At 44.1% G+C, this 60,948-nt stretch overlaps 1 protein-coding gene and 1 pseudogene across 2 annotated transcripts; one reads left to right on the top strand and one right to left on the bottom strand.

Annotated features, from left to right (window-relative positions):
- Positions 1-2,316: 2,316 nt before the first annotated feature.
- Positions 2,317-5,434, bottom strand: LOC132567004 (GTP-binding protein 8-like; annotated as a pseudogene).
- TEDC1 (tubulin epsilon and delta complex 1) lies at positions 5,431-46,806 on the top strand. 2 transcript variants are annotated; one of them, XR_009555082.1, is made up of 9 exons: positions 5,431-5,616; positions 8,170-8,248; positions 9,858-10,060; positions 17,065-17,232; positions 18,316-18,414; positions 33,092-33,178; positions 38,446-38,649; positions 44,770-45,359; positions 45,592-46,806. XR_009555082.1 is itself a non-coding variant. In XM_060232576.1 (8 exons), the coding sequence occupies exons 1-8, from the start codon at positions 5,464-5,466 to the stop codon at positions 45,148-45,150; spliced, it is 1,374 nt and encodes a 457-aa protein (XP_060088559.1). In that variant the 5' UTR covers positions 5,431-5,463; the 3' UTR covers positions 45,151-46,806. The 2 variants fall into 2 exon arrangements, 1 of the variants encoding a protein (XP_060088559.1); XM_060232576.1 differs by having other exon boundaries at positions 44,770-46,806.
- The last annotated feature ends 14,142 nt before the right edge of the window (positions 46,807-60,948 follow it).

Genomic DNA, 60,948 nt, shown 5'->3' with positions numbered 1-60,948 from the left:
ACAGGGAAGCTACAGCTACTCCACCTTAATCAAAGTGAATGAAGCCACACAATCCTTTTGGGACATAGTGCTGTAGACTTTGTTCTAAGGCAGAGGTCGGATGACTTCCAAGCTAGCCAAGGCTATTTGTTCATTACCCTCATTCCGTACCAAAGTTCCCTTGCTAAGTGCTCAGGCTGAGTTTCCATAGTGTTGCAACACAGCCGTCTGCCTTAAAATAGCTGCCATTTCGCTTTTTCCCCCTCACCTGGCTCATAGCTGTGTGTGTTCGAGGGCAGTCCTTGGATGCTTGTTCGCACCACTGGAGACATGATTTGAAATATGCTTAGAAAAGTGTTTCTATGGGGAAAGGGCACAGAAGCAATCCGTGGGAGGTGTGCAATTGAGTATGAAGACTGTGGTTTGTGGTATAATCCTAAACACAGTTACGCCCATCTGAGTCCACAGAAGTCAGCGTGCTCAAAGGTGCTTTGGGTGGTATTGAGACATTTGCCCATTGACACCTACACAGAAACAATAGTTCACCATGTTGCAAAGCCTTAGATTTTTTTTTGTCAGTTTTAAAATCAGAGCTGGCTATGGTTTCCAACCTCCAGGTGATGCTGGGATATCTTGCTATTACAATTGATTTCCAGATAACAGAGGTCGGTTCCCCTGAGAAAGTGGCTGCACTGGAGGAAAGAACAGTTGGATTTACACCCCGCCCTTCACTCAGAGTCTCCGAGTAGCTTACAGTCACTTTCCCTTCCTCTCCCCACAGCAGATATCCTGTGAGGTAGGTGGGGCTGAGAGAACAGCTCTGAGAGAACTGTGACTGAGCCAAGGTCACCCAGCTGGCTGCATGTGGAGGAGTGGGGGAATCAAACTCGGTTCTCCAGATTAGTCTGGCACTCTTAACCACTACACCAAATTAGGGTGCAGACTATGGTATTGTACCTTGCTGAAGCCCCTCCCCAAACCCGACCTTCCTCAGGCTGCACCTTCCCCAAAAAATCTCCAGGTATTTCCCCAGCCAAATTTAGAAAATCTTCTCCTTTCACTTGAATGCTAAAGGGTTGTGTGTGGCAGAATGGGTATGTTTGAATGGAATACATAGAGGGCTGTTTCCTAAGAGACTTTCAGTAAAGAGCAGCTGGGAGGGGGCTTTTGGAAGGGATGATGTAGAACTATGGGGCATTTAACTTTTTACACAAATAGAAAGTACACACCCATTACTATTAGTCATGAGAGAGGGGGAAAATGCAGTTGATCCCCCCACCATGGGGGTTATCTAGTGGGGAAATGGTAGAGGGATGGGTTAATCATCTCCTAATCTAACCTTGCTAAAAATGAATTTAAAAATACATAAAAGCATAATCTGGTTTGATGCAATATCGTGCCTTCCTAGGAGAGTATTCATTTTCAAATGGATGTTTTAATAGCCATTGGAGAGGTGTGGCTATTAAATGGCAGGATAAAGGTGTGGTCACCATCGTGTTTAAACATGGGAGGTATTATGAATCAATTCTGCAAGACTTGGGCTTATTATTCAGAATCACCCCATTCATCAACAGGACTGATCTGCACGGATCGGTTCCTCTTAAGTCTGCCTCCAACATTAAAAAGTCAATACTGGGAAACCCATGGGAAAATGTTTCAACTGGTCAGGGGGTTCAAAAGTCACCATTTTTAAAGCAAGAGTTTCAAAGTAGCCTCCAGTGCGAAACTGCTACATGAGATTTATTGGGAAGTTGCTCCTGCCCACCACCAACAAGGTCACCAACTCTGCGTCTGGAAACATCTGGAGATTTGGGATTGGGTTGGGGGAGCAATCTCTGCCTGCTGGTCTAGTATCTACCCTCTCAAGCAGCCATTTTCTCCAAGGGAACAGATCTCTCTCACCTGGAGATCAATTCTGATACTGGTGGAATGTTCAGGTTCCACGTGGAGGTTGGCAACCCTAGACCATACTCCATTACTCCCATTTCAAACGCTGTCTTAGCAAACTACAGCCTTCCAAAAATCACAATTAAATTTAGGATGGGTTTTATTCTTTCTTTTCTTTTTTTTTTAAAGCATGGAACCTGACGTATTACACAGTCACAAAGATGCTCAACCACCATTGCTTTTAGGTATATATACAAATTCAGCCTATACTTTCATTCAAATTTATCTGCTTAAGATATAGCAACTGATTTGTTCTAGCCTAGCAAATGTATACACTGTAACATAATGCTGAAGATGGAGCTGCCTGAAGAACTTAAACTGCATCTATTTTGCAAAACTTTACAGTTTTTGAAACAAGGAATCCGGCAACTATTTTGTTTGTTTCAGAGATGGGTAGGAATGATGGTCATGAAGATAAGCAAAAGCTTCCAGCTAAGTGAGCTATAGAACATCTCAGCACATGCATTCCAGAATAGTACACAGATCTGATTGGAAAGACTTGAGGAAAGCACCGTTATGTATTCTTTATGAAATCTTACATTTGTGTCACATTTTTTGCCACCATGGATTGTGGTGCTCTGTCAATTTTTGTTAATACCAAAACATAAGGAATCTCGAATTCTTTCAACATTTCTTTAGCAATGTGGTCTTACTGGCTGAATTCCTAATGCACCATCCACTAATAAGAAAGTCTGTTTCAGATTCTGTTGCTGGGTTAAATAAGGCTGCACCATCTCTGCAAAATCTTCGGGTGCCCTGTAGCCATAACCCGGCATAGCCACCATTGTAAATATCTTCCCCACTTTGAAGAAGTTCAGTTTCTAAATACGACCTGGATGTTTTAAAATTCTAACCTCAACATCAGGAGCCAGTGCAAGCAAGGCTTTTACCATACCAAACCTTTAATGGCATAACTGTTGCAAATAAAAATAAACAGGATATAAAAATTTAAAACATTGGAGATAAAATCAAAATGAAACTGTGCTTACAGATGAATTCATACATGGTCAGATTTAAATTTAAGGATGTCAGTCAAAAATTTTGCCACAGCCTCGCTAACCTCCCCCTCAGTATCGTTCAGTAAATAATAACAGGGTGGCTGTCACCACTTCAATGAACCTTTGCTGACAGTGGCAGAATAGACAAATCTGGGGAGAAAGAAAGCATGCAAAATCTTCGCTTACGGAGATTATGATAAAAGGAACAATCAAGCAATATATGCTGAATTGAGTTGGGAATATTCGGTCCACAGGAACAGAGTCTGTTGCCTAAAGGGACTCGATGATATCTCCCTTGTAAAACTTTGGAGGGAAACGCATTTAGTCTAGCCAACATAAATGCCCTGCGATGACTTGGAATGGTTAAGTCTGATAGATAATGGGGCATTTTGCCACAGAAAGCATAAAGACCTAAGGAAGCTGGGGAGCAAATATAAGGGTCTGTTGGATGTAGTTTCGTTTCCTCCAACTCCAACAGTCTCAATTTAATACATCTGAAGATATATGACTCGTCAGAAGTAAAAAAGTCATCAACCTCTAACCCCAACTGGTTAAGTTTGGACATAAGAACTGCTGACCAGGATGAAATATATGGGTCTCTTTTCATACAATCAAGAAGGCTGTTAGGATCTGTTCTAAAGTGAATTTTGAGCCAGAATTTAAACACTGCAATCCAGGCTTTTGTCTCCACCAAAGACTGACCCACTTCAGAGCAGAGAGCAAAGTAGGACACACATTTTGGCATACCAAGAGTTTGTCTAAGGCTTTTATTAAGAAAGGTTTTTCAACATTGCTTCTTCCTAAAAACCAAACCGCAGGCTGTGACATTTGTGGGATATGATCCACCTGGACAGCAGAAATGAAATAAGTCAATGACATGTTGGTGTGATGGAACGAGAAATACCTCTGCTCTCTTGATGTCCTCCTGCTTAGGACTGAAAGCATGAAGCGTCCACCACACTATGGGCCATATATTTTGTCATTTCTTGGAGAGGTGAAGTGATTCCTGTGTACTGTTTCTCCTGTAACTGCAGAACCTCTGAAAATGAAGCATATTCGGCTGGGGTACTGCCTCCGGTTACAGCATTCCTCCGCAGTACTCAGTTAGTTACTTGAAGCTTCCTTGCCTTTGTTAACTGGACCATCTTCGCTCATAGATCTTCCAAAATGATGTGATTCATCAATCAGCCAACTTAGAATTTTTGTGTCTTAAAAAATGAAACTTTCACTCAGTGCTCTTCAGTTGAAAGCGGCTTTTCTCTGCCGGCAGACTCCAAGACTCGACCAATAGCAGCGCACACTCTCGGTACCTGTACACTCCTTCCTGGACAGGACAATTATTGGAAGGGAAATTTTTAAAAGTTTTTTTTTTAAAAAACCAACCTTGCTCTGTTTACAGCTTTTGCTCACGATTTGAATGAGCTTTGCCAATTCAGAAAAAGAGGGCAAAATACTTTCAGGTTTTCTTGATGAAGAAACCCACTGACATTTCAACTAGGGTTGCCAGCTTCAGGTTGGAAAGTGGACAGGGTTTTGAGGAACTTCAGTAGAGAATATCAAGCAGTCCACCTTCCATAGCAGCCAGTTTCTCCAGGTGAACTGACTCCTGTCGCCTGGAGATCAGCCATAAGCTCAGGAGAGCTCCAGCCACCACCTGGAGATTGGCAACCCCACATCTCGGCCAACACAGTTTTGCTCTGTTCTCATCCTATCGCAGGGGTGTCGAACTCATTTGTTATGAGGGCCGGATCTGACATGAGACCATGTTGGGCCAGGCCATGTGTGTACCTATTTAAGATTAGGTAGCTGAGATATAAACCTTATAAAGCACACAGACAAACACAATTAAATATATTTTTAAAAAACTTAAAACATTAGCACTCATCGGTCTTAAAGGTGCTTTCTTTGTATTTCTTCCATGGGATCCAGAGAACTGAGCAAAGGAAGCTCTGGCTCTTACCTTCCTTCCCCAGGGTAATGAGGGGAAGGGAGCCTCAGCCAATAGAAGGAAGAGAGGCTTGGCTCAGTAGCTCTGCTATGCGACTGAGAGAGCCTAGAAAAACAAGCTGTGCCACCACCACCCTTCCTCCCCAAGGAAGGAGCCTCAGCCAATGGAGAAGATAGAGGTTTTGCTCTGTAACTCCTGTGCAACTGAGCAAGCCTTGCAAAGCAAACTGTTTCACTAAAAGAACAAAGATATAGGGAGAATGAAGCAGATGACAGTCAGTTGCTCAGGGTCCTGATAGGAGCCCTCTGGGAGCCTCATTCGGCCCCCGAACTGCATGTTTGACACCCCTGGCTTAAAGTGATCGCTGAAGAGGACGACTCGCTTTCAGACAACACCGACCACCTACCGCACATGGATTTGTAAGATCACGGACTATTTAAATATTCTTTCTTGTTGTGATTGCATTTTGGCTACGGATCCCTCCGCTTCCCGCTCAGCCGAGCGAGCGGCCGGGAAAAAAGAGGCGGATCTCCGTTCCGCGCAGGCGCACTCCGGCTTCTGTGTCCGGCCATGCGCAATGGCTCAGTTTAAATGAGAGGCGCGACAGAGGAGATGAAGAAGCAGAAATCAGGCCGGGCGGCGGCGGGTCTTCCGGCGGCTATCGGGGCCCTCAGCCTGGCCTTACCTGGGGGGCGAATCTCTCCGGAGACCTTCCGCTTGGCCAAGTTCGACCGGCCGGAGGCGGTGGGTGCTGAGGAGAGAAGGGCACTCTGCGCACGCTCAGGGGCGCCCTCGTTCTCATTCTAGAGTCGGTGGCTTCTCGGGTTTCCGCCCCAGAAGTCTACGCCAGTATATAAATGAACGCCAAATTGGAGATCGCGGGATGGGCAAGCTCTCTTTCGGGGGCTTTTTGTCGGGTCTGATGATGGGAAAGGGCAAATGCTGACTTCAGTGAAGCTGTCGGTTCTTTGGCATTTTTCAGGAAGCAAGGAGTCGGTCCCCCCCCCCCCCCAACATCCCCGTGCATTTATTTAGATCAGGGATGGCCACACTGTGGCTCAGGAGCCACATGTGGCTCTTTCACACATATTGTGATGCTCTTGAATGCCCCACTCCACCCCATCAATTGGCTTGGAGAAGGCATTTGCCTCTTTAAATCACTTCTCCAAGCCAGCCAGTGGCTTGGAGAACACCGTTAAAGTTAAAATTGCTTTCTTTCCACCTCTCTCTCCCCAAAATCTATTATCTGTTTTCCTTCCTACATCGGATGTGCATGTTTTGCCACTCAAACATCTGACTTTATTCTATGTGGCTCTTGCATTAAGCAAGCTTGGCCACCCTTGATTTAGATATTCATACCCTGCTTTTCTCCCCCCGGGGGGGGGGGGGCGAAGGGCAAAAGTGCCTTACAACATCATTCTCTCATCCATTTTATCAACCCTGTGAGGTAGATCAGCCAAAGGAGAGAATTAGGCCAAGAACATCCAGGAAGACACCATGGTACAGGGATTCACATCTGAATCTCCGGATATTAGTCTGACCTCTACAAAATGATGGTTATTACTACAAATCTTACAAGCCAGCTGGAATTCAAGGTGCTTAGCGACACCTAAAATGATGATATAATGACAGACACTGCAGTACTCCCTCTAAGCTGTGGAGTCTTGTGAGCAAAAATTCTACTTCATGAGCTAATGGTGTTAAAGCTGTGAGCGAGCAGTTTTGCTGCTGCATAAATTAGTTTGCTCTGGGGCCATCCTTCCTGAACTAAGACAAAAATGTGTGAGCTGGAGGCTAAAAAACTGTGAGCTAGCTCACATTAACTCAATTTAGAAGGAACACTGCTACTGTGTAATAATTACAGATGTTCACATGCCATCTCAGGACAACTATTATGCCCTGTGTGCCAACTGCTCAGTCACCCGCCCCCCCCCCCCCCAAAAAAACCTCCTAAGTCATTGTCTTCCTTTCCAGAATATCAAGAAAATGGGAACTATCCTCACTTATTAGGGAAGGCTAAGACTCCATCTGGGGTAGCTGTTGATCACACTGAGACAGAGAGGCCGCCCTTTTATTTTCAGATCTTTGCCTCTTTCTGTCTCCAGCCTAGCAGAATGTATATTCTGCCCTGACAATGTACTAGGTATTATAATTTGACATCCAGGGAGAAGCCTTCCCAGCTATTTTGCTAAACGGGAGAGTTACTGATTTAATTACTTCTTTCATACCCCCATTTTTTTTCTTCAGTAGGAATCCTCAGAGGCTTACATATTTTAACCTCACCACATCCCTGTGAGATAGGTTAGGCTGAGTATGTGTGACTGCTCCAAGGTTACCTAGCAAGATTCCGTGGAAGAAGTAAATACAAAATCCACTTTTCAAAAGTATGCATAAGCATATTAAATATCCTTTAATAAACAGAGTACCTATATTATGCAGAAGATTCCTATTATAAATTACAAAAGACCAAGAGCGTTTATGATTTATTGTTTTTGTTAGTAGTGGGTTTACAAAAAAACTGTTCCACAATACATAGAATTAACATATTAGAAGTGCAGATACAATGTCACTGTATTATTATATCATGCCCAACCAGTCATTCTTTGCAGGCTAAATTCCAAGGTCTGAAAATATGCAAAATCTAATGGGGGGGGGGGGGGGGGTTCAAATGTATAAAATATATTCAGGCTGAAATGTTTACCAGCCATGACATTAAAGAAACCAGTGAATATCAGTGGGTAAAGAATATTGCTAAAATGCATTTTGCAGTTTCCTAGAGAATGTAACTAATAGTTAAGCCACATGAGGTTGGTAAAAGATTTTGTTTAGTTGAAAAACTTATTTTTTCACATATTCATTCACATACTTGAGATCTAAATCTTTCGTTCAGGTCACAATTCCTTTAGTGAAAGGGATTCAAAATACTTTCACTGATTTAGATACAAACATAGATTGTTTCACAGGCCCATACAGAAGGTCCCTCTAGTAGAACATTCCATTTTTAGCAGTCAGCCAGCCAAATGTTTTCTGAAAACTCACGAACATTGCGTCAGGGTTATTTTAATGTTGATATTTAATATTTGTTATTTGTTTTATGTTGTTTTACCTTATTGATTTTAATGTCAGTCACCTTTGGGTGAGTGGCAGCTAAAAATATAATAAGTAAATCTAATAAATACCCTGGGCTTCGTTGAGGCATGTTATTATGTGGGAATAGCTGGAACCAAATGAGTTTTGGTTAGCTCCAGCAGGGTTCTTCCTATGATCTCATGAGATTTGCTGTCTCTTCTTAAACAGAGTGTCATTTTCTGGAAGCTGTTGTACGATTTGCTGAAGCAGATCCAAGGTGAAGAATGGAAGGAGCCTGTTGATACAGGTAGCAAAATACGACATTAATTTATGTTGCTACTTTATGCAGAGTTAAGTGCGCCTAAGTCCTTTGGGTTGGATCTGATGACTCCTTTCTGCTACAAGTTCCTCTGGTAGATGTAGCAGAAGGGGATCATTGGATCTAACTGACTGATTTCAAAGGATCAGCTGTTGGTAGTATTGTTGTGTTGTTTCAAAGTTTAGGAGAAGAAAGCAGTAACACACAGGAAGTGAAAGATGAACCACAGTATCAGTGTCACAGTGTGTTGTGGACTGATGAAAGATAACTTCAGATTACTTAGAATAGATCCGTGATACTATCAATAAAAAGTGTACTGCTGGTAACTCCCTCCTGCTGGTGGAAAGTGCCATCAAGTTGCAGTTTATGGCAACCCCATGGGAATTTCAAGGCAAGAGACATTTAGAGGTGGTTTGCCATTGCCTGTTTCTGGTCTTCGTTTGTGGCCTCTCATCCAAATACTAACCAGAGCTGACCCTGCTTAGCTTCCAAGATCAGACAGATCAAGCCAGTTAATGAAATGTAAAATGTTGGGTATCCTCAATGGTATCATAAGTGTCAGGATGACGAACTTCTTGGCTGGTCTTCCTGGCTGTAGTGTTAGTTCCCAGGCTGCACCTGTTGCCCACTGAGCAGCTGGCTACAGAGATGATTGAACAAGCATCCAGGGAAATCCAAGTAGTCTTGCATTGGAAGTTTTAAGTCCTTCAGGTGGTTTAAGCATCCTGTGTTGTGGCTCATGCATTGACATCTGGCTTCCAATTGTGAACTCCAGGGATGAAAATCTTGGAAATACTGTAGCCAGCTTATGCTTTCTCAGGTTTGGAAACTTGGTCTTAAAATCAGTGCGGAGAACACTCACTTCATCCCAGCCTATGAAATACAGTGCACTGGAGGATTCCCTGGTATGATGGTGCCATGTGTCTTCCTGCCCTTAAACAGGACTTGGTGGTTGTGCTCCATAAGGGCAAAATCCAGTATCTCCTTAGCCTAATGACAATTGGTACTGGAATCAGGCTTCCAAGACTCAGCAGCCAATTTTATTTGCTGGCAGTGTTCAACCAACTTTGAAGATGGTTCGTTCACTTGACCTTACAACTCATGGAAATGTGTAGACTACAAACTTGGCTGGCCTTCTCAGTTGTTGCTTCATAGCATGTCCTTGATGCCTGGACCACAGCTGATGCAGCATTTGGGCAGGCCATCCTCCTCCCAGTGCAGCACCAGCAACTGCCTCCAGGCAGGTGAGCTTTCTAGTCACTTCTAGGTGGCATTTTCCAAGACTCCCAAATAAGAAAGCAGATCGCTTCCCCTACAGCTGATATTCTTTGGGTGATTTATCTGTGAAATCATATAATTTGCTTTTCTTCCCCTGTGCTCATGTTTTATTTCTGGGAGAGCTAGAGTTCTGTAGGAACTAAGCAAAAAGGCATATACTGAAAGTTACAGTTCTCTCTTTAAGGAGAAGATTTGAGCGCCAGTTCTTTGGCTAGCTACTGTTCCAGGCCTTTTTCTGCTTGCAATCCATGTGTGACTGTTTTTTGTCTGGTCAAGTTACAGACAAGCAACCTATTTTTCTGTCTTACCTCCTTCTTAGGCACCCAGATCCGTTTTGTTAAGAGTGCGGCCTTCAGCCATGGCTACAGAAGGCTGGAATTCTATGAACTCCCTTCTGATGGTTTGGTGGGGAGCAGAGAGCTGCTGTTGGTATTTTCTTGGTTCCTGTGGAGAATCAACCTGGTGGAACAGCTTTTGATGCTGAACAGAGTGAAGCTCTGGGATGAAGTAACAGTATGCACAGTGAGTCTTTTACCTGGTGTTTACACTACAAATCTTGACTTTTCTCATCACCAAAATGCTACACCATTCACTGAAGGTTACTACGATAGAGAGGCCTTTATCTAAATCCAGTCTTAGTGTGATGATTTCTTTAGGGGAAATATTCATCACCGCTGTCCATCATCAGTAAGGTCTGATATGAACTGGTGTCAAGCATGCAAATGGCAACCCAGAAATGTCAACAAAATATTCCATTTCTTCTCATATAGTGGCACATATCCCTGATAGTTGTGGATGTGACGACTGTTCCAATCTAAGGGATCGTTCTTCATCCTCAAACTGTCCCCTTGGAAAAATGCCCTGGATGGTAGCTGGAATTGTGATGCTTGGTCCCACAGGACTATGAGGAGTAGGTGGGACAGTTTGCCCTTTTATTTGGAAGCTGCACTGTTGGAAGTCTGTCCAGCACCAGCTTTGCAAGAGCAAAGACAGCAAAACGAAGTCTTCATGCAGTGCCTTCCCAAGAAGCTGCTTTCTTCGCTACACAGACCGGAATTGCTAGGTATCCTGAACCAGGCCATTAATGGGAAAATGGGAGAGAGCCGTCTTGATATAATTTCCATTTTACAATAAACAAGGCTACTGTTCCTCTGTTTTATTTTTGCAACATTTTGCAACAGGGAATGCTGAGAGAGAGACTGGCCCAAGGTAACTCTGTGAGCATTATGACTGCAGGAATTTGAATCTGGGTTGCCTTAGCGTGACTCTAGCTGCTATACTGTACTGTTGGAACACCAAAATCCAGAACTCAGTGTCAAACTTGACCTTCCGTGGGGGCGAGACAATTCCCGTTTTTTTGTCTCCATATGTTCTCATTACAAGGAAATGTCAGATCAGTTTCATTTCATTACACTTGAGTGAGCAAAAGACTTTTCTCATTTGAAATCAGGATGGGCTTCCTGTGTCTGTAACTCCCATCTTTCTGTGTCTCATTGATCTTCCACTGGGTCCCGCGGGGTCACAAAACTATGCTCTTCAAAGCCTGTGGAATTCACTTGATTGGGCTGAGAAACAGCTGCATTATATCCATGGTCTCCTTGCCATTGAAAGTGGAATTCTCTGTAATGTAAGATGAGATTATTCAGGACACTGTGGGGAAGGGATGGGGCGGGGAAGCAGAATTCCCTAGCCTGGGCCCCAGGTGTTATTTGCTACAGAGTATGATCACTGTCAGGAACAGCCAGATGGTTGCAATCCTCATGGTACATATAGAATATGGTTTCATTCCAAAAATGCCATTCATTTAATTCAGTCGTTTCTTCTCCATGAATTCATTTCTGGTAATTGAGCTTTTAAAAAAGTGCTGTTTAACTAGATATCCTTAAAGGTTTGTCCATAATAAATAAAAGTCTTGCCTTCGTGGTTTTTTCATACGAAGCCAACTATAGGTGCTCATTTATTTTTATTTTTTTTTCTCCCCTTATTTTTGGTTATTGGATCCTGTTGCTCTGTTGGGGAGGTGAGGAATACTGACACAAATGTAGCTGCATGCAAACAACAACTGCAATTCAGACATTGATGTTAGCATAGCATAGATGTTAAGCCATACGAGCAACTGTCTGGGGTAGTATATAATACCTTTTATTTATATCCCGCCCTCCCCGCCGAAGCAGGCTCAGGGCGGCTAACAACAAAGTTCAAATATACATAATACAAAACAACATTTTAAACCATAATTAATTAAAACTATTAAAATTCTAAAACAGTAAAATTGAATTGTGCTATTGTCTAGATGGCGACCTTAATTAGCAGTTGTAGTCTGCGAAGGCCATTCGAAACAAACTGGTCTTACAGGCCCTGCGGAATTTCTCAAGGTCCCGCAGGGCTCGTGTTTCTTCTGGAAGTTGGTTCCACAGCTGTGGGGCCATAACAGAAAAGGCCCGGTTACGGGTACTTTGAAGTTTTACTTCTTTTGGCCCGGGGATAGTCAGCAGGTTCTTCCCTGCTGACCTCAGTGCTCTCTGGGGTTCATGTGGGGAGAGACGGTCCCTAAGGTAGGCAGGTCCTCGGCCATATAGGGCTTTAAAGGTAATGACCAGCACTTTGTAACGAATCCGGTAAGTAACTGGCAGCCAGTGCAGTTCACGCAATCCTGGCCGTATGTGCTCCCAGGGTGTGCTGCTTGCAAACTGAGCTCAGAGCATCCTCTCAGAGATTTTTGTCCACTGTGGCTTTCAAACTGTGGTGGTTTTATTGGAGCAACCTCATGGTTGATTTTTGTCCACCACTGTGGCTTCCAAACTGTGGTTTTATTGGAGCAACCTCATGGCATCATTCTCTAATCGTCCACTTCTCAGGCTTTAATTGTCCATTGTTTGGACTTTCTCAAACTCAGTTTGGTCTGATCTTTTCTGGAAAGAATGGCATCTGTGCAAACTAGCAAGCTGTCTGGATGGGAAGATGCACAGTTTAGATGATCCCACCCACAACTGTACCATGTTCCTTGCCTCAGCATCCACAGCTGCTTCCCACCCCTAGCACTAGAGGGCTTTTTTGGAGGGGGGGCGGTTAAAAATAAGAAATTCCTGTTGTGCTGTAGTGCAACAACGTTGTAATGATCTGTTGTGACAACCTGCTTAGTTCTTCTGAATCTCTCTCTCTCCCTCCTCCCCCTTTTTATTGCAATAGTGTCGGTTTGTGGTCAGGAAGTTTGTTGGTTTTTTGGGTTCTCTTTTTTAAAATAAACTTTTAAAAACGATATACAACAACTGCAGTCAAGTATCCACAAAATACTTAACCCTTTAAATCCCTCCTCCTCCCCCCCCCAGACAAAAGCCTATAATAACACATCTATGCCGTTATCCTAGGATTTATTTATTTTATTTTATTGGTATTTATACCCCACCCTCCCCTCAGGGTGGATCAGATTCAGACAGGCAAAGTTCAAGAAGTAGATACAGCAAGACAATATGATCAAAATAAAAAGCTGCAAAATAAACTCCCTACACAGAGAATGTATACTGACAAGAGATCAAAAGAGCTCAGCTTATAGAATTCATGGAATGCACAGGGAGAACTAATTTCTCAGAAAAGGAAGGTGAAGGGGAAAGGGGGGGGGGAGAAAACAACAAAAACTATACACAATAAAGCCAAAATGCAATAGTAAAGGAGTGTCACTGTTTTTAGAAAAATATCAGATTATGATAAAATTTGATTTTTTTTGGCAAAATGTCAAGGTCAGAGAGGTAGCGATAGGAAACTATAGCCTCATGAAGGCTTCCTGGTATTTGGGCATGTGTGCTGGAGAACTGCAAGAGGATATTTTTCCAAGTATAAAATAGTCCCAGAGCAGGATTCTCCAGTCATTGACTGAAAGCATCATGCAGTTCTTCCAATGTTTTGCACGGGCCAGCCTTGCCACTGGTAATAATAGTGCAAATCTTTCCACTGAGATTTTATTTTGCGGCTTTTCTAGCCACCAACATTGAAGAATGGCCATGAAGATTGAAGGAAGAGCTCCTAACTTTCCTTGGCTGTCTCTTCTCTTACCATTTGGAGAAAGGCACATCCTTCTCTGCCACCCAGTAATCATCTAAATTCTTGTAAAGATCAAGAGAAGGGTATTTGTGCCACCTTTCCCCCAAATCCAGGACAGTGGCTGCAAAAATGCCTTCTCCATCTGGAATCACTGTATGCATTGAAGGCTTAGGCTATTGCATTCACATTCCACCCACCCTAAGAAGCTTCTGCGGCACTCCCAGCAGAGCAGTTAACCCACTAGAGAGGGTTCAAGTGCATTTCTTCTCACTGACAAAAGCCCACCCAGTGGCTTAACTGCTCTGCTGGGAGCTCAGTGGAATTGTCTTGGGATCAGTGCAGTGTCTCTCGTCAGGCGCATTTCTGTGACATTTCTGTGATGAAGGAGAAGCAACTCAGAATGGCAGAGATTTAGGGAAAAGCCAGAGCTCTTTCAGTGATTCCAGTAACTTCTAGAGATACAGCTTTTGCTCTTTTTCAGACATACAGACATTGTCAGGTTGATGAACATATGAAGCTGCCTTATACTGAATCAGACCCTTGGTCCATCAAAGTCAGTATTGTCTTCTCAGACTGGCAGCGGCTCTCCAGGGTCTCAAGCTGGAGTTTTTCACGCCTACTTGCCTGGACCCTTTTTGGAGATGCCAGGGATTGAACCTGGGACCTTCTGCTTCCCAAGCAGATGCTCTACCACTGAGCCACCATCCCTCCCCATGATGAAAAGGAAGAGGCTAGTTTGTTTCCCAAGCCAGTCTGTAATCCTCCTGGGCCATCACAGTCTGCTTGCCTGGGGCATAGCTACAATGATAAAATTGCCTCCAGTTTTTAGCAAAAATACCGTTTGCAGATGATTCAAACAACGCATACATCTCTGGTTCCCAACAGTCAATGGCACATGATAAGGAGAAAATTGTCCTCACAGAATTAAGAGGAGTCCTCCAAGAATTAGGAGCGGAAGGCCAAATTCTGATTTTGTAGTAATTGCTAGTTGTTGTTTTTTTAAAGTAGCCTTTGAAAGGAGTAACGTAATATATCTCTGGGTTATGTCTAAGAACAGATCTAATGTTTGTCGGTTCTTCTGCTGTTGTGCTAGCTTAACCTGCCAGCAGGTGGCAGCTGAGCAGCGAGGCAGCCTTTCCTGATCAGAGAGCTTGTTCTGTGGAGCTTTCCTGGTGCAGAGGAACCTTGCAGCTCCCTCCTCGTGTCAAGGACCAAGCTGCAGAACAAAAAAAAAACCTGGCTCCTGAGCTTGTGCTGCTCGTTCCAGAGGCTCGTGCAAGCGCTCAAAGCCAGTGCAGGGTAGAGGTTGGAGCAGAGGTGTTGAACTCATTTGTCACAAAGGCCAGATCTGACATAAATGTCGCTTCGTTGGGCTGGGCCACGTGTGCCATAAAATGTAATGCCAGGTACCGGATATATCTTGTCACTGCCCATGACCTATACCCTTCATCAGCAGAACTTGGGGCCAAACCAACCCTCTTTATCTCTTGTGGTTGCCAACTCTGGGTTGGGCAAACCCTGGGGAGGGCTTGCATTTGGGAAAGGGAGGGACCTCAGCAGCGGGTATTACCTTAATATAGGCTCATCCGGTCCACATTTGGACTGGTCTCCCCCACCCAGTTGATTGCAAATAAGAGCCCTGGACTAGTCCGTTCTGTCCCCCAGGCCATATGTTTGACACATCTGGGTTAGAGTGTCAGGTTTGGATCTGGGGAGACTCTTCAGTTCATATCCTTCCTCTGCCATGAATCTTGCAAGGTGACCTTGGGCCAGTCACTCGCAGCCTAACGTCCCTCTCTATTGCAAGGGTATGGCGCACAGTGGTAAGCTGCAGTACTGTAGTCCAAGCTCTGCCCACGACCTGAGTTCGATCCCGGCAGAAGCTGGGTTCAGGTAGCCGGCTCGAGGTTGACTCAGCCTTCCATCCTTCCGAGGTCGGTGAAATGAGTACCCAGCTTGCTGGGGGGAAAGTGTCGATGACCGGGGAAGGCAATGGCAAACCACCCCGTAAAAAGCCTGCCAAGAAAACGTCGCAATGTGATGTCACCCCATGGATCAGTAACGACTCAGTGCTTGCACAGGGGACTACCTTTACCTTTAATAATGGAGACTCACACTTCCTTGGGTTCTTTGGAGGGAGAGATAAAAATGTACTATATGAATAAAACAAATATGCCACTGTTTGATGCCCTGCCTCCCCCGGCATACTTGCATGAGGATGACATTTTCATTCCCCATTTTTAAAAAAATATATATTATTGTGTATCCTGGCCAAAATGGCTGCCACCCATATCACTTTGGTCTGCTGCAGCCCTCTTCACCCACCCTCCTCGTGCTTGGGAAGTCTGGGGACCCTGTTGTGCATTACTTTGGCAAGTCACTTGATGGAAAGACAAGTGTGATGGATTGCTGCAGACACAGGGGACTGGCGGAAGCAAGTGGCTGGCCGCTTCTCTTTGTCAGTGAGCATCCAGCTCTTCAGATCAAAAACCCCATATTCGTACCAGAGCAGACATCCGTCACAAACCTCTCAGAGGGTATGGCAGCTGAGCTGTAGTACTTACAGAAAGTGTCTCTCTGGTGCTCTCGAGTCCGCCTGCCTGGCCAACTAGCTACGGAGATTGCGGATCACCGCAAACCCCAGCCTAAATGTCAATTGATTTTTCTCAATTGCAGAAGTCCTGCATAATGGCTCTTTAAATAATGTGATCTTTCGAAATGAAAGCTTAGAAGAAAAATCTGGACGGTGGAGGGCCCAGAGAGAAACAAACTGGCATGAGTGGGGAAAGCGAGAAAAAAGTAACAAGAAGGGAAGCTTTTTGGAACAGTTTCAGAGGGTAGCTGTTCTGGTCTAGAACAAGTAGATTTGAGTTCAGGAGTAGCTGAGACCCATAAGATTGGGGGGTGGGTATAAACTTTGAAGAGTCAAACGACTCTTGATTCTCGAAAGCTCATACTCTGGAAAATTGTGTTGGTCTCTACCAATGTTCCCTCTAAGCTGCAGAATCTTGTGAGCTACAGGTATTAAAGTTGTGAACTACTGCATAAATTATTGTGTTCTGGGGCTGATCGAAGGCAAAAATGTGTGAGCTGGAGGCTAAAAATCTGTGAGCTAGCTCACACTAACTCAGCTTAGAGGGAACACTGATCTCTACTACTGGACTTGTACCTAGCTATTTGTACAAGTGGAGGGAGATGAATTGGAGGTGGAAGGGGGCATTCAGGAATGTGTGTAGCATAGTGGCTGAGAGAAGGAGCTGTGGTTATTCTTGGTTATTTCCAACTTGCCTCTGCCACGAGATGGCCTAAGGTAATCCACTCTTGATCCTCCGCCGAATGGGCCCCATTTGCTTTCATAGGGCTTACTCTGCAAGGCGTTCACATAGAGGTACAGCCTCGCAGCACAGTGAAATGAGACATAGGTGATCGATTGCTTGTCATCCTGTGTTGTCAAAAAGCAGCTGCTGCTTCTTGTTTCTCAATCTTAGTGTGACACCACCCGGAGAAGCTGGAGGGAAGGGAAAGACCTGGCTCCAGAAACCCACTGGGAAGGCCAAAGAGATGCCCGATACTTGCAGTGGATAAATGGCCGCCTGCAGTTTCGATGGCGGAGTTGGCACGCCGAACGGCAGGAACTGTGCAAGCTCTGGCACAAGGTACCGGTTTTGAGGGATCTAAATGGCACATATCGTCGTTCCGAAGGGATCTTTTTCTAGTCCTTCATTGGCTTTTTCTAAGAGGACAGCTAAAGTGGGTTTAGCCTGTACTGTATGTTTAAAGCACAAAGTTAAATTTAAGAGCTACGAATCTGATTTAAAAGGCCTTCCCAAATAGCCCTCAGTTGGTGTCAAGGGGCCTGTAATGAGAGCTTCAGACACTGTTTCTAAGGGAGGAAGTTCTACAATCTAAAAATGGCCATCGAGAAGTCCCCGCCTAGTACGTTTCTGCTGTTGTGGGTTCTCACTGCAGTGCCTGCTTGGACCATCTTGGGAGGCCAGGCAAGTACGTGTGGGTGGAGGCTGTCTTTCAGGTACTTTGGATTCAAAGCCATGTAGAGCTTTGAAGGCCAAAACCAGTACTTGGTACTATGCCAGGAATCAAAATGCAGTTTGTTACATGCCTTTCTAATGCATTATACCCAGTACTGTTCCTGCAGTCTCCCTGAACCCTGGCATATGAGTGCGATGCAGCAAGGGGGACAGGGGAGGTCTCCCATTTGCCTTCCTGCCAAGGCTCCCTCTAAGCTGTGGAGTCTTGTGAGCAAAAAATTCTACTTCATGAGCTACTCGCATTAAAGTTGTGAGCGAGCAGTTTGGCTGCTGTATAAATTAGCTTGGAGGGAACACTGCTTCCTGGGACAGAGATTCACCCACTCCCAGCCCCAAGTTCCCATCCCCAATTAATGGGAGCAGGGGGGAAATGGCCTCCATGTAGTGACATTGCATGTCTCTATGCAAAGATCATAAAGAACAGAGGAAGCAGCCTAGAATATCATCTCAAAGTGACATCACATTCTTACCAAACTCTGCCCCCTCTAGGCACTGCCTCCAAAATCTCCAGATGTTTGCTAGGGCAGTCTTGGGAACCCAGTAGGGCAGGGGTGTGTGTCTTTGCATGGTGCTTCACTTTGTTGAATAAGGCTCACTAACTCCACATATGTGCTTGTGGTATAAAAGCATTGAGAGTGTGAGAGGTTGATGCACGTGCATTGCAGTTTCTAATCCATGCCTTCGTCGCAGGTACATTCATACACAGTTGGTTCTCATGCTAACTCCACAATTGGCCATTTCTCCGTCATCGAAGCAGATGCTGTGAGACAACCAGATTCTTGCACACAGGTAATTCTCTTTCTGTGGCATAATGATGTACTGGAAACCCAGTGAAGGGGTTCCACCCGTAGCACCCTATGCATTTGAACTTCAGTACTGTTTTCAGCCTTTGTGCCATACTCTGCCTGTAAAGTGGGAATTGGCTGGTTTTATAGCAGTTAGCCATAAGGGACTTTCCACATTCAGAGACAGTAAACCTCTGAAACCCAGTGCTACAGGGGTAGCGTCAGGGGAGGCCTTGGCCTCAATGCCCTGTTGGTTGACCCTCAAGGGCAAGTGGTTGGCCGCTCAGAAACAACATCCTATACAAAGATGGACCACTGATCTGATCCAGCAGGGCACTTCTTATGTTTTTACGTTTGTAGTTCCAACAGCATGGTGGTTAGTTTCCTGATGCACTGAACCTTGAAGAGACCTTTCGATACTAAGACCCTGAACCTTTTGCAAGTGCTGCAGCCTACACAGTGAAAAGTGAGCCCTCTATTATATCTTCAAAGCATCATCTAGCGTAAAGGGCCCAGTTTGTTACGACTGGCCTCCAAGGGCACCGTTCACACACGAGTCCATTGGGCATAATATGTTAAAGGCAATAGGTAAAGCTAGCCAACCACCTTGGAGGATGGCGGACGAGCAACAAGTAGTATCGTGGGGAAGGTGAAGAGGAAGATAGCAGTTCCAGCATATTTCTCCCTGGCGGAAGCTATGCTTCTGGTCCTGGTGGCAATTGTGATGGAGGAGTTTTATGACGCTTCCTCATATGAGGGGTATTCATGGCAAAGTGCCCCACAGTGAACATATATACCCTCACACTGTCACTCTCCAGTCTTAAGAAATTCACCCTCTCCAGGCTCTGGAAACTGCTTTTCAGGCTTCTCCCCTTGGTGCTAATGTAATTCTGGGCATCTCTCTCTCTCTCTCTCTCTCTCTCTCTGTAGCGTCCTGCCAGGCTGCCTGCCTTTAACTAGCAAGGAGTTACTGCTGTTTTTGCTTCTAATTGTTGGTCTGTTTATCTGCATTAAAATATTCAATTCAAATATTTTTATCTCTCTCTCTTACACACAAATGCCAGAGGCAGCTTGTGAGAAGATCGTTAAAACAGATTAGTCATTTGCTAATTGTCTTCCCTTTATCTCTGTTCCCTTTCCTCCCGCTGCAGATTTCATTGTTTACCTTCTTTGTTTATTACATCAAGCTTGGCATGGAGGCTTTGCTTTACTAGTCAATACTGTTTGACTGAACTCAAATAATATATTTTTTTAAATCAATGGCTGCTATCTCCTGCATGGGGACAGCCCTACGCTGAGTGCTGGTTTGCCATAGTGGCTGGAGCATCAAAACTAAGATCTGGGGGCCCCAGTTTCGAATCCTCACTCTGCCATGGCAGCTTGCTGGGCGGCTTTGGACTAGTCTCAAGCTCTCAGCCTAACCTACCTCACAGGGTGGTGTTGAGGATAAAATGAAGGAGAGGAGAACAATGTGGGCTGTTTGGGTCTCCGCTGGGGAGAAAGGTAGGGGTATAAAAGAAGTCAGTAATTGAAAATTGTCTTGCCATTAAGGAAGCAGTCAAGTAGTTTTTTTTCACAATGGGAAAAAATATTTTAAAAATTATGCACAGACTTTAGTTTAGCCAGTTTCGTGTAGTAGTTCAGCACATGGATTGTTATCTGGGAGAACTGGGTTTGATTCCCTGCTCCTCCACATGCACCTGCTGATGTGACCTTGGGTCAGCCACAAGTTCTCTCAAGCCTGTTCTGCTCAAGAGCGGTTCTGGAAGAGCTCTGTCAGCCCCACCGACCTCACAAGGTGTCTGTTGTGGGGAGGAGAAGGGAAGGGAAAGGAGACTGTAAGTCACTCTGAGACTCCTTTGGGTAGTGAAGGGCAGGGTATAAATCCAATCTATTCTCTTCTTCTTAGTTTAGAACAGGGGTTCCCAATACGGTGCCCGTGGGTGCTGTGGTGCTGGCCGACTCTTTATCTGTCCCCTGCTGAGTGTTTTTAGGAAGTGGGTGGGGCCAGGTAGGCTTCTGATTGATTATTGGAGATTTGATTGGCTGTGCAGCTTTTTAAAACTTTGCTTTGGCATCAGCTGCCACCACAGCACAAGGATCTGCACTGGACTACTGAAGTTAACCTGTGGCACTAATTTTGTGGCTGGCTGTGCCGCCGGTGGCAGCCATTTTGTTGCTTTGTCCACCATGCTGTGTCAGAATTCCAAATGTGCATGCGTGCTTAAAGTCTTGGACACCCCTGGTTTAAGAACTGGCCATTTGGAATACAGAGCTGGCCATTTGGAATGCAGAACACCTGTGCTTCACCCTGGTTACCTGTTTGTTTCTGGGCCCAATTTAAGGTGCTGGCTTTTAACTTTAACCATGTTGTGTAACCCAAGACCTCAGCTACAGTGAAGCTAATTGCCTGTGTGTGTCTCACCAAGGACGCATGTAGGATCAGACCACAACGTAATGGCCTGAACAATCTGCCTTCTAACCCTTCCGTCTTAAGAAATCTTGTCAACATCTAGCTTGATGAAAGGTTCTGGTGAGCTTGAAAGCTCGCACAACATGTTGTGTCCATTCAGTTGCTCCTAATAGGAGGTATCAGTAGATTTTGTTCTTGTTTTTGGATTTTTACCTTTAAAGCCTTTTACATCCTGGGACCCTGAGAGACTGTTGCCAGTTGCGTTCCTCAGATAATGGCCTCTTTGCAGTCTCATCTCTCAAGTCTGCCTCCTTTCAGCTCTCAAGTCTATTCCCCTTCAGCTCTGGCAGTGGCATTTCCAGTGACGTGGCTGTTCCCTTTGGAATGCCCTGCCTAAAAAGGTGCAGAAGAGGGCAGTTTTGCCTCCCGCTTTTTTATTTTTTATTATTATTTTATTACCTCAAATTTCTATCCTGCCCTCTCCTCAAGTTGACTCAGGGCGGCTAACGGTCGGTTCAGACACTTATATTTGCAATTTAAAACCAATAAAATACAGTTAAAAATTAAAATTAAAAACATTCTATGGTTCTATGGTATTTTGTCAGGCGTGTTAGGGTGCCTTGTTCTGGAGAACATTCCGCCATGGCTAAAAGGCAGCAGAGTCTTCAGCAGACGTCATAGAAGTTGGTGTTGTAGGCTGCCTGTTACACACAGTTGGATTCCCTCCCCCTCCTGTTTTGCAACCCAGCATTGTCTTTGGAAGCAGCATTGAGTCCTCAGAGGAAGGCCAGGTGCACGTGTTTTAATGAAAGGCTTTTAATGGCATTTTTGTAACTTCAGACTGTGGGCTTTAGCTCCAGTTAATATGAACGGGGGGGTGGAGGGGTGGGCTCCCTCTGGGTGTCCTGCCCCCCCTGGGAAAGTGCACGCGCAATACATCGCCTCTCCTTTCCCGGTGTAGTGAACGCTGAGTGGTCACTGTCTGGCTATGCCTGGCAGATGGTCACTGCAATGGCCTCTCCTACATTACTGTATCCGTGGCAACACCTTCTCGCTGGTCCCCCCCCTTTTTCACAGAGTTTGCCGCGTCATGGTGCGACCGAATGTCCGGCGGTATAACCAACCTCGCCAGCCAAGAGAAGGAAAACTCTAACATCAAGCCTGGGCAGACAGAGCTCGTTAATGTAACGTCTACCACCTGGAGGACTCGCTGCCGGCGTCCAGGCTTACTGGGCCATGGCAGATGACCCCATGGTGAAAGGGTGGAGCCTGTACTGCGCACACTGCGCTTCACCTAAAAATTCCTCTGCGCAGGCCTGAAGGGTATCCACATCCACAACCCACAATACCAAGTCCTGCAGCGATGGGCAAGGGGCGAAACGGCAGGTGGAAGATGCCACTGGAAGCCGCAGTCCCGATCCTGCATGTAGGCGGTTCAGGGTATTGGTCGCCTGATGCTGACCCGGAGACGAAAGCATTTTTCGGCAGCATCCTGAACGACCAAGCAGCCTTATTTAGGCACAGCACTGCTTGCTCCGTATGGAGAGGGGCCTAGAAAAGGTGGCCTCCCTGCAGCCACTGTGGCCGGTCCTGCCTGTCCCGCATTGGTCTTGTCAGCCACCAGCGAGCTTGCAGCAGACGTGGACTACTGCACTTTTCTTAAATCTTCGTTCGCGAAGTCAAGCCGAGAGAGAGAGAGAATATGAACAGTTTTGGATTTCTGGAGAAAGAATCGTGTCAGGTTCTGACTCCTTGTCGGAGGTTACCTTGAATGATACCCAGCACTGTGGAGGAGGAAGAAAAGCTAGCTCATTTTACTGTAACTGTGCCTGTTGTTGGAGGATGTTACAAATTGCCTTGTCTCCTTGCTATCCTTCAAAAGAGAGATGTATTGAGCATACGGAAGGCTCTGAAATTAACATTGGTTTGCCTTTAATGAGTCCAAGAACAAATTTTCACGGAAGTGTTCCCGCGAGGTGACTTGCTCTGATTTATTATAAGTGAGGGAGTCGGTTCTGACAGAAGAAAGGTAAGAACCGATAAGAGTGAAGCAGCAATCGCATTTCAATTAAAACAGAAGAGTCACGCCGAGCCTTTTCGGGAGAAGTTCAGTACCCGCTTTAATCTTGAAAGCAATTGCCTCAGAGGGGATTCCTCTTTAGCATAGTTGTGTGTGTGTGTGAGGGATATTGCCAGTTGGTGTTTATTTACTCAAAATCCTTATGCCATTATTTCCAGAAGGCTCTGAAGGGGGTTGGGATTACAGTGTTTCTATTTTATTTATTTATTGCACTTACATCCCACCCTATCCCATGGTTGGCTCAGGGCGGCTCACAACATAAATAAAATACAATAAATATGTAGTGAAAAACCAGTTAAATAAAGCAAGATGGCAGCAAAGAAACATACACCGCTCCAGAGCAGTCCAGTACACTTCCTCTTAGACGTCAGCAGGTGTCCAGATCATGTGAAGTGATGGTATCGCTTTACTCTGCTCTGGTATGACCTCACCTAAAGTACTGTGTTCAGTTTTGAGCACCACATTTTAAGAAGGATATAGAAAAGCTGGAACGGGTCCAGAGGAGGGTGATGAAGATGGTGAGCCGTCTGGAGACCAAGTCCTATGAAGAAAGGTTGAAGGAGCTGGGCACGTTTAGCCTGTAGAGGAGGCAGCTGAGAGATGATATGATCACCATCTTCAAGCACTTGAAGGGCTGTCCTATAGAGGATAGCGTGGAATTGTTTTCTGTGGCTCCAGAAGGTAGGACCAGAACCAATGGGTTGAAATTAAAGCAGAATTTTGGACTAAACATTAGGAAGAATGTCCTCACAGTTAGAGCGGTTCCTCAGTGGAACAGGCTTGCTCAGGAGGTGGTGGGCTCTCCTTCCTTGGAGGTTTTGAAACAGAGGCTAGATGGCCATCTGACAGCAATGCTGATCCTTAGGGGGGGGGGAGGTATTTGTGAAGTTCCTGCATTGTGCAGGGGGTTGGACTAGATGACCTTGGGTGACCCTTCCAACTCTGTGATTCTGTAGTTAGCATCTGTAGGCTTACCATGGGCAGGGGAGGCCAAGATGGTGGGAACATCCACCGCCTCAACCAGAGGTCTGGCAGAACAGCTCCGTTTTGCAGGCCCTGCAGAACTGTAACAAAGTCCCACAGAGCCCTGATTTGAAATGGGAGCTCGTTCCACCAGGCCGGGGCCAGGGACTACCAGTAGATGTTGGTTCAGTTGTCAGCATATACACACAGTACTGGCAAGAACCGCCCAAACATCAACCTACTCCATTGTGGGCCCCACCTTGTAGACTGGCCTGCCCGAGGAAGTCAGGAAGGCATCCACTCTCCTGGCTTTCTGCAAACTATGCAAAACAGAATGATTCAAGAGGACTTTTCTATGCAGGCAATAGGGTAGCGCTGTGAAGTGTATTTCACAAAGTTACTTGGCTAAATTATTAGGGACTGTGGTCTATAGCACACTTCGCTTCGATTCTGGTTGTTTTTTTTTAAAAAAAAAGATTTTTCGTTGGTTCTACAACCCAAATATTTGTTTTGTTGTTTGCTGAGTGTCCTTTCCTGTCGACTTGCATTGACTCTCTCTGCGTAATCCGCTCTGAGTCCCAGAGAGAAAAGCAGGCTATAAATAATATATAAATTTTAAAAAGGTTTTTTACTTCAGCGAAGACTAATCCAATTGCCTGTCCTCTAGGAAACCTTAGTTTCTATCATTGCCCAGCAACAGCCAATAAATGATATGGAATAAATTGCTGGGAGGGAGAGAAGAGAAGGTACAGTGGAAGTTTTACAGCAGTGAAATGGTTGAACGGAACACTTTTGTAGAAAAAGAGGTAGGGAGAAGGGCATAGTGCAATAAAGAAGAGGGAATGATTCCCAGTCCCTTGTGCATACAAAACAGATCCCTGTTTAATTCTCTGGACCATTGCAACAGCCAATGCATCAGCTTTCAGAAGTTTTGAGTATGAATGATGCCTGTGTTGCATTCTTTATTTTGTTTTCACTCTTCCCTCCTTCCCAGTTGCTCGAGCCAGTGTGCAATGTAGACAGTTTGCAAATCAGCAAAGGCCAAACTAGAGATGTTTTGAGCATGATTTGTCTATGGAGTTCACACAGCTGCAGTATCCTCAGCCTTCCATATGGAAGGCAGATTTACGGATCCTGCATCATCAGAACACTCTGGGGGATTTCTTCATCAGATCTGATGGTTATGTTATTGAAGACTAAGTTTGTCTTTGGAATAATTGTCTGATGGTGGACATCGCTTTGCTGACTCTTCACCAACAAAGTTTTCCATTGGCACACTGAGGAGCCAAAGTCGGTACAATGCAGGCAGATGGTCCAGACTTAACTTGCAGAAAACATAGCCTAATCTCATCACTCGTGAGGCAGACCATGGGTGAAGACCAGTAATGGTTACAGTGCTTTTCTTGTCTACCAGACTACCTGTTTCATTTCCGCAAATGGATTATATAAAAACAAAACCTGTTATTTCCAGTCCCTTGGAACTCTGAAGTTCTTCTCAGCAATCTATCCTTCAAAGATCTGGAAATAACTGTAACAGTGGACTCCAAGTAGAATTGTCCTTGAACAGGAGGTTGCTATGGCAGGACCAGACTGGCATTATGATACCCCCAACTGCCAGGTTCATTGATTTCAGACAAGAATCCAAGTGGACAGTATGGACCTGATATAATTCCCTATTGGCAGCCTAGGCCCTTTGTGCTTTCTGTAGGCACTTCTTTCTTTTCGGAAACTCCAGAGAGCAAGCTGCAGTTGGGATCCTGAATACCTCTCACTGTCCTCGGCTCTGTGACCATGGCCACCATCTCTAGGTGTCCTGGAGACTCTGGCCAGTACACGGCAGAGTATTCTGAATAGGCAGATCCTGATTCATAGGTCAAGGCAACCTCTCTTACCTTCGGTACACTGATGCAGTCTGGCCATAGCTACACTGTGTAACCATATCTTGCAAGGAAGCACAATGTGTGATTTTTTTTTTTATCTCAGCTTGTACTTCTGAGGCATGCACAGTTGCGTTTTCTTCCCCTCCCCACCGCATTTTTCATTTTCAGCCACTCAGTGTTAAATGAGTTCTTTGGTGATTTCAGAATCTTCCATTCACTGACCTTTCAAGGTCCACCTGTAAAATGTGTTTGCGTGATAAATTGTGTCCAGGGCTGCACAGTTTTCATTAAGGTAATCTGCCACAGTCCCTTAGATTTTGCATAGTTCACCATAGTGCTGTTAGGGGACAAAACCATTCGCTCGCTTGTTTAAGAAGTAGATATTTTTAAGATACTGCTTACCGCTGAATCTTGCTGTAGTTGAAAGGCCGCTGTTCAGACGCTGCAAGAAGCTCACAAGGTACTAATCATCTTCTGTTCCCTGCATCTGGCACTTAGGTCTAGGCTGCCTCTAAACAGCAGGTGTTCCATTCAGCTGTCCTCTCTGAGTGTATCTAGTTTGCACAGAATTAATTTGCTGGATTTGGGGTGGCATTGGCCAGCATCACCTTAATGTGAGAGGCTGCTGGCCCCTTAACAAACAAACAAACAGGTGTACACTTCAGTGCTGAAGATGGAAATAGACATCCCCAAAAGAAGAGGGGGAAAGCCTTATATTGCTGCAGAGAAGGGAATAGCCGTTGCTGACATTTTTCACTTGTTAAAGAGAAGGGTAGGTGAGCATTTGGCCCAGGGCTGATGCAGCGTTGGATTGCTTACTCCTTAAGAATAATAATAATAATAAAATCATAAATTGATGCAAAGGATACATTATCTGAGGAAAAATCCCATTTCCCCTCAGTTAAAAAAAATATACCGTGGTTATTGCTGGAAAATGCAGTATCCTCACAACAGAAACTCAACCTGGAGGAAAGACATTTGGGCAGGATGACAAATGGCAAAAAACCCTGAGCTTTTTTGTGCTCTGAATATCGACTGCCATGGAAGACCCTCAGGCAACAACCAGCTTTTATTTTCCCTGCATCAGGCAGGAACAGTGTCTTGAATCCTAAAAGCTTCAGTCAAAATGTCTAACGTTTGCTTACTGAAGAACCGAAGCACCAGGAGGCGTGTCACTTCAGCCTGCTGACAGAACCTACAACTTTACTTTTCTTGCCCCAGTGCACCATTTTGGCAGCTGTGTTCTCTGAGTTTGTGCCTTTCGCTTACTCTGCCTGGCACTCCACTCCAAGAGAAAATCTGCAGCCCCGGGAAGAAGGAATGCCTAGAGTTGCTCCCAAGTAGCTTTGATAGCTTCTCCAAGCATTCCCTGAAGTTTACCAGTAACTCTGGAGGTTCTTGAATCTAGTCTAAGGCACTATTTTATCATCAGGTCAGCACTGTCATTAACCTAGTGATTCATTAACAAGAGGGAATATAGGTATTTTCAGGCTGTTCTAGGCCTCACTAGGAATGCACAAAGACCTCTGGAAGTACCACGGATCCTGTGGAGGCCACAATTAAGCACATGTGGCTGCCTCCCAAGGCGCTGTTAGTCTTTTTCAGGAATGCTCAGCAAGCTTATAGAATCATAGAGTTGGAAGGGTTCTCTAGGGTCATCTAGTCCAACCCCCTGCACAATGCAGGAAACTCACAAACACCGCCTCTTAAATTCACAGGATCTTCATTGCTGTCAGATGGCCATCTAGCCTCTGTTTAAAAACCTCCAAGGAAGGAGAGCCCACCACCTCCTGAGGAAGCCTGTTCCACTGAGGAACTGCTCTAACGGTCAGGAAGTTCTTCCTAATGTTGAGCCGGAAACTCTTTTGATTTAATTTCAACCCATTGGTTCTGGTCCTGCCTTCCGGGGCCACAGAAAACAATTCCACCCCATCCTCTACATGACAGCCCTTCAAGTACTTGAAGATAGTGATCATATCTCATGTGCCCAAGTGCAGTGATGTCACTGGATACTGGAATGCTGCAGTCAGGGGTAAAAACACAGTGAAATTTGCAAAGTCCTGCTCTGATTCCCCCCCCAAAAAATCTGGATCTCCAAAATCTGGATGGCATTATGCTTTGGAGATAATTGGGCAGTGTCTTAGCTTTAACCTGTAACACCTCAGGCCCCATGTACCTGTAAAACTCTCTTTACTTTTCCTTTGGCTCAGTAAAGGAGCCCTGTGGCACAGAGTGGTAAAGCTGCAGTACTGCAGTCTGAGCTCTCTGCTCATGACCTGAATTTGATCCCGGCAGAAGCTGGGTTCAGGTAGCCGGCTCAAGGTTGATTCATCCTTCCATTTTTCCGAGGTTGGTAAAATAGGTACCCAGCTTGCTGGGGGTGGGAAGTGTAGATGGCTAGGGAAGGCAATGGCGAACCACCCCATTAAAGGTCTGCTGTGAAAACGTCGTGATACGACGTCGCTCCAGAGTCGAAAACTACCGGTGCTTGCACAGGGGACTACCTTTACTCTTTTTTTTGGCTCAGCATGCTATACACAATCAACTAAACACAATCCATCCCTGTGCTGATCTGCAACAAAATGGACTATTCAGTTATCACGCTTAAAAAGTTCAGAAGATATAGCATAGACGTGATGCATCAAACACCTTTTTTTTTTAAATATGGAATTTTAATTGGAGATGCCCCATATGAATATTCTAAGAGCTTCTGGCTGTAAACAATATTTGATGCTCTTTTTCTCCCCCCAAATCGCAACTCTTGGGAGAGCTGCCAAAACATTACGCTATGTTAGAAGAGACAGGAATGACAGCTTGAACAAATTAGGGAGGAAGGGAGGTCTTTCTATGGAAACACCCTTGGGTTTTGTTAATCTCCAGTTATTTATTCAAATTTTTTCTTGGTCCCAGCTATAGGACTTGGTGCAGGCTGAAATGTGTGTGTTTATAATGAAGTTAAAAATAAACTCTCAAAACCTAACTGGCTCCTAATAATTTAAAATCCCAGTTACTCCTACCGCTTGAGACTTGTTTCAGATTGAGACAAGTTTTTAGCCTTGCCGTGGAGCTTTTTTTTTTTCGTTAATAGATTCAGCACTGTCATCCTAATTTAAAGCATTACAGCTAAAAATATTCAGGTTCAGAATTATCCGTGAGACAGATAGCAATACCAGACAAGACAAGATCTGACACTTACCCGGGGGGAGGGGGGGGGACGGGATGCAGAGGGAAAAGATCTGTTTGACTTATGTGGAAAACTGATCATGATAACCCAGCATTTCCCTTCTTTGTGAGGTCAACACAAACCTACCTGGAACTAGTTTATTTGATTATGCCATTGGCATCCTGAGCTCTCAGATTTGGCTCCAGAGGTAACTAGCAACAATCATATATAAGACAGATTACAAATATCAACAGAGACTGTAAGGCCAAGCATAAGAATAATGTAATTGAAACACTTTAGACCAGGCATGTCAAACATGTGGCCCGGGTGCCAAATCAGTTTCCAAGCAACTGACTGTCATCTGCTTCCTTCTCCCTGTCTCTTGCTTCCTTCTCCGTCACAGCTTGCTTTGCCAGGTTTGCTCAGTTGCACAGGAGCGACAGAGGAAGGGGGCAGGCAGAGCTTGCTCTCTCAATCACACAGCAGACCTAATGAGCCAAGCCTCTCTTCCTTCTATTGGCTGAGGCTCCTCCCCCTCCTTGTCCCCTGGGGAGAAGGAAGAAGCCAGAGCTTCCTTTGCCCAGTTCCCTAGATCCCATGGGAGAAATACAAAGAAAGCACCTTTAAAACCAATGAGTGCTAATGTTTTAAGCATGTTTTATTTTAATTTTTTTTAAATCCTTAATTGTGTTTGTGTCCTTTATAAAGTTTATATTTTTGCTACCTAATCTTAAATAGGTACACACATTGCCTGCCCTGACAAGGTCTCATTTATGTCAGATCGAGCCCTCATAACAAATGAGTTTGACACCCCTGCTCTAGACAATTTTGATCCTGACCTGGATAACCCAGGCTAGCCCGATCTCATCAGATATCAGAAGCTAAGCAAGGTTGGCCCTGGCTAGTATTTGGATGGGAGACATCCAAGGAATGCCAGGGTTGTGATGTAGAGACAGACAATGGCAAACCAAATCAACATCTCTAAAGAGCCTTGAAAACTCTACAGGGTTGCCATAAGTCAGCTGTGAATTGATGGCAATTTCCACCACTAGATGATTTTTGAGCAGGGCTTGAGCAGGAACTCATTTGCATATTAGGCCACACCCCCTGGTGTCACCATTATTTCACACAGGGCTGTTTTGAAGGAAAAGCTCAGTGGGAACTTATTTGCATATTAGGCCACACACCCTGATGCCACCATTGTTTCACTCAGGACTGTTTTGTAGCAAAAGCCCAGCAGGAACTCATTTGCATATTAGGCCACACCCCCTGGTGTCACCATTATTTCGCACAGGGCTGTTTTGTAGGGAAAGCTCAGCAGGAACTTATTTGCATATTAGGCCACACCCCCTGATGTCACCATTGTTGCACTCAGGACTGTTTTGTAGCGAAAGCCTAGCAGGAACTCATTTGCATATTAGGCCACACCCTCTGACACCAAGCCAGCCGGAACTGCATTCCTGTGTGTTCCTGCTCAAAAAAAGCTCTGATTTTGATGCACAGCAACATTATTGAGGAGTGCCGCTAAAATATTTAGGAAATGTACAGGTCAGGGAAAATTTTAAAAATTGTTCTGTAATGAGAGCGCCGTCTTAGTGGTTATGCTCGATCACTTACTGAGCTACCCCTTGGAGACATGCTACTCCCCCAAAAGATGGATTCCTTGATAAGACCCCTTCTGGATCAAATCAATGATCCATCAAGTCCAGGATCCTCCTTCATACAGCAGCCAACTAGTCACCCTTGCAGACAACAAACAAGGCATAGTGGCCAAGGCTTTCTCCTGTTATTCAGATGATTGCCACTTCTAGATGTGGAGGTCCCCTTTAGTCACTGTCAGTGTCCCCTCTAAGCTGAGTTAGCATGAGCTAGCTCACAGATTTTTAGCCTCCAGCTCACAGATTTTTGTCTTAGCTCGGGAAAAATAGTCGCAGAACACAGTCATTTATGCAGTAGCTCACAGCTTTAATCGCAGTAGCTCACGAAGTAGAATTTTTGCTCATAAGACTGCAGCTTAGAGGCAACATTGGTCACTGTGGCTAACAGCCCCTGACGAACCTCTCCTCTAGGAATCTGTCGAATCGTTTAAAGCCATCTGTACTTATGGCAGTTACTAAATGTAGACCCAAGCCCAGTGGGAACACAGAGCAGTGCACCACATCATTCTCTTTTCCCCCACTGTGTACTCCATTCCATATTTCTGGGTCTCCCAGATTCTAGTCCAGTGCTCTGGTTTACACCACGCCAGCCGACTGACTATCTATGTGTCTCTCTTGACTCTTTGCAGGAGTAAATGCCTGGATGAGCTCTGTGTGAAGTGCCAGTCCCTTGCAGAACTTGTAATTGACCAATGACTGTACTGACCAGTCTGTATGGACCATATCTGTCTGCTCTGCCAACTCTCACATTGTAGCCTGGCCTCTGCACTTTTGCAGACAGCTTAACCGGCATTGGTTTGACCAGCATGGATGTACCTTGTTCCTGTCATACTGGATTTTGATACAGAATATTTTGTCTGATGTGGGTGCGTGGGAAATCCAAGAGCAATTACTTAACAGTTCGTAGTGGAACAACTCAGGCACAGGTTTATTGCCTCAGTAAGAGCCAAGCCACATAAAGCATAGTAGGTTAGCTAAGAGCTGTGCAGCAGAGGTTCCCAATTCAAATCACTTGGTAGGCTATTTCAAGATCCTCTGGTCCCACTTTTTCCATTTGCTAAAAGGAGGATGATAAAGGGCTGAAGATATTTATTACAATAATATATTTGAAGCACTAAAGCCTTATATAATAGTGCAATATAGTAATAATAGGGTTTTTTATTTATTTCTATAAAGCAGAGGTCTGCAGCCTTTAAAATTAAAAGAGCCAAATGTGTCAACATTCAAAGCAATAGATAAAGAGTATAAGAGATCATACACTTAACTGAAAATCTGCGGTTTAATATCGTTGACAGGTAACCTGTTGATTAATAAACCATAAAGTTTCTGCAGTCCCAGAACGGGTGGTTATTATAGTTTTGTGGTACCCATTAAATCTGACAATAACTTGAATAAATCTGTGCATAGTTCATCCTTAGCTTACCGACAAGGGTTTGTCTCTATAACCTCCCTTTCTGTCATGTGTGTCTAAGACACTCTTAAGTCCCATAAAAACCTTTATCTACTAGTTATTCTAAAGGTAAACGTCACGTTTTCATGGCAGATTTTTTACAGGGTGGTTTGCCATTGCCTTCCCCAGTCATCTACACTTTTCCCCCAGCAAGCTGGGTACTCATTTTACTGACCTTAGAAGGACGGAAGGCTGAGTCAACCATGAGGTGGCTCCCTGAACCCAGCTTCTGCCAGGATCGAACGCAGATCATGAGAAGAGCTTGGAGTGCAGTACTGCAGCTTTACCACTCTGCACCACAGGGCTGGTTATTCTAGCATCCCATTTATCTCTCAAGCTTAGCTTAAAAGATTTGGTTTTCCTTTTTCAAAAATCTTGGGTACCACCTAGATTTCCATGGGTGCAGAGGTGGGGGTGATTTATGCTGATCCCCCCCTCCCACAGAAGCCTCTCACCACCATCCACTAAGCAATTCCTGAGAGTCCCCCCATGAGCAGCATTTTGGGATGTGTTTTGGGCTACCATGGGGAGGAGGTGGCAAAACTCGCCCATCCTGCTGCACCCATGGAAATCTAGGTGGGATCTTTTTTGCTGCATAGCTCATGTTTTTAGGTAGCCTACTATGCTATATGTTGCCTGGCTCTTACTGATGCAATAAACTTGTACTTGGGTTGTTCCATTTCAGACCGTTAAGCAGGGGTCATTTTGTAGAAAAATAGGTGGTGGAGCTCATCCAGGGATTGTTATGCAGCTGCACCTACTGTTCAGTGGACAAGGTGGGGAGGATGAGGGGGGAACCGTCAGAAAAGTTCAGGAGCTGTGCTCCTGTGAGCTCCTGCTGAATCCAAGGCCTGCCGTTTAGTAATAGCTCATGGAGTCATGTTTGGCCATAGAGCCACAGGTTACAGACCTCTGGCACAAAGTAGCAAAACTGTGTCTTCAGGATCGTGGGGCTTGGTTCAGAATTGCAGCTGCTGTGGCGTAGAGTTGCACAAAGCCCAAGAGAGGCCTTATTACTGCCGTTGCAGAGCACTAATGAGGCAAGGATTTTCTCTCTCTTTTTTCCTCCCTCAGCTGCTGCAGTTGATGGAGTCTGAAAGCTCCCGACTGGAAGCCTTTCTCAAGTGGAAACCCCTGGAGCTGGTTTATTGGCGTTGGATGGTATAGTTTATCCTGCCTTCCCAAGATCAGAGCGACATGCAGATAATAAAGATATTGAAAATACAGTTAATACAGAGGAGCGTAGTACCTGTATATCTCAGTTTGAAAAATAACTAGCACAAACATGTTTTGCAGTATCCTCCTTCTAAATAAGCATACCTTGCAGAGTTCCATAAGAAGGGGACAAGGCCCACCCCTTCATGGGAGAGTCTATTTGGGGCTTTAAAAAATCAGTACTAGTTATAGTTCTACAATACTGTAACAATGTTTCAGCAATATGCAAGTTTCCAGTTTTCTTTTTCTTAAAGTTTCTATCCCTTTTGGCTACATTTAGAGGAAGGGTGTCAGGGTGGATATAAGGCAGTGTTTCCCCATGCACAAGGTTTTCCACTTTTGGAGCAAAAGTTTCATAGTTTCCCCCTTTCCACAGTAGCCCAGAAGCCCCCCTGAAATCCTGCCTCTAAAGATCCCTCTCTTCCAGGAGAAGGATTTGGGGCTGCTGCAGGAGAGGAGAGATCTGGATGTCAAACTTCATGAGTGGAAGGCACACATCAGCAAAAACACTGAAACCCAAAGGGTGATTGGGAATTCACTGCCACAGGAGGTGATGGCGGCTACAAGCATAGCCAGCTTCAAGAGGGGATTGGATAAACATATGGAGCAGAGGCCCATCACTGGCTGTCAGCCACGGCATATTGTTGCAACTCTCTGTCTGGGGCAAGTGATGCTCTGTATTCTTGGTGCTTGGGAGGGACAACAGTGGGAGGGCTTCTAGTGTCCTGGCCCCACTGATGGACCTCCTGATGGCACCTGGGTTTTTTGGCCACTGTGTGACACAGAGTGTTGAATTGGATGGGCCATTGCCCTGATCCAGCATGGCTTCACTTACGTTGTCATGGATCCGCCTCACTAGATGCACATTTCTCCTTATAACTCTGCAACCGAAAGGACTAGACTTAAAGTTGGGAACTACTACATTGGTCCTATGTCTTTTTTAAATGAAAGCTGGAAACTATTACATTGATTCTATGACTTCTACTGATTTCCACCCCCCACCCCCACCCCCACAAAGCCTAGTGGCAAGGGGAAATGGCAGCTGTGTAGGCATGAGGCAAGGGGAAATTTCCATGGGGATGTTCTGTAGCCACTGTGAATACAGCTAAATCGTCTTCGTGTAGAAGGAGCTTAGCATACAGATTCACAGCCAGGAGTGGGTGGGTTCTCTTGCAGCTCATACTCTGAAATTCAAGACAGCGTTTGAAGTGAATAAACTAACATCTCTGATGGTGAGGGGGATGATTCCAAAGCTGCAGTGAAATATTCATGCCCTTACCATCAAAGCACGTCCTTGCTTGTTCTGTGCCTTGGAACTATTTATTATTTATTTATTATTATTTATTAAATTGGACTTTTAAACTGCCCTCCCCTACGAAGCAGGGCTCCGGGCAGTGTACATTAATGAAAACAGTCATGTATTAATTTAACAGTTTAAACAATAGAAATACCATAAAGATATAGTGAACAATCTGACAGAAGAAGAAGAAGATAATTGGATTTATATCCCGCCCTATACTCTGAGTCTCAGAGCGGCTCACGATCTCCTTTACCTTCCCCCCACCCCCAACAGACACCCTGTGAGGTGGGTGGGGCTGGAGAGGGCTCTCACAGCAGCTGCTCTTCCAAGGCCAACCTCTGCCAGAGCTATGGCTGACTCAAGGCCATTCCAGCAGGTGCAAGTGGAGGAGTGGGGAATCAAACCCGGTTCTCCCAGGTAAGAGTCTGCACACTTAACCACTACACCAAACTGGCTCTCTAGGATGATGCTAAGCTACCAGTTGTACCACTGTTTCCTGGGGTGGAGGAGGGGAGAGACTGGAGTGCCAGACATATGGAAACTGTTGCTGTCCTCAACCAAATGCCTGGTGGACCATCTCTGGCCTTACAGGCCCTGCAGAATTGCATTAGATCCCACAGGGCTGGGATGCTATTCGGCAGAGAGTTCCACCAGGTTGGGACCAGGGCTCACATGGGTGATATAGAAAAGGTTCTGTGGGATCTCTTCTGCCTTGTGATAACCTAAGTGGGCAGTTTTGCTATAAAGCACTTCGATTACATCCCATTGGCTTTGATTTCCAATGAAGATTTCTCCTAGCAAAATCTCCCTCCTTCAGATCTCTGCTCTGCCCCCATGCTGTTTGGGGTCAGGGATCCCCCTGTCTTCCAGGAGCAGCATTTGGGGAAGAGCAGTGGGCTGCAGTGGGAGGGGGGGGGCAGATGGGGAAATCCCCTAACGGAAGTGCTTTCCATTAGTGGGTATTATCTGGATCCGAGCCAGTGTTTCTCCACTCATTGGGTTGCTTATCATTGTCTTGACTGCAAGATGAGATTCAAGCTGACAGGAGAAAAACCTCCCTCCATACATCATCGCAAACAGAAATGCCTGTTCATCTTTTATGCCTCCTAAAATATGGCAAAACGTAGTTTGCTCTAATCCAAATGGCTTTTTCCAAAGAGATGCTTAAATCTCAGTACCAATTACAGGGCACTAAATTTTGGGAACTGCCTGAAACTGCAGTTGGGTAGCATATTTGGAATTGCAGATTTCCCCGAATGGCACTGAATTATGTTAAAAATCAATACAGTAACACGAGGAACAAGTATATCCATTCTGCTTAAATATGACCCTTCAATACTTTTTCAGCTGTAGGAAATTGTTTTCATGTAGTGGGTATTTAAAACTTGAGGCATCTAGTGATAAGTGTCTTCTGCATAGTATTGGATAAAGTATCTTCTCATAAAATACATCCCAAATTTAAAAACATATGTGTTAACACAGAGCCTTTTTGTCTATAAGGTTAGCACAAACGCTTGTCAAATATTTTAAAATCCCAGGGATTTTTAAGGAGTTAGAAGATTTCTAGGAGTGTTGGTTTCGGAACCAGAGACCCTACCCTGGACTTCCTTCAGCCCTGTTAATACTTACAGTGAATTCAAGAAGCTAAATGATACCATCAGCAATTGTTTTCACACTTCATTAATTAGCAAGCCATTACCTCTTTCAGTGATTTAAGGAACTAAGATCTCTTCAGCTTTCCTGAATTAGTAAGGGTAAGGCTTTTGTTTTCAGGCACATCTGTATTTTTAGCTCAAGTTTCTCTCTGCCCCTCTCCCAGAGATCGGAGTAGGAATTATTCATTTGGAGGAAACAGCCATGGTTAGCACGCTGCCATTTCACTGCATGGAACTTTCTTCTGATTTCAGGTGGTCACTGGGTGTAATTTCTGTAGTTAACCCAGGCACCGCATTAAAGTACACGCTGCAAAGCATATGTAATTGGGATGATTTGCCATTGTGAGCTGCTAATCGTCATGGCAGAGAGATGCATTAGCGTCTGACGTTCTAGTGGGGTCTTTCCCTGCATGGGCATAGGGTGACGGCTTAAGCTGATGGTACACCAGAAAACTTTCTGCTGTATAGTGGCTCAGAAACAAAGTGTTGAAAAATGTGGCCAAGAGGTAGAACATGTGCTTGGCATGCAGAAGGTCCCAGGTTCAATCCCCGGCATCTGCAGCTTCTAGGAGGAGGTAGTAGGTGACATGAAAGACCTCTGCCTGAGACCCTGGAAAGCTGCTGCCAGTCTGAGTAGACAATACTGACCTGATGATCCGCTGGTCTGACTCAGTATAGGGCAGCTTCATATGAAAGAATTTCTGAAGGACAAGGTGCCAGCGCCCGTGCCTACTGACTTGATCGCCACCAGTGAGATGGTTCTGAGGTGTGGGCCAGAGTTTGGATTCCAAGAATGAAGATGCGTGTAGAGTAACACATGCTCCTTGGTTTCCCGTTTGGTTTGGATAATCTGTTTGACTCTGCCAAATCTACCTACTAGGTGGGGTCGGCTCAGGTCCCAGCAGCAAAACAAAACACAGTTTGGTGGGTGGGGTGGGCCATGATTGGTAAACTTGTAAAGTTGTTGGGACACAGACACTGCTGTATACTGCTGATGCTGTTCCAGTGTAAATTTTCTATTATTTGGTGAACTCATGCTCATTGTTCTTGGGGAAGACGCAGCCCCATTTGCATGCCAGTTTGGTGTAGTGCGGGGGTGGCCAACGGTAGCTCTCCAGATGTTTTTTGCCTACAGCTCACATCAACCCCAGCCAGCATGGCCAATGACTGGGGCTGATTTGAGTTGTAGGCAAAAAACATCTGGAGAGCTACTGTTGGCCACCCCAGGTGTAGTGGTTAAGTGTGCAGACTCTTATCTGGGAGAACTGGGTTTGATTCCCCACTCCTCCACTTGCAGCTGCTGGAATGGCCTTGGGTCAGCCTTAGCTATCACAGGACTTGTCCTTGAAAGAGCAGCTGCTTGTAAGAGCTCTCTCAGCCCCACCCACCTCACAGGGTGTCTGTTGTGAGGGGAGAAGATACAGGAGATTGTAAGCCACACTGAGTCTCTGATTCAGAAAGAAGGGCGTGGTATAAATCTGCAGTCTTCTTCTTCAAGTGCATAACAAGCCCTTTTGCTGGAAAGCAGGTTCCTTCATGTATTTTCTGAGAAGAGAATCTGTGGGTGTTTTTATATTCAGTTTGATCCAGAGTTTTAGAGTCTTCAAATCGCCTGCCACTGTTCCACTTTAATTATTTTCCTTTTACATTTAAGTGTTTCAATTTGGGGGGGTGGGGTCCCAGAATACCAATGCTTCGTTAAATGTATACGATTGCTTGGAAATCGTGTCAACACTGCAAAAACAATACAAATTTAAATTACTAGATGAAGCAAGCAATGATATGTAAAAATTTCAAATGCTGTCAGTTCTGATGCAAATTACTGCACCTTGTGGCTTTTGGAGGAGGCTTTTAAAATGCATGAAAACTTCTACAATACAAGTTTGAAACTCCTGTAAAGAAAAGACCAGATCAAAACTAGTATCGAGAAAAATGTTGCAGCAGCAGCTCCAAAACGCATCTCACTGAAACAAATGTAGATGCTTTGGGCAGCAACGATGCAAAACAGTTGTGAGAACGTCAGGTAGTATAAAAGATGAATTTCCAGTGCGGTGATAGAGAGTCACAGACTGTCAGTGTAAAAACACTCTGTGTCTCTTGAGAGCTGCAGAGTACTTGACAAATAGATATAACCTTGTACTGTTTTAGAGAACATATCGTGCTCTAGGTCAGGTATGATAACAAGCTCTTCTACCAGACTGAGGGCCACAAAGGAAATTAGTGAACCTTTGCGAACTCCCCCATTCCTCTCCCCTCAGGAGTCTGTTTTGGATCCTGAAGCGGAAGACCTAGGACCTCGTAATGAATGTCACAAATGCACCGTTTCAGCAAACTCTGGCCTGACTTGCCACAGTGTGGTCAGAATGGCGGAAGAAATTGACAGATACAAGAGAGATCTGCTGGCCCTCAGTGACACAGTGCGTGAACTCATACAATGGAGAAAATTGAGCTGCCAAGGAAAGGTAAGAGTCGATCAGAATGCTGTTTAATGAGGTCAGAATGCTGTTTTCATGGCCTCTGTTTGTTCTCCTCCCACTTCGGTAAAAGGCATCTAAGACCTAAGTCACATGACATTAATCAGAAAATTCACTTAATCATCCCGCTCTCCTTCCCTGCTCCTGCTGCTGTATGTTCTAACAAATTTGACAGAGCAAAACTGTGTTATATTTAGGTGCAAATCACAGAACCCATCAGTTAAAGGTCAGGAAGGAAGAGTGAGCTAGGCTGAATCTGCAGTCTGCTGGCTTTGGACTGGTCTCCAGGAAGCCCTGACGATGCTTCTCTAGCATTTTCCTGGGGTTCTAAACCTTGACTTTATACTCGTGGCAGTAGTTAAGTTAGGGGTGCCCAAACTTGCTTAACGTAAGAGCCACACGGAATAAACACCAGATGTTTAAGAGCTACAAGACCCGAATGTCAGATGTCTGAGAGCCACAAGGAAGGGAGGAAAGCAATAGATGGGGATGAAGAGAGAGGTGGAAAGAAAGCAACTTTAACTTTAAATGCATTCTCCAAGCTGCCAGCTGACTTGGCTTGGAGAAGTGATTTAAAGAGAGAAATGCCTTTTCCAAGCTGGCCAAGAGAGCAGTGGGACTTCAAGAGCCCACGCTATGTGTGAAAGAGCCACAGTTTGACCACCCCTGAGTTAAGCTAACATTGACTGAATGGACCATACACATTCCTAAGTGATACTTTTTCCTGGCTGCGTCCAGATGTATGGAATACAGGCATTACGCTGTTCTTACAGAATATAATCCTCCACAAAGAGAGCTAATGCGATGTAGTTATTAAAGTGTCATACTAGGGTTTGGGAGACCCAGGTTTGAATCCCCACTCTTCCATGGAAGCTCACTGTGTGACCTCGGACCAGTCAGGTAGAGCCCGTTTGGTATAGTCGTTAAGGGTGTGGACTCTAACCCGAGAGAACCAGGTTTGATTCCCCACTGCTCCACATGCACCTGCTGAGTGACCTTGGGTCAGCCACAGTCCTTGAAAGAGCTATTCTCTCAAGAGCGGTTCGCGAAAGATCTCCCTCAGTCTCACCTCACTCACAGGGTATCTGCTGTGGGGAGAGGAAGGGAAAGAAGATCGTAAGCCACTCTGAGTGAAGGGCAGGGCATGGATCCAATCTCTTTATTTTCTTCTTCTCTTCATACTCTTAGCCTGGTGTACCTCACAGACTTGTTGTGAGGCTAAAACAAAGGAGAAAACCATGTAAGCCACTTTAGGTCCTTATTTATTTAGATAAATAAATAGAAAACAGAAATAATGCCAACAGAAGCAATTTCTAGAGCTCATACCAGAAGGCCTTTAATTGTAGACATTGTACGCCAGTTTTAAGGGAACAGAAATGCTCAGGAAAGGAAGCAGGTTGTGCCTGTGTCCTTTCCAAAGGTGGACTCGGTGCTTCCTTGCCATCAGAGGCACACAGCCAGGATTTAGAGCATTAGGAGAATACCAGAGATGCGTCTGTACAGCGTTGTGTTTGGGAGGCTGGCAAAGCGCTTCCTGCTAGCTGCATACCGCAGCCTCCTCCTTTGCTTGGCACGCTACGCGTGTTGTTGCCACCTTTCAGGCCAAGGGCATATACCTTCAGAGTAACGACAGCACAGAGGAACAGATATTTCTGCCGTCCTAGCTCCTGAGCAGACAGCTTTGCTACCTGGGCAGCACAAAGCTCCTATCCACCTTTCTCCCCTCTTCTTGGAAACACTGGACAGGGAAGCTGGAGTGTTGTTGGGTGGACAGATGTGGCTTTGAGCCCTTCCTCTGAGGAAGGGGGAGTGCAGATAGGTCCCTGCCGCCACCGGTTTACCAGAATCTTCAGGCTCAGTGAAGCCAACAAAGTAAATCAGCACTGGGCCAGAAAATTTTAGGTGGGGGAACCAGGGAATAAAATTTCAGGTGGAGGGGCCTGGGGGCCTAAAATGAGTCACTTAAAAAGCGGGGAGATGAGGGGCTGCCAGAGTGGCAGGGAGATTGGGGCCTGCCAGAGCAGCGGCAGAGGGGAGATTGGGGGCCACTAGAGCAGTGGCAGTGGAGAGAGTGTGGGCCGCGAGAGCAACGGGGAGATCGGGGGCCACCAGAGCAGCAGGGAAAGGAGGGGCCATACAGGTGGAAGGGGGGTTGGGTGGAGCAGCCCCTCCCCCCCATAGCTACGGGCCTGCTGGGATGCCACTCGCTTACAAAGACATATATCCTCACTATGAGAAGTTAACTGCTCATCCTCCACTGGGAGTTGGTCCTTTCTGTGAGGGATTGGCTCCTGCTGTCTCAATACGATGCTCTCTGCCCCCCCCCCCATATTCTTGTTCTTTACAATATAAAAAGAGATGCCAGCCCCAGAGTATCTCCTTTCTACAGTGTACCTCCGTCACATACGAACCGTTACATCTCAAGTGGGGTTTGGGTTGCTTATTTTGTTTTGAGAAAAACCTCTGTTTTGCCACATACATCTTTTGATTTTTTCTCTCTTTGACCTTCCCCCATTTCCTTATTTGTGGCACACTTCAATTAAGAATTTGTTACAGTGTCGCTTGACACTGTTCTTTTAAAACCCGAATGTATTAGTTAAGACTAGGCGATTCTTATTTGTATTTTTTTGATCTCGCCCTCTGTCGAGTTGCAGATAATATTTGGCTGTATTTTTCTGTGTCGATGTGCTTCACTTCAGCACCTTGCCTTCCCTGTCTTCTAAAGGCATTCCAAGTCTCAAAAAGGATTCCAAGGCTTAAGATGTATAATGCGAGCAAACTAATTTAAGCACACAATGGCTGTGCTTTTGCTTACTATTTCTGGACGCTCTACTTGCAGCACAGTTCTTTCTTTCCAGCATCCAGCTCCAGAACTTAGACCCAGACACCATTCAAAGGATTCTGATTTCTTTCTCGGTTAAGAACTAGCCATTTCTGGCTGAAATCAGCTTCCTGCAGTCCTACAGCCTCCTGCTTTTCAGTGTGTACTTGAATAACAATTTATGGTGACTTTGAATAGGAGCCTCTTGCTTCCAAAATGTATGAGACCAGGGGTCTGTGTTTTGTTCACCGATTGCAGGAAATTTCTGATCCTGACAAGCAATATTCTCTCTAAGCTGCAGAGTCTTGTGAGCAAAAATTCTACTTTGTGAGCTGAGCTACTGGTATTAAAGTTGTGAGCTACTGGCATTAAAATTGTGAGCTACTGCCTAAATTATTGTACTCTGGGGCAAAATGTGTGAGCTGGAGGCTAAAAATCTGTGAGCTAACTCATGCTATCTCAGCTTAGTGGGGACACAGCTGACAAGACCCTGTGCTCAAAGGGTGTGGTTTATTGCATTTCAGACTGTTCCACCAGGGGGGCTTGATTGGAAGGGGTGGGGTTGGCTGTTTTGCTTTTAATTTCATTTGGGAGACCTGTGACTTGTTTGGCAAAAGCCGAGCAGGTTGTCAACAAAAATGGTGGGTGGGCATCATTCACCCTTTAACTTTCAGCACTTTGTGATGGGTCATGGGAAAGAAAGTGGGTGGCTTTGGAGAAAAGATTTTGGGGTCAGGCAGTGTGCAAAGGTGTTTGTGTGGGGGTGGGAGCTTTCTGTTTGCTTGGGAAGATTCCCCTTACTGTAAGTTCTTGGTGTGATGAGCTATCCAAAAGAAAAAAAAAGCTGTCTTTCCCAAATACCGCAAGAGAGCCAGTTTACCTGAAGAAGACTAGAGCCAGGAATGCCACCTGTTAAAAGGGTCCCAAGTAGGCAATAGCAGTAAGGACTACTTCTCCTTTCACCAAGAAGGGAAACAATGGGAAGGCCTTTGGCAGGGACGGTGGCTCAGTGGTAGAGCATCTGCTTGGTAAGCAGAAGGTCCCAGGTTCAATCCCCGGCTTCTCCAACTAAAAGGGTCCAGGCAAATAGGTGATAAAAACCTCAGCTCGAGACCCTGGAGAGCCACTGCCAGTCTGAGTAGACAATACTGACTTTGATGGACCGAGGGTCTGATTCAGTATAAGGCAGCTTCATATGTTCATATGGCAACAACAGCAAATAGTATGAGGGGACCCCTCCTGGATGCAGGAAATAAAGAAGCTGCACCAAAGGAAGAAGAAGAAGAAGAAGAAGAAGATATTGGATTTCTATCCCGCCCTCCACTCCGAAGAGTCTCAGAGCGGCTCACAATCTCCTTTTACCTTCCTCCCCCACAACAGACACCCTGTGAGGTGGGTGGGGCTGGAGAGGGCTCTCACAGCAGCTGCCCTTTCAAGGACAACCTCTGCCAGAGCTATGGCTGACCCAAGGCCATCTCAGCAGGTGCAAGTGGAGGAGTGGGGAATCAAACCCGGTTCTCCCAGATAAGAGTCCGCACACTTAACCACTACACCAAACTGGCTCTCTGGAAGGCATGTCAGTCTGATTTAGTTCACTTCAGCAGAGCCTGATGACAGTAGACTTCAAGGACCTCAGGGAGCTAGCTGGGCAGGTCTCAGAACCATTAGCTATCGTATTTGAAGGCTTGTGGAGAGCTGTAAAATGGCGGGAGGGAAGGAAGATCCTGTCAAAGTGTCCTAGTTTTGTTTACCCCACTCCTAAATTAAGAATCAATTTTTTTTACATCTATATATTAAACATGAAAAGTTTACATTTTCATTTTCCAATTTTAGATCTCTCTCTCTCACACACACAGTTTTTAGTAAAGGACTTGAAGTATCACATGTATACTCTGACCTGTATGGCCTAGGTTAGCCCCATCTGCATCAGAAGCTATTCCCTAAAAATACTAATTTTGCTGAAAAATGGTACCCTCTGTTGGAATATTGGGCAAATCAAAATTTCATACCTGACGGATGGTCCCAATTACAGAAATGGCTATGATACTCTTTAAAGTCATGGCAATATGCATTAGTAGAATCGATGGTCATATAAGCATTTTTTTCATTTTATAGTCAAAAGATATAATTAACTTAAGGCAAATATAGCTGAAACACCAGATATCCATTAGATCGTAATATACTTCAGTGCTGGCTCAGTTCATATATATGACAGTCATATATATTTTTGTGTAAATGTATTTGTTTAAATTTTTACTTCACAAATGTTCTTTATTTTTTATGTAGAAATTAACCCCTACTATTGAATATGAAATCTTTTTATTGTAATTTTAACTTCAATAAAGAATTTTTTATCTAAAAAAAAAAGACTAACAAAAAAGATCTCAGAAGCTTAAGCAGGGTTGGTGCTAATTAGTACATGGATGGGAAACCACCACAGAAGTCCAGAGTTGGTATGCAGAGGCAGGCAGTGGCCAAACCACCTCTGAACACCTCCAGCCTTGAAACGCTACAGGGTCACTATAGGTCAACTGCAACACAACAGTATTTTCATCACCATCACATGTTCACTCCTCTCCTCAGGGCTTTTTTTCCGGAAAAAGAGGAGCCGGAACTCTGGAAATACATGGGTGCCCCTCATTTTTTGAGATTTTTGTTTCCACAAAGAGGTTCCAGAACTCCATTCCACCGCATTCCCCCAGAAAAAAACCCTGCCTCTCATCATTCAGATAGATGGTGTCTTAAATCCTCTGTGTGCCTGCACTGAACTTGCATGTGATATAATTCCCTGGATTTACTTTATTAGATACAGACATGCACATTTGTTGGTTTTTGTAAATGTCTTTGATATTCCACTCAAATATATTAGGGCAATTATCACGCATGTGCTTAATTATTGTGCACAAGTCCACCCAGTTTCTTATCATGTGCTCAAGGCAGCTTTGTGAGTGCCCCCTGCTGCCTATGGTGAAATTTCTTTACTATGTCTTTCATTCGATTTCTACGTAATAGAAGGGTGAGATGAGATTTCTGCATCTGGAGGGTTTGATGTCTCTACATTCTGTAGTTTACGCCATCTCTTAAATCCTTGTTGTGTAAATTTATCCTCAGTTACTGCCACAAGGGAGGAAAAAGGACAAAACTGACAATTGGTTATGGGGATTTGGTTTCCTATGGCACCCAGGTTTCCCCTGAACTGTCCTCCTCCACCAGCTCATGCGATGAAGATCTGTGTTTATCTTCGCTGTTTTGCAGAATGTGACCTGATCATTGTTTCCTCTTCACAGGCCAGAGTACAAAAGCGAGAACTGCTGGGCGAAGGGGAATTCTGCAGAATTGTCCAAAGAGCACAAGAAACCGTGAGGCGGAAACTATCAGATCTTAAAGGCCAGAGTAGTCCCGGCAGAGTTGACGGAGAGCACGGCCCGTACAGACTTGTATTTACAGGGAAGCGTTCACACACCATTAAAACTGCTTCCGTCTTGCCCGAGGCAAAGAGAGCTGTTGGAGAAGGAGTCACTGCAACCCACATAATCAGTGAGCTGCGGAAGAGAAAACTCGGACTAATGGCTGAGCTGAAGCAGCGGCAGGAGGCGTGTCGGCGGAAGGTTGGAGACGCTATCGAGGGGCTCGGTCAAGTGCTGTTAATCGCACCAATGAAAAGATGAGAAGCAAGAGAATGTGGACCAATCACCAAATTTGATAAGGTTATTTCACAAGGGGGGAGCAGGCTTTGGCCCCGGCCTCAGACACTTAACTTTAAAAACTCAGCTTTGGGCCACTGACTGAGGTTACTTCCCCATTTCACTAGTGTGTATCTCTTTCCTTCTTTTGACAATGGCTATTTTATTTTTTATTTATTCCTGATTCTGTGCATGTGTGTCGTTTTGGATCTTATTGCAGAATGTATTTTTACAATATTCTGGACGTTGCCCTGTGTTTTAATAGAGGAGGAAAATAGATATATACAGAGCTTTTTTTGTAGCAGGAACTCCTTTGTAGCAGGAACTTCTTAGGCCACACACCCCTGATGTAGCCAATCCTCCAAGAGCTTACAGGGCTCTTTTTACAGGGCCCACTGGAAGCTCCAGGAGGATTGGCTACATCAGGGGTGTGTGGCCTAATATGCAAAGAAGTTCCTGCTACAAAAAAGCCCTGGATATGTATATTTCACCCCCTCTATTAAAACACAGAGCGATGTATATATATTTCCTCCCTCTCTCTATATATATATAATTTAACTTTTGCAGTCCCCTTCCACCTCTTGTTTCCAGTGTCTGGGCATTGTTCCAGATCACTTTTGCTGAAGTTTTCCTGAGTGAGAGAGAACAGTTCCTAGTGTCCGGTTGCAAAGTGTAAAGGCAGGAGATACTGGTTCTAAAAGTTAAGAGTGGGCAGCATTTTGAAACAGATGAAAAGCGCCACAAATTGTTAAAACAAGGGGTGATCATCAAATTAGGGCAGTTTTGGAAAGAAACTCTGACCCTTTGGACTTCTCTTTGGACGCACTCTGACGAATGGAATAGCTGTTGAGTAATCAGGGCAGAGGGGTCCAGCTTCTGAACTTCTCCCTCCAGTCAGCAACATCATAAACACAGGTGATTTTTTAAAAAACCCAAACTATATGTGCTATAGGGATTTGAGAAAAAGCACACCTGCACTTTGGAATGTGGAAATAAAATTAGAAACTCATTCAAAACAAGCTCTTTAACTTTGCGTCACTGCTTGGGCTAGTTTTCAAGGAATTGCTGTTACATTGCTGTTGCTGTAGCAATACATAGATATATTTTTCCAGCTTCCCTAATTCTTGTGGTTCCAGAAGTGCATACCTGTGGGATTGAAAAATAATAATAATAAAGAGGAACAACCCCCAAGCTTTTTCTTTGCCTTGGAAATCTACCAAATTCAATGTATAATCATTGAAGCAATGCCTCTGGATTAAAAAGAGAGAATGAATCCTAATTGGGATGGAACTGAAAGAACCCCCACCCATTTGTCATTAAAGTTCCCTGTTCAGACTCCTGCAGTAACCAAAAGCTGGTTAATATCACTGATGGAATTATAGATGACCCCAAGTTAAAACTCATATGTGGACTTAGAAGAATTAGAATATGGACAAAGACAATGCAACAGTTGAACATCTAAAGAAATGAAAAGAATATGAGAGAAATCCTAAGCACATCTATTTGGAAGTACATTCCATTTTTCTCCATGCAATCTTGGGATTGCAACTTTTATCTTGGAGATTTCCCCCCCCCCTCTTTAATATGGCATTTTTTTGTTTGGGTCTGGATCTTTTAAATAAAAAACTGGATTCAACAGCATAACATTGTTTGAGTAATTTCCTTTTCCTTTCTGCTTTGCAGTACTGAAATTGCTTTTTTTCCGTCTCCCAGGTCTTTTCTACTTTAGCCATGTTATTTTGCAGGATACAAACTAAAAATAGAAGTGGGTTAGATATTTTTAATGGTGTTTTTTTTCCCTAGTAATTTTCAGCCAGTATTACTGAGAATATAGAATGGTGAGTTATGTTAGTATTGCTGGACACACAATACTCAAAAATATTCCATCTATCTCCAAAACTCCATTGCCGCAGAAGTCTCTATTGAAGGATCTTTTTAAACATCTGTTAGTCATGATTTTCACTGTAATTTCTCAATGCAGTCCATTCATATATATCTCATGTTATATATAACATGAAATGGGTCCAGAAGATTAGTCCCTTCCAAGAGCCCCCCGGAGGTGAGATTCAAGTCTTTCTCGGAGGTCTCCTGTCCAAGTACTAACCCTGGCCAACACTGTTAAGCTCTAAACCCTGATGAGCTTAGACCAAACTGAGCTCCAAGATAGACTTGCATCTCAGCTCTGGGGAGCTCTTGGAAGGGACTAATCTTCTGAACCCATTTCAGACTGGCTTCAGGCCCAGCTTTGGAACACAGACTGCTTTGGTTTCCTTGGCTGATGACATTGTTGAGAACAGGGGGGATGTGACCTTTTCAGTTCCGCTGGATCTCTCAGCAGCCTTTGATACTATTGACCATAGTATCCCACTGAGACGCTTCCTGTTACGGCGATTCGAATCTTACGTGGGGAATCAGGCAAGCAAAAAGGGACCATGAGGGGCATATTGCAAAAAACATAAAGACCAACAATAAAAACCTCTTCAAATATATTAGAAGCAGGAAACCAGCCAGGGAGGCAGTGGGGCCCTTGGATGACCAAGGGGTAAAAGGATTACTGAAGGAGGATAGGGAAATGGCTGAGAAGCTAAATGCATTTTTTGCCTCCGTCTTCACTGTGGAAGATGAGAAGTGTTTGCCCACTCCAGAACCGCTAATTCTGGAAGGGGTGTTGAAAGACCTGAGTCAGATTGAGGTGACAAGAGAGGAGGTCCTACAACTGATAGAAGAATTAAAGTCACCAGGTCTGGATGGAATACATTCAAGAGTTCTGAAAGAACTCAAAGGTGAACTTGTGGATCTCTTGACAAAAATATGTAATCTTTCATTAAAATCTGCCTCTGTTCCTGAGGACTGGAAGGTAGCAAATGTCACCCCCATCTTTAAAAAGGGTTCCAGAGGAGATCTGGGAAATTACAGACCAGTCAGTCTGACTTCAATACCGGGAAAGTTGGTAGAAACCATTATCAAGGACAGAATAAGTAGGCACATTGATGAACACAAGTTATTGAGCATGGGTTCTGTAAGGGAAGATCTTGCCTCACTAACCTGTTAGAGTTATTTGTGGGGGTGAACAAACATGTGGACAAAGGGGACCCAATAGATGTTGTTTACCTTGACTTCCAGAAAGTTTTTGATAAAGTTCATCAAAGGCTCCTTAGTAAGCTCAAGAGTCATGGAGTAAAAGGACAAGTCCTCTTGTGGATCAAAAACTGGCTAATTAATAGGAAGCAGAGAGTGAGTATAAATGGGCAATCTTCGCAGTGGAAGACGGTAAGCAGTGGGGTGCCGCTGGACTCAGTACTGGGTCCCATGCTCTTTAACTTGTTCATTAATGATTTGGAGTTGGGAGTAAGCAGTGAAGTGGCTAAGTTTGCAGATGACACTGAATTGTTCAGGGTGGTAAGAACCAAAGAGTATTGTAAGGCAGTCCAAAGGGAACTGTTGAGGCTGGGTGAGTGGGCATCAACATGGCAGATGAGGTTCAATGTGGACAAGTGCAAAGTAATGCACATTGGGGCCAAAAATCCCGGCTACAAATACAAGTTGATGGGGTGTGAACTGGCAGAGACTGACCAAGAGAGAGATCTTGGGGTCATGGTAGATAACTCACTGAAAATGTCAAGACTGTGCAATTGCAATAAAAAAGGCCAACACTATGCTGGGAATTATTAGGAAGGGAACTGAAAACAAATCAGCCAGTATCATAATGCCCCTGTATAAGAAGAAGAAGATATTGGATTTATATCCCGCCCTCCACTCCGAAGAGTCTCAGAGCGGCTCACAATCTCCTTTACCTTCCTCCCCCACAACAGACACCCTGTGAGGTGGGTGGGGCTGGAGAGGGCTCTCACAGCAGCTGCCCTTTCAAGGACAACCTCTGCCAGAGCTATGGCTGACCCAAGGCCATGCTAGCAGGTGCAAGTGGAGGAGTAGGGAATCAAATCCGGTTCTCCCAGCTATGCCCCCCCTCAGCTCAGTTCATTCTAGGTTCTACAGTTTATGGGCATGTATACACGGCAACTCTCTTTTCTTTCTTCTGCGTCACCAGCCTCCCATTGCCAACTTTCACTCTTATCTTGAAGGTTTTTTTTTTTTTTTTTTGCTGTTGTTCACATCCAAAGCCACAGAGCTCAGCTTAACAAGGTAAAAGTTTTTTTTTTCCATTCAATTATGCTTTGCCTTCGTCTGTTATTAATCCACTCAGTGTTTAAACTATATTCAAAGTCTCTCAGAGTGAAGATAAGAATGATGAGTCTACCTTTTAGATGTTCTCAACTCCCCCGGCTGTTATTTTCTTGCAATTAAAATCAGTCCTTCTAGAGTGCTTGGATTCCGACAGCCTTAAGTGACCGAAGTCACTTTAGAGTCACTGTAGACGATGGTTGACAAATTCCAGTGCCGGACATCAAGAAATGAAGGAGTCAGCTCCCTGACTGCTCCAGTTCGATATCAACAGCATTAAAGGAAGATAAGTCGTCTTGGGTTAACCCTTGCCTAGGGTTAATGAGCATAGACCTTATCAGGGGTCTTTAATACCCTGAACAGTGACAATAAAATCCCCCTCTGTTAGGGAGCTGCAGACTGTCTTCCAGCCAAACAGGAAGAATTCAGCTTGTGAAAATTGAACGTCGTAAAAACAATTGCCTTCAAAGATATTTTGGAGAAAAGACATATTGTTGTGGATTTTTGTGGTTGCGGTTTCTTCATGCAGCTCAAAAAACTGCGAGACTAGACACGAGATCAGTCTAAGCTGTGACAGGAAGTGAAACTAAAAGGGGCTGGACAATAAATCAGAGCCTATAAGGACAACAAGAGCTGTGACATCCGACCTTTGAACTAGGAAGGAATTGAGTCCAAGACTCAGATCAAGAAAGACGAAGAGAGACCTCTCTAGGCTGGAACTGTACCATAGAGAAATAACGATTGCCATTTTAAAAGGGAGAAAAACTGTCAAAATTGTTAAAATTCAATATCTTTGCTCAGGAAGAAGGGAGAAAAACGAAACTAGTCTCATCTGAAAGAACTGGCTCTAAGCTATTGGATTGGATGCTAAATTTTATGTGGGGATTTTTTTAAGGTTTGGTGATTTTTTATATGTCAGTAGAAAGAACAACACGTGCAAGAGCCCAATCATTTGACAAGATGCAGTCTCAATTTGACGCTCTGGAGGCAAAAATGTTAAAAGCTATGGACAAATTGCATTTGGCAATAAAAAAAGATATTAAAAAAGAAGTTGGAGACCTTAAGAAGGAGATAGAGAATTTTAAGGAAGAGACTCAAAATAAAGTGAAAGAGGTAGAGTTGAAAGTGGATACACAGGCCTCTGCCTTGCTAAAAATTCAAGAAAAGGTCATAATACACGACTGTAAGTTGCTGGAGTCACAAGTGCGTCTAAGAGGGGTACCTGAAAAAGAAGATACAGACTTAAAAGGCTATATGGTGGATATCATCACTGAGTACATAGAAGAAGACCCTGACAGATTTAAGAGTATGTTGGAGGGTGCCTACAGAGTCAACTCAGTTTATGCGAAAAATAAAGGTCTGCCAAGAGACATCGTCATAAGATTAAGATCAAAAGAGATGGCAGAGAAAATTTTGAGGAAAGGGTACCAAAAAGCCTGGGCAATAGAAGGGAGCAGAGTTAAAATAATGAAAGAGCTACCAAGAGAAGTGATCAGCGATAGGAAAAAGTACAAGAAGCTAACCGATCAGTTGCGTGCAGAGGGCACAAGATATAGATGGATAATACCAGAGGGTCTTGGATTTGAACAAAATGGCAAAAGGATTACAATAAGAAGCGAACAAGAGATGCATAGCTTTTTTGAAGAAAATAAAGAACCAACATCATAATGGAGTACAAATTACTATCTTGGAATATAAATGGACTAAATTCACCACAGAAAAGAAGGAGAACATTTCATTGGATTAAAAAGCAAAAATGTAATATAATTTGTTTACAGGAAGTTCATATACAACGCAAGGACAGTAAATTTTTGTGGAATAGAAATTTGGGGTTGGAATTTTTTTCACTAGCAGAGCAAAAGAAAAGAGGGGTGGTTTTTTACATTAAAGAACAACTTGACCCAAAATTAATCTTTAAAGACAAAGAAGGAAGATATATTGCTGTTGAGGTGACGATAGAGGCAAAAAAAACGTTACTACTAGGACTCTATGCACCCAATGGAGCGAAAGACAAATTCTTTAAAGACATAAATAGACAAATGGACGAAGAGACTTATGACCAGGTATTGATGATGGGCGATTTTAATGGGACAATACAAAACAACCTTGACAGATCAAGTCCAAAGAAGAATGATAAAGAAGGGAAGCTGCCCAATTCTTTCTTTGAGTTGATTAAACAGGAAAATCTAGAAGACATTTGGAGAAAGTTCAACCCTGAGGTAAGAGACTATACATTTTTCTCAGCAAGGCATAATTCTTTTTCCAGAATTGACATGTTGTGGGGTTCCCAAAGCTTGGGCCTCATAACAAAAAAAATTGAGATTCTTCCAAAGGTTTGGGCGGACCATAATCCAATATGCTGGTCAACAAAATTGCAAAGAAAATCAAGAAGATGGAGAATTAATGAGGATTTACTACAAAATAAAGACACTGTATCATTCTTAGAAAAGGAGACTGCAGCATTCTTCCAAATAAATGAAACGGATGATATGGAATATCCAACAGTATGGGACACTTATAAAGCAGTAATGAGGGGTATATTAATCACATTGAATAATAAAGACAAAAGAGCAAGAGAAGAAAGGCTGTCAGCACTGCAAAATGAAATAGATAAAAAAGAAAAGGACTTAAAAAAAAGACCAGGGAAGAAAAAATTAATAAAAGAAATTACGATATTACAATCCCAAGTTAAACATTTGCTGAATAAAGAACTAGAATGGAATTTAAAAAATTTGAAACAGAAATCGTTTGAAAGTGCAAACAAACCTGGTAAATACCTGGCCTGGCAATTAAAAAAAAGGAAAGAAAATAAGACTATAAATAAAATCATGGCAAATGGGAAAACAGTAGTGGATCAAGAAGGAATTAAAAGAGAATTCTTTAAATACTATGCAAATTTATTCAAGGGTGTGAATGTAAGTAAAGAAAAAGTGGAAGAGTATCTACGAAACATTCAGGTGGCACCTTTGACGGAACATATGAAAAAGATATTAAATGACCCAATAGAGAAAATTGAAATAGAAGCAGCAATAAAAGCAATGCAAGAGGGTAAAGCTCCAGGGCCAGATGGATTCACGTCAAAATTTTACAAATCTCTTAAGGATGAATTAACACCCAAACTGTTGAAGTTGTTAAACACGATAAGAGAAGAAGGAAAAATCCCAAAGACCTGGAGGGAAGCTGTAATCTCTCTGATTCCTAAGGAAGATAAAGATAGCACAAACGTAAAAAATTATAGACCAATCTCATTGTTGAATAATGACTATAAGATCTATACAAGAATTTTAGCAGAGCGACTGAAACAATACCTGACCAACTTTATAAACAAAGACCAAGCGGGATTTCTTCCTAAAAGACAAATAAGGGACAATGTAAGAGCTGTTATTAATGTTGTGGAATACTATGAAAAGCACCCGGAAAAAGAAGTGGCCTTATTTTTTGTTGACGCAGAGAAAGCCTTCGACAACTTAAATTGGGACTTTATGTTTGCGGTAATGGAAAAAATTAATTTAGGGGAACAATTTATAAAAATGACAAGAGCAATATATACAGATCAGCATGCAAAATTGTGTATAAATGCAGACCTTACCAAAGAATTGAAAGTGAGTAAAGGAACAAGGCAAGGATGCCCGCTATCACCATTGTTGTTTATAATGACTCTTGAAATTTTGTTACAACAAATTCAAAAAGATGAAAAAATAGAAGGTCTAAAAATTAGAAGATTCTCTTATAAATATAAAGCTTTTGCAGATGATATAGTGTTCATAATGGAGAATCCGGTTCAAGTGTCACCACTGCTGTTAGCTAAGATAAAAGAGTACGGAGAACTAGCAGGATTATACATAAATAAGGAGAAATCGAAATTCCTCTGTAAAAACATGCAACCAAATAAAACAAAAGAACTACAAAAGGTGACAGGTTGTGAAGTCACAACCAAAGTTAGGTACCTTGGAATAGAGATAACAATGAAGAACATTGATTTATACAAAAACAATTATGAAAAACTGTGGTGTAAGATGGACAAAGATTTGATGAAATGGAATAAACTCAACTTGTCCTTACTGGGCAGGATAGCTGCAATCAAAATGAATATTTTGCCAAGGATAATGTATTTGTTTCAAACCATCCCGATTGTAAAAGAAGCAAAACAATTCAACAAATGGCAAAGGAAAATCTCTGATTTCATTTGGGCCGGAAAGAAACCAAGGATTAAGATGAAGATCTTAACGGATGCCAAAGAGAGAGGAGGTTTTCAACTTCCCGATCTAAGACTATATCACGATGCAGTTTGTTTGACATGGATAAAAGATTGGATAATGCTGTTAGACAAAAAATCTCTGTGGTTAGAAGCTCACGGAAATAGATTCGGCTGGCATGCATACATGTACTATGGGAAGAATAAAATGGATGGTTTTTTCTCTCACCACTATGTCAGAAATACATTACTAAATACTTGGATAAAATACAAGAAATACGGGGACGAGAGAAAACCATTATGGATAGTGCCAGCAGAAGTAATAAAAATAACAGCCGATTCTGAAGAAAAAAGAGAAATGTCATATAACCAACTGCTTAAGATTCAAGGAGACAAAATTGAATTAAAAACCTCAGAAGAGCTAAATAACAATTATGACTGGTTTCAAATGCAACAAATTAAAAGTTTGATGGAAAATGACATAAAATCAGAGGGGATTAGACGAGAACAAACAGAACTGGAAAGAGTCCTGTTAGGTGACAATGAAAAATTGATATCAAAAGTATATAAGTTATTATTGAAATGGTCTACAGAAGAAGAAGTAGTAAAGTCTCAAATGGTCAAATGGGCAATTAATGTGAATAGAGAAATACAAATGGAAACATGGGAGCACCTCTGGAAGAACTCAATGAAGATATCAACTTGTCAAAGCATTAAGGAGAACTGTTTTAAAATGATGTATAGGTGGTATATGACTCCGAAAAAATTGGCTAAGATAAGTAAGAAAATGTCGGATAGATGTTGGAAATGTAAAAAACATAAAGGTTCTTTCTTCCATATGTGGTGGACATGTGAAAGAGCGAAAGAATTCTGGAAGATGATACAACAAGAAATCACCAAAATTTTGGGCTATGATTTTAAGAAAATTGCAGAGACGTTTTTACTTGGATTACAATTAGAAAAATACCCAAAAGAAGACAGGACTTTAATTTGGTACCTGTTATCAGCTGCTAGGACTTTGTACGCGCAGCTTTGGAAGCAAGAAAAAATACCAGAGAAATGGGAATGGACCATGAAAGTTTTATCGTGGTGTGAAATGGACAAATTAACCAGAACACTAAGAGACTATGATTTAGAGATATTCAAAAGGGAGTGGAGAAAATTTAAAGGATATATGGAGAAAACTTGGAAAGTAAAGAAATATTGGACATTTTTTTAGTTGTAAGAATATATATATGGAACTTTGAGCAGTCAGAAGTGCCTTTAGTATGGATTTGAACTTATAACCTCGGGGAAGTCAACATTGGAGGGAGGGGGGATGGAAATGTCATATGGGTTAATGTGAAAAAAGAAAAAATTAAGGAATAGATAAGCTTTGTAACCATATGCTACCAATAAATTGTTTAAAACTGGAAATCCGGTTCTCCCAGATAAGAGTCTGCACACTTAACCACTACACCAAACTGGCTCTCCAATCGAGAGCCAGTTTGAATCGATGGTGCAGTCTCATTTGGAATACTGTGTACAATTTTGGTCACTGCACCTCAAAAAGGATATTATAGCATTGGAAAAAGTCCAGAAAAGGGCAACTAGAATGCTTAAAGGTTTGGAACACTTTCCCTATGAAGAAAGGTTAAAACGTTTGGGGCTCTTTAGCTTGGAGAAACGTCAACTGTGGGGTGACATGATAGAAGTTTACAAGATTATGCATGGGATGGAGAAGGTAGAGAAAGAAGTACTTTTCTCCCTTTCTCACAATACAAGAACTTGCGGGCATTCAATGAAATTGCTGAGCAGTCAGGTTAGAACGGATAAAAGGAAGTACTTCTTCACCCAAAGGGCGATTAACACGTGGAATTCACTGCCACAGGACATGGTGGTGGCTACAAGCATAGCCAGCTTCAAGAGGGGTTTGGATAAAAATATGGAGCAGAGGTCCATCAGTGGCTATTAGCCACAGCATATTATTGGAACTGTCTGGGGCAGTGATGCCCTAATTCTTGGTGCCTGGGGGGGGGGGGGGCGGCAAAGTGGAAGGGCTTCTAGCCCCACTTGTGAACCTCCTGATGGTACTTGGGGGTTTTTTTGGCTACTGTGTGACACAGAGTGTTGGACTGGATGGACCATTGACCTGATCCAACATGACTTCTCTTATGTTCTTATTGATTTCAGAAGATAGTGCTGGAGGTTTCCTTACTCTGCCCCACGGCCATTGGTCTATGGGCTGCTGCAGAGTTCCAGTTTATCCCCCATCCTATATAATATCCATAGGAAGCCACTGAAAGAGGAGGTGTGGGAGGAATGAGCTGTAGTGTCACCAATATGTGCATGATGCCCAGTTCTACCTTCCTTCTCCACCTAATTCAGAGGATGCTGTTGAGGTTTTGAACTGGTGCTTGGGAGTCAGTAATAGGCTGGACAAGGTTGAACAAGCTGAGACTTAATGCTGACAAGGCAGAGGCTTTCCAGGCTAGTAGAAGGCAGACAAAGGACTTCAGATCTCACCTGTCTTGGCTTGAAAAGCAAGGTTTGCAGCTTGGGAGGGCCGCTTGACACAGCAGTTACCTTAGAATACCACGTAACTTCGACTGTGCTTTGACTAGTGTGTCAGCTCTGCACGTTCCAAGTTCAGTCAGCTCTAGCCACAGTGATATGCTTTAGCTGCAGCTAGACTGGACTATTGCAGTGTGCTCTACTTGTGGCTACCCTTGAGGAATGTTCAGAAGCCACAGCTAGTGCGGAATGCTGTGGATCGATGCTGATGAGGGCCAGCTGCAGGGAGCACATAACCCCAGTACTGCACTACAGCAATTACACTGGCTACTAATCCACTTCCGAGCCCTATTCAAGGTGTTGGTTTTGTCCTCTAAAGTCCTACTTGGCTTGTGACCAGGACCGTCTTCTCCCATATGTGTCTTTCTGGCAATGAAGATCTCAGAGAGAGGCCCTTCTGAACATCCCACCAATGTAATAAGCTTATCTGGTAGGCACAGAAGAGCAGGCATTTTCAGCGGCATCCCCGCAATTATTGAACAACTTCTCCAGGGTCCCCTCACTGTCGATCTTCAGGAGGTCATTGCAGACAGTTTTATTTAGGATGACGTTTGACTGATTTAGCTTTTATCATTGGCAGTCCTAATTGGAGTTTTTAAACTGTGACCTTTTATGTATTCTTTAATTATGTTTAATTATGTTAACAAGAGCCCCGCGGCACAGAGTAGTAAAAGCTGCAGTACTGCAGTCCTAAGCTCTGCTCACGACCTGAGTTTGATCCCAGTGGAAGAAGAAGATTTTGGATTTATATCCCACCCTATACTCTGAATCTCAGAGTCTCAGAGCGATCACAATCTCCTCTACCTCCCCGCCCCCCACAACAAACACCCTGTGAGGTAAGTGGGGCTGAGAGTGCTTTTACAGCAGCTGCCCTTTCAAGGACAGCTTCTGTGAAAGCTATGGCTGACCCAAGGCCATCTCAGCAGTGGAGGAGTGGGGAATCAAACCCTGTTCTCCCAGATAAGAGTCCGCGCACTTAACCACTACACCAGACTGGCTCTCAAGCTGGGTTCAGGAAGCTGGGTTCAGATAGCCGGCTCGAGGTTGACTCAGCCTTCCATCCTTCCAAGATCGGTAAAATGAGTACCCAGCTTGCTGGGGGGGGAAGCGTAGATGATTGGGGAAGGCAATAGCAAACCACCCCGTAAAAAGTCTGCCATGAAAACGTTGTGAAAGCAACGTCACCCCAGAGTCGGAAACGACTGGTGCTTGCACAGGGGACTGCCTTTACATTTTTTGAAATTATGTTATTTATGTTGTTTTTCTCATTTTTTTAAAATATACTGATTTTATTTATATTGCAAGCCATCTTCAGTTCCAGAAGGGTGAAAGGCGGATAATAACGTATAATCTTTAAATAAGTAAGACTGAGGTTGCTAAATGGAGAAAAGCAACGGCAAACCACCTTTGCTTGTCTTTTGCCTGGAACGGCCTGCGCCTTGACAGCACGTCCTCATACGATAATAGCTGGGAATGATTTTTGAAGTACCTGGGATGAAATTGAGCTGGAGAGTCACTTTTCTAATCTTGGTGTTTGGCCACCATCTTTAAAAACGACAGCCAAAACGAATGAAGTGAATTCAGGTCAATATCTTGGTACTTAGGAGACCGATTTTGAATTACTACAATTGCTTAGATATTGCAATAACTTACAAATCTCATTTGTCTTTCAGTGAATAATGCTTCATTGTTTGGCAAGTCTAAAGCCTTTACATGCAAAAAAAATGGTTATCGGTTTAATCATATATATATGAAGCTTGGGGGGATTTTTTCTGGCAGGCCTGTTTTATTTTATTTTTTAAAATCCATTGAGCTGCTAAGGAAGAAATTTAGCCTCCTGGGGTCACTTCTCTAGTCTTGGTGTTTGACTGCCTTATTAAAAAATGCTGGCTATGGGTAACGAGATGAATAAATGTCAGTATCTCAGTACTCATGAAACCAGTTTTGAATTGCTAAACAATTTTGCATTTATGCACTGGTAGGAAACTATCTTACAATTTCCTGCTGGTATCCTTTAGGTATGAGACAGCAGCATTACTAGCCTCTTTCTAAAGCATGTTAAACATCATGCGTTATCTCCAAGTGAAGAAGTTGTTACTGATGTGATGGATTGCTGTCAGAAAATTATTGGCCCGAAGAAGCCATTGAATTCCTTAGCTGAAGATCAGCTACAGATGTAATGTAGCAGTATTTGTGAAGATGAGAAGAGAGAGCTTCATGCCAAAGGGATTACTTGGCAGGGGCAGATTGGGGAGGGGGGAAATAGCCCTGGGAAAGGGATCTGTCTCAACTTGCCCTAACCTATCCTATGAAGAGAGGAAGAACATGCCCAGCTAACCCCAAGCACAGCATGCCTGGCCAAGCTGAGAAGAAAAAGATATTGGATTTATATCCCGCCCTCCACTCCGAAGAGTCTCGGAGCGGCTCACAATCTCCTTTGGGGCTGGAGAGCGCTCTCAAAGCAGCTGCCCTTTCAAGGACAACCTCCGCCAGAGCTATGGCTGACCCAAGGCCATGCCAGCAGGTGCAAGTGGAGGAGTGGGGAATCAAACCTGGTTCTCCCAGATAAGAGTCCGCACACTTAACCACTACACCAAACTGGCTCTCCTGAGAGGCCAGGTTTGGTCCAGTCCCTCCCTTGTCAAAGCAGGAGATCATGGCCTTTGCCATGGCAAAGCCAGGCTGGGTGGAGGTGTCCCTCCCCGTGGCGAGGGGAGGGCAGGTGCTGCAAATGACAGGACCTGTGAATCCTACACCGCTCTGGGCACGGTAACTCCAGGCTGGGTGCCCCCTTTTCTCCATCTCTGACTCATAGCAATGGGAACTCATGCCCGTCCCTCTCTTTTGGGACAGGGTGGCAGGCTGGAGTGGTCACAGACGGGGGCAGGCCCCCCCGCCAGCCGTTGGCCTGCCAGGCCTTTTCTTTAATAGCCAGTCCATCCTGGTAATTGATGGGTTTCACAGAGCAGTGTTTTATTTCAGTGCTTTAGGAACTAGAAATGCAATCTCTGCATGGGTGTTGCAGGTGTGGCTGAGCATTTTTCAGGTTACAACAGAGGAACGAACACCCAAAGCTGCTGTATATCGAATCAGACAATTGGCCCATCAGAGTCGGTGTTGTCTACTCAGGACTGGCAGTGGCTCTCCAGGGTCTGAGGTCAAGGTCTTTCACCTCATCTGCTGCCTCATACTTGAAACGGGAGATGCCGGCAATTGAACCTGGGACCTTCTTTGGGCCAAGCAGGTGCTCTTCCACCAAGCCACGGCCCCTCCTAGCGCCTCTCCACAGATGTTGCAACAGAGGAATGCGCCTCCACAAACCAGTCAGAGAAGGTTTATCGAATATCCAGAAGATTTTTGGAGCCGTGGACAGCTTACATTTAGAAGGTAATCACTATAGAAGTTGGACACTACATCAGTCAGTCTGACAGCATTTCGGGAATTGGAAGTGTTTCGTTTGAATCAGGCATGCCCAAGTATTTTCTGCCTTGCTTTGCTGCTGTTGAAAACCAACATCACTGTGGTTTGTGTTACACATTTCATAGCGCTTACACATTTGCCGTGGAACCAGGGCTGGACTGAGGACCCTGGCCCGTTGGTGCTCTGCTGGGACCAAGGAAACCTGGCTTTAAAGGCTGGCTTGCCGTTAACTTGCTGAGTGATCTTGTACTAGCCGGCCCCTCTCAATGTAACCTACCTCACAGGGTCGATGTGAGAATAAAACAGAGGAGGGGAGAACTGCATACACTGTTCTGAGTGCTGTGGAGGAAGAAGGGGGCATGTAAACATTGTCTTAAATGGCAGCCTGGTCAAGGCTGATGGAACCAGAAAGAAGTCTCACAAGGGTGTACCAGAGGAGAGCTAATGAGAGACAAAAGCATGCTGGGATTCCTTGACAGGGGGCTGGTCTGATAGGTGGCAATGCCTAGAAAAGGGATGGCAAAACTCGCTTAATGTAAGAGCCACATATAATAAGCGTTAGATGTTTGAGAACCGCAAGACAGGAATGCCAGATGTTTGAGAGCTGGGAGGAAGGAAGGAAGGAAGGGGAAAGGAAAATAGATGGGAAAGGGGATGGAGGGAGAGGTGGCAAGAAGGCAACTTTAAATACATTCTCTGGCTTGCAGAAGTGATCTAAAGAGACAAATGCCTTCTCCAAGCCAGCTGATGAGGCGGAGGGGGCTTCAAGAGCCGCAAAATATGTGTGAGGGAGCCACAGTTTGGCCACCCCTGGCCTAGAATAAGATTGTGGAGACTCCCCACCTTGGAATTGCTAAGAATGGGGATTCTGAATTCCTTGTGTGTCTTTCAGCTAAATAAAACTAGTCCAGTGGCACCTTAAAAGATTGACAGTATTTCTCTATGAGCTTTCATGAGTCGCAGCTCACCTGTTCAGATATGTGGAGATCAAAGTGGGAATCTCACTTCAGGGGAGCGATTACAGGGGTGGGGAGAAGGCAGAGAGTGAACCTTTCAAGTGTAAATCTTAGGGGGGGAGGAAGTGGTAGAAAGTTTAGGTGTGATTCCAGTCTGAAGACTTCCAAATGTGAGGTCTCTGTGTGGCGGAACCAATAGCAGTTACAAATAATGGATGGTGAGAAAGGTCAGAGGTTCCAACATATAAGCTAGGTGATAAATTTCGTGAAAATTTACAGATACTGGTAAAAAAAAATTATAGTCTAGTAAAACGTGTCAGAAACACATGCCGTTCCCATAAAGTCGTTGCTCCTGGCTCCCACTCCTGAAACCCCTGAACAACTTCCCAGATTAAATTTACCTGCAAATTCTTTAGCTAACTGTTTTCTGCTCAAATATACAATAGGATGGAGTTCACCATCAAAGCTGCTCCTAAA

The sequence above is a fragment of the Heteronotia binoei genome, chromosome 2 (genome assembly GCF_032191835.1).
Source record: "Heteronotia binoei isolate CCM8104 ecotype False Entrance Well chromosome 2, APGP_CSIRO_Hbin_v1, whole genome shotgun sequence".
In the NCBI taxonomy this organism is placed as follows: domain Eukaryota; kingdom Metazoa; phylum Chordata; class Lepidosauria; order Squamata; family Gekkonidae; genus Heteronotia; species Heteronotia binoei.
This window is presented reverse-complemented; position numbering and strand designations above follow the sequence as displayed.

Bases quoted from the DNA above. Each gene is read 5' to 3' on its own strand.
- TEDC1 (XM_060232576.1), top strand. From the start codon at position 5,464: ATGAGAGGCGCGACAGAGGAGATGAAGAAGCAGAAATCAGGCCGGGCG. The intron at 8,249-9,857 runs GTAGCAAAATAC...CCTCCTTCTTAG, and splicing joins GAAGGAGCCTGTTGATACAG to GCACCCAGATCCGTTTTGTT. The intron at 38,650-44,769 runs GTAAGAGTCGAT...TCCTCTTCACAG, and splicing joins AATTGAGCTGCCAAGGAAAG to GCCAGAGTACAAAAGCGAGA.